The sequence below is a fragment of the Erythrolamprus reginae genome, chromosome 5 (assembly GCF_031021105.1).
Source record: "Erythrolamprus reginae isolate rEryReg1 chromosome 5, rEryReg1.hap1, whole genome shotgun sequence".
Lineage (NCBI taxonomy): Eukaryota > Metazoa > Chordata > Lepidosauria > Squamata > Dipsadidae > Erythrolamprus > Erythrolamprus reginae.
Genome location: NC_091954.1, coordinates 87,118,797 through 87,190,885, shown reverse-complemented (window position 1 = coordinate 87,190,885; position 72,089 = coordinate 87,118,797). Strand labels below are relative to the sequence as shown.

At 40.4% G+C, this 72,089-nt stretch overlaps 1 protein-coding gene across 5 annotated transcripts; it reads left to right on the top strand.

The window, feature by feature from the left end:
- Window positions 1–26,418: 26,418 nt before the first annotated feature.
- LOC139168501 (phospholipid scramblase family member 5-like) lies at window positions 26,419–47,282 on the top strand. 5 transcript variants are annotated; one of them, XR_011559303.1, is made up of 8 exons: window positions 26,419–26,478; window positions 29,951–30,093; window positions 37,331–37,373; window positions 39,332–39,552; window positions 40,873–40,990; window positions 44,349–44,510; window positions 45,697–45,779; window positions 45,868–47,280. XR_011559303.1 is itself a non-coding variant. In XM_070754099.1 (8 exons), the coding sequence occupies exons 1-7, from the start codon at window positions 26,466–26,468 to the stop codon at window positions 45,733–45,735; spliced, it is 783 nt and encodes a 260-aa protein (XP_070610200.1). In that variant the 5' UTR covers window positions 26,419–26,465; the 3' UTR covers window positions 45,736–45,779; window positions 45,868–47,280. The 5 variants fall into 5 exon arrangements, 4 of the variants coding, with proteins under 4 accessions (XP_070610200.1, XP_070610201.1, XP_070610202.1 ...); XM_070754099.1 differs by having other exon boundaries at window positions 40,873–41,034; XM_070754100.1 differs by lacking the exon at window positions 26,419–26,478 and adding an exon at window positions 27,814–28,026 and having other exon boundaries at window positions 40,873–41,034; window positions 45,868–47,282.
- Window positions 47,283–72,089: the final 24,807 nt, after the last annotated feature.

Below are 72,089 nucleotides of genomic sequence, written 5' to 3'. Positions count from 1 at the left end.
AAAATTTCACTATAGTCCCTTAATTCAAAGGACAAATGCAGGCCCCATATGTTTGTAAATATGCAGTACTATCCTGCATACCTTCCAACTGATTTGTAAAACTGATTTCATGACTGTAAGCCACTCAGAGTTACTCTGGATAAAATGAAAGGGGGGGGGGTTTACAAATACTGTAAATCAAAAATAAAATGCTAAAATACGATTGTATAATTCAGCTTTTTACAAAATTTAAAATTGCATTTCTGTACATCTCAAGCAGGAGAAAGGCTAAAAATGCACATGTCTCTTTAAAACAGAATCTACAATGGGGTTTTGCTTAAAAACTCTGCCATTACTCAGGATGCCCAGAAATCACCTCCTGCTGTTTCTTATACAAATGAATGGGAAATCCAAAGATAAATTGCTACCCAGAGTGCCTGATAGTGGACATAGCAAGCAACTGTCATTGCAGCTCTATAATTATGCATGTATTCTTCCAATATTATACAATTAGATGGCCTCATCTCTCTTTCTTTCTCTTGATAACATTTTGTAGGTGTCAAGAGCACTGAACTATACTGTATACTTGTTCATACACTTAGGCAATCATGGAGTACCAATGCTTGCAGGGAGACTATGCTTTGGGATGGGATTTTTATTTTTATTTTAGTTTTTCCAATGACAAAATGTTTTAAAGATGTGATACACACACAGAGTGAAAAACAGATGAATAATCAGGATTAATTTTTCTTCTAGGGCAATGAAAGTGACTTGATTTCTGGTTCCACTGTCTCTAAATATTGTATTTAACGGTATTTATGAGCAGATGTTATGCATGAATTATATACTTTTCAAGCCTTCTAATTTTTATTAGAACCAGTGGATTATATTCACTGGAAAACCCACCCCATCTTATCCGAGAAACATATTAACAATATTATAAATAAATAAAAAGTACGCATGTCAATGATGCTTTGCTCAATGATGCAACCTATGACTGTCCTTTTTGAATAGTTTGTATTTAGACAAACACTTTATACTTTAAAAACGTTGATAATAACATTCTGTGTTCATCCACAACAGTTTTGGCTAAGTTATAAAAACTATCATGGTAAACTAATTGTGAACTGTTTACACTTTATGAATGTTAAATACACTCATTTCTATTAGATAAATGCAACCTGAAATTATCAAGTACCTACAGTTTCTGACACATTATTTAATTTTTCTATCATTTAAAAAATACTTTATTTTTCTAATATAATAGCTGAGTTTATATTTATATAGTACCTATTTCACATATTCTGGTGAAACCTCTATTTGCCTCAAACACATCAGATGAAATTGCAGTATCCCATAACTACCACATGGTGGCAACATTTTATTGTGCAGGTTTATTTTCTACCCCTGAAGGTTGCTGTTTTCATTCTATCTTCAGGAAGAAAAGTGAGGTTGCAGCTTAATTTGATATCACCTACTGTTCCTGTCCTACTTTTCCTTCCAAAAACCACTCATTTGTTTCCATGTTTTTTTTAAAAAAAAGAAAGTGTCAGAGGCTGAAGAACATTGAGACTGTCAGTTTACCAGTGTCAGAAGATCAAAGTCATAATATGAAATGCGACAACTAACCAGTGCTGCAGAAATTGCCAGTAGGTTTCCAGTCCATGCAAAGGGCTCATTTTAATCTTTATTGCCCCAGATAACATGGTACCAAGGTTCTTTTGAAGATCTTTTTCTCTCAATGGCATCACCTGTTCCATATATGTATCAGGTTGGGAAGGTTAAGGTTCTCCACACTTGTAAGGTGACAAAGGAACATCCCAAAGGCAGTGTAGTTTCCACTCTATACAACAACCTCCCCCTACTGTTTCCAAATCTATGTCAATGATGAATCTGCATACAGACGGGAGGTTGAACAAGTATCCTTGTGGTGTGACCAGAACAATCTAGAACTGAACGCACTCAAAACCGTAGAAATGGTGGTAGACTTTAGGAGAAACCCTTCCGCCCTTCTGCCTCTCACAATACTAGACAACACAGTATAAACAGTAGAGACCTTCAAATTTCTAGGTTCTATCATATCTCAAGACCTAAAATGGTCACCTAACATCAAAAACATCATCAAAAAAGGACAACAAAGAATGCTCTTTCTGCGCCAGCTCAGGAAGCTCAAACTGCCCAAGGAGCTGCTGATACAGTTCTACAGAGGAATCATTGAGTCTGTCATCTGCACCTCTATAACTGTCTGATTTGGTGCTGCAACCCAACAGGACCAACACAGACTTCAGAGGATAATCAGAACTGCAGAAAAAACAATTGCTGCCAATCTGCCTTCCATTGAGGACCTGTATACTGCACGAGGCAAAAAGAGGGCAGGGAAAATATTTACTGACCCCTCACATCCTGGACACAAACTGTTTCAATTCCTACCCTCAAAACATCGCTACAGAGCACTGCACACCAAGACAACTAGACACAAGAACAGTTTTTTCCTGAACGCCATCACTCTACTAAACAAATAATTCCCTCAACACTGTCAGACTTTCTATTAAATCTGCACTTCTATTTCTACTATTTTTTCTCATCATTCCTATCATCCTTTTCCTCCCACTTAGGACTGTATGACTGTAACTTGTTGCTTGTATCCTAAGATTTTTATTAATATTGATTGTTTCTTCATTGCTTATTTGACCCCTATGACAATCATTAAGTATTGTACCACATGATTCTTGACAAATGTATCTTTTTCCTTTATTTACACTGAGAGCATATACACCAAAGACAAATTCCTTGTGTGTCCAATCACACTTGGCCAATAAAATTCTATTCTATTCTATTCTATTCGATTCAATATAGTCTTAAAATCCTTTAAAAATTGGTTCTTTCACAGACCCTATTATTAATGTATGTTTGTACAATACCATAGTTTTCTACTTATGTATATAATATATACGAATAACGGAATGACATAGTTGGAAGGGACCTTAGAGGTCTTCTAATCCAATCACCTGCTCAAGCAGGAGACCCTATACCAGTGATGGCGAACCTTTTTTTGCTCGGGTGCCTAAAAGGTGTGTGCATGGGCAATAGTGCGTGTCTGGGTGCCCACACTCATAATGCACTGCCCCCCCACATGCATAAGCACAGGCCCCACTGAAACCTCCAGACTTCGGATAGGGCCATTGGGCAGTTCGTCACCCTCCCCAGGCTTCAGAAAAGCCTCTGGAGTCTGTGGATGGCAAAAAATGGCCCAAAAGACCAACTGGAAGTTCTAGTTGGCCTATTGGGCCATCTTTTGCCATCCATAGGCTCCAGAAGCTTTCCTGAAGCCCGAAGAGGGTGAAAATGGCCTCACTCCACCCTCCAGAGGGCCAAAAATCCACTGGCCCGCAAGCATATGTGCACTGGAGTTATCATAGGGCAAAGTCTCACGTGCCCTCAGATATGGCTCCGGGTGCCACAGGTTCACCATCATGACCCTATACCATTTGAGACAAATGGTTGTCCAATCTCTTCTTTAAAATCTCCAGTGTTGAGTCACCCTTCTGGAGGCAAGTCATTCCACTGATGCATTGTTCTGACAGTCAAGAAATTTCTCCTAAACATTAGGTTGGTTCTCTCCTTGAGCTTGTTGTCCTGCCTTCATGTGCTTTGGAGAATAGGTTGACCTTCTTCTTTGTGGCATCCCCTCAAATATTGGAAAACTGCTATCATGTCACCCCTGGTCCTTCTTTTCATTAAACTAAATACACTGCAACCGTTCTTCATACACATTTATGTACATATGGTATATGCTTTTATAACTGTTGTATTGTGTTGATTTAAATGATAGTAAACCTCTGAGTTATTTGAATGTAGTCAATCTTCCTTTGTAAAGCTTCTCACATTCAAAATGCATGAAGAGGTAACAGTTGTATTGAGGACTGACAAAAATTTTGAAGATTAAAAAAAATAACAATATTAGCCTGTGAGGTCAAGCTCTGCAAAAGAACAAATTATTAGTTCATTAGTGAAGCTTAAGATATCATATCAAAGGCCAAGCAATTGAAACAATGATTGCTGTAGCTATTCTTTTTATTTCTATGCTCAGGATGCTGACTGAATTTGTTCCCCAGATTTATAAGCTTTGACTATCTCTATAATCTGCATATCATCCTATATGAACCTCCAGGATTGTCTCCTTGGTTCTCAATGTCCAGGAAAACTTTGATTATGCTTCCCTCCACTGTATGTGCCCATTAAAATAGAGCAAGCACCAAATCAGCATAGAAGGAATACATTTAACACATTTGCATACCCTGTACAATGTAAAAGTAAACAAAAAATAGTTTTCATAACTATAATGTGCAAAATTTGAAATGAGTTGTGTGGTCAATGGGAACCCTGAAGGTTATTTACTTACCCATAATCTGAAAAGCTTCTTCAAAATCATGCCATTAGCTTTCTGAGGGTACTGCACAGCAGAGCTAATAATGCAAATAAGGTTCATGTAGTTAAACACTGCTATTGATATTTTTTTTAGTTTCCCAGGAGGTCTCCTTATCTAGCAGCTATAATCATCTCCATTGTGAAGTGGTATAAATTCTATGTATCACTTAGAAAGAAATAAAATTGCATAAAATATCAAGCATTTTATTTATTTTATTTTACTTTTTTTGGGTAAAATACCAAATTTAGAAACTATTTCCAAATGCTGGAACTTATATATGCTTGAGTTCTCCATCAAAACCCCAAGGTTATTGTTACTTCTATATTAGAGTGATATTTGAACAGTGATCTCCCCTCATATTTCTAAGAGAAAATGTTAAGGAATGCACAGAGAGACCCTTGATTTATCAAGGACATGCACAGAGAAAATGTGGGTTTGCAGTAAATATCCAGGAAATATGAGTAATTATCCAGCCATACACACAGATACATAAAGTGCAATTAGTGTTTACTTTTACAAATAGCACAGTCAAGTCATGGAATCCAGGAAGTGATCACTTTGTCATCTTTAGCAACCTGCCGGTATACTTGACATCAAAGCCCCACCCCCGGGATCTCTTCGTGGGAGGGATTCCCCAGTTCCTTCAAAGGGAGGTCTTTTCATGTAATTTTTTTTTTTTTTTACGAAAAAGAATGCCGCAGCGGTGCTGCAAGCAAAGGGAGGTCTTTTCATGTAAAAATAAAAGTTTTTATTTTCACGTGAAAGGACCTCCCTTTGCTTGCAGTGCTGCTGTGGCGTCCTTTGTTGTAAATTTTTTTTTTTTACATGAAAAGACCTCCCTTTGAAGGAGCTGGGGAATCCCTCCCACGAAGAGATTCTGGGGGAGGAGCTTTGGCGCCACAAACCGTTCGGGTTGGGCTCAGCCGAATTTTGTGTGAAGTTTGTCCGAACTTGCCGAACACCATTGGGTTGGCCCATCACTATCAATAACGAATCAATCAGCAGAGAGAAGGAATCATGATCTTTATCGCCCTCTTATGGTAACCTGCAACACCACAGCCAATCGGAACTTAGTAACACATTAAAGCTACAGTACCTTAATACATTCAAACATACATAGTTGGCTTGCTTGTATATTGCCAACCCAACTGTTTGGATAGAGTCCTAACAGAAAACGTAGCAGGTCTGTCATTTCAGAAACAACTCAGGGACACTGACAAACAAAAAAGAAGTTTAGTGGAGCCAGCAAAAATATGTACATGCATAATTTATTCCATGCATACCTTTTCAATTAAAAAAAATACATATGCTTATCATTCTTTAGGCCTTAAGTATATTTATTAATCCTATGGATTGCAAAGGGGCTGTTCTCTTGTCAATCTATTTTTTGATTCTGCTCTGTTCCACACTATCACTGACAAAGAAGCACAAAGAACACTCATTTTATCCTCCAGTCAAGCATTGAAGAACACAGGACCATAGATCCTTGACTAACTCCTCAAGCTTATTCCCAAAAGTTGCCACTAATGTTTCTAGCATCATAAGGATGTGTTATTACTTATAATAATAATTGTGAGTTAGAGTGAATGAAAGAGGCAGACAGAAGTGGCTTCAAAACAACAACTCTATTTGGCAACTATTTACAACCAGCCAGCCAGATGTTTTATAGGAGCTGCCAGACAGTCTAGCCAATCAGAAGTCAGTATTTACCCTCCAGAATGGAGGACCCAACTGAAGCCTATGTGCTTCAGTCTGAGAAAGTAACACTCCTCTCCTCTTAGTTGGGCTAACCCAATGTTTGACGTTAGTTGGTCTTTCAGACCTGCACAGCTCAGTCGGAGCTGGGTGAGTGGTCAGGTCGGACAAGTTTCTGTTGCTCCTGGCCTCGACCAATTGAAGTTCTTCGATCTCAGCCTGGGGTGTGGCTGCATATTCAAGGATTGGTTCAATCAGAACTTGCTCCGCAGTATGAGTATCACTAGGTAAGTCTTCCAAATGTGGTTGGCTGGAGTTCTCCCTGTTAGAGGCAAGTGATTGCTCCTGTTAGTTAGGCATTGGCTCAGAAGTTAGTTCTGGTAGCCTAAGAGTGAAAGGGCTGAATTGGCCTTGGAGTTAGTCAACATGCTGCCTCCAGCTTCTACCATCCGTGAGTTCTATTCAGTAAGAGAGAGGACCAATGATATCTGTGACTGTGGCAAGAACCCAGAGACATTGGCGACCCATTAAATGTTTGTAAGGACTTTTACCAGTGGTGGCACTAGGAGTGATATGCTACACTAATAAAAATTTATCAAATATCACGTGGGGGCATATTGGGGGCACACAGCTCCACACACATCCTGGAAATTCCTACCAGGACAAGCACCTGACACTGGACACATGTCTCATGGCCCACCCCACCTCCTGCACCCCAAAAGTAATAAGAACCCCCCAAAATAATAAGATCAAGGGCATATTTTGGGGTTCAAAATATATAAGGTCCTGTCTTATTTTGGGGAAAACATGCAGTGGTGGGCTATGAGCCGGAATGCTAAATTGCACTCGCCGCCACGGCTCGTAAGTTCTTGCGGCACCAGTGCAATTTTGCTGCTGCACCTGTGGGGGAAGCAAAATTGTGCATGGAGCCGCAGGTAAAACCTCACCAAAACACAGGTGCATCACAGATGCAGCAGCAAAATCGCACTGGTTCTGCAAGAACTTACAAGCCATGGCGGCGAGCGCAATTTAGCATTCCGGCTTGTAGCCCACCGATGGAAACATGGCAGTAACTGGTTAAATTCATAGCTATTTCAAAAGGTTTCTTAGGGTAGGATTCTGAAGACATGAAGCAAAAGGTAGTTTTCATGACTCTGTAGCTCACAGACCATCAGAAGGGCAGTATCGAATTCCCTTGAACCATTGATATTAAGAAACACAATGCTCCAGAATAAGGATGAAAATATTCATGCAGTGATATATGCATTTTTCTCCCCTTAAATCATGTTATATTACAAAGGAGGCAATTTAATATTATTAGCAGAGATGTGCAGGTCCACATGTCTGTCTGTCTGTCTGTCATCTATTACTTGATCTCTGAATTGCTGAAATTTTGGGAACAACATGTGTATCATCTTCCCCACAAATCATCTACTTTCCTTTCCTTGTTTCTCTATTTACTGTTTCCAATAAAATTAAAAGAAATGAATTGATTTCTTGCCAGCCTTTCCATGACCTTTGAAAGGTATCATTGTGTCATTTTGATAGGTGAATAGGGTGGTTTCGTTGTTCTTATTGTATTTGTATCTTTATGAACTTCTTTAAATGGATTTTGTTCTTACTATTGCAGTTACTTTGCAGCCCACTGATCATAAATAAGTAAATATAAAATTGTGTACTGTTAGTTACAGAGCACTCTCAAAGAAGAAGATTATGTAAACCCATTTAAGACTGGATTTATTTCTAGTCATGGAAATGGGATTAGTTGACAATGCTTTGAAAGACAGACTCGAGATTCAGAAGGATATTAACAGACCTGAGCACTTTATCCCAGATGTTGTTTAATGGTGAGAAAAGCAATAAAAAAGAAAGCCAAATGCACACGTATATAATAGTTTCTACAACACTCTGTGGCTTGCATTGGCTGCTGATCAGTTTCCGGTCACAATTCAAAGTGTTGGTTATGACGTTTAAAGCCCTACATGGCATTGGACCAGAGTACCTCCGGAACCGCCTGCTACCCCACGAATCCCAGCAACCGATAAGGTCCCACAGAGTTGGCCTTCTCCGGGTCCCGTCAACTAAACAATGTCATTTGGCGGGCCCCAGGGGAAGAGCCTTCTCTGTGGCGGCCACAACCCTCTGGAATCAACTCCCCCCGGAGATTAGAACTGCCCCCACACTCCTTGTCTTTCGTAAACTACTCAAGACTCACTTATACCACCAGGCATGGGGGAGTTGAGACACTTTTCCCCCAGGCTCTTTTATATTTTGTTTTATGTTTGAGATGAATGTGTTGTTTGGTTTTTAAAATATGATAGGGTTTTATATGTTTTTTAATATTAGATTTGTTCTACTATAATATTGTTTTTATTATTGTTGTGAGCCACCCCGAGTCTTCGGACAGGGGTGGCATACAAATCTAATAAATAATAATAATAATAATAATAATAATTATTATTATTATTATTATTATTATTATTATTATTAATGGGTAATACCTGGCTCGATAGTAATAATAGTGAGAGGGAACTTGGTGTCCTAATGGACCATTCATTAAATATGAACTGGTAACCAACTGCACAGGAAAGCCATTAGTCTCCAATAGATGGGAGTAACCAGGATCTACACTGCAATCAAATCTTCCTCCTCAGCCATCCGGGTTTCAGTTCTGTCCAAAGACGAGTGGCTGAGGACGAAGGATGAAGTGAGTCTGACGAGAACGCAGCGCTGCCCGTTTCCCTCAGCCTCCATTAGAAACAACGGCGGCGGAGAAAAGAGCAGCCTACCATCCTCCCCTTGTGGGAATGAAATGGCAAGTTGGCTTACAGAGGAGGAAGCAGCAGTGGCATCTGAGCTGAGTTGGTTTACAGAGGAGGAAGAGCCAAGTTGGTTTATAGAGGATGATTTTTTTCCTGGAGGACAGAAGGAAAAGGGGGGACATGATCGAAACATTTAAATATATTAAAGGGTTAAATAAGGTCCAGGAGGGAAGTGTTTTTAATAGGAAAGTGAACACAAGAACAAGGGGACACAATCTGAAGTTAGTTGGGGGAAAGATCAAAAGCAACATGAGAAAATATTATTTTACTGAAAGAGTAGTAGATCCTTGGAACAAACTTCCAGCAGACGTGGTAGATAAATCCACAGTAACTGAATTTAAACATGCCTGGGATAAACATATATCCATCCTAAGATAAAATACAGGAAATAGTATAAGGGCAGACTAGATGGACCATGAGGTCTTTTTCTGCCGTCAGACTTCTATGTTTCTATGTTTCACTTGGTGGTTGACTTCAATTGCCCTATAATGTAGGGAAAACTCTCCTCCCACCCCCCCACCCCCGCAATACATTGGAGTAGGATATGTTACAGTATTTCTGCTTGTTTATTCAAAAATTCCTGATCAGATCTGAAAATCTTGCTGAGCACAGCAACTTTTCTTTGTGGGTTACACATGGGGAAAAAGAAATAACAGGACACACTCAGAGATAAATTAAGGAGATAGGTTTGTCTCTTGTGTATTTCACAGTATTTAATGGGCAATCCTGTTCCTTGTACTTGGGGATGGGGGTGGGGTGTTCAGGGATTTGCCTGGTAATTTATCAGTTGCTTACTGACCACTGAATTTACCAGGTATCTTCAGACATAGAGAACCTGCTGTGCTGGGAATGCTTCAGCAACATCTGAACCTGCTATTCATTCTGGTGGAATGTTAATGGAAAACAGCCAGTTGAGTTGATCAGTGCAAAAGGTTCCTTAACAGACCATACGGCCTTCTTTTTGTTATCTGCACTAATGGCAGAGAAAACATTATGAGGAATGAACTGATGTGATGTCTAGCAGAAATAACTACTGCAGGGGAACAGAATAATATCATCAACATGCCATCAGGAAGATATTTGAAAGGAATTAAGCACCAAAAATAAAACTTTTATGAATTAAAAAAGATTACTCTGCAGCTACATTCGATAGTGTCTCTAAACATTGCTATTAAATGCAGAAAATAAATTGGATGGAGACTTTTAATTCCTTTTATTATTTTTTAGGAGATGAAATGCTTTATTACAATTAAACTCATCTGAAACTTATTATTCTTTCAGTATGCTAATTAATAGAGTAAGATCATGGAATTGTTAATTAAAATACAACACCTCAGGGAAACTGAAATTAATTTTGATGTCCTAATCGAGCTACCATTATGTCATTAAATCTTCCCAATACTTTGTTTGTTTTTTAAAAAAAGAGATGTAGACGGCGTTTTTTAAAAAAATGTAGTTTGCATTTGTAATAGAACTGTAGAATGCCACAATTTTAATGTGGGCAAATGTGATGAGTCAGTAGAATTACAATTGTGGATGCAACAAGAATGGAAATCTTGATGAGATAAGAGTAAAATCATTATCTACTCTTAACAGATCATTGACATACTCTTAGTTTGGAATCCTTACTCCAAATGGGGCAATGCTAAGCCAAGTCCTAAAAATTAGTGGTCTTGGGACTTCCTGCATAGAATTATCTGGAGTCCTGATATTGCTAGAACCCAGGTCTTTCCCATGACTTTTAGCTGATCTTTTTGCTGTCTGTTTCCATATTTGGATATTTTAAGCAGGTCAGTGTCCTTGTCTCTTGTATCCAGCTGTTATTGGTCCTTCTGCATTAGAATATTAATAGGACTAGTTATTTTTTTTCTTGAGTACCAAACATGCAGTTTTAATTCAAACATGTGTTCGTAACATTTGTCATCATATTTTATATGCTATTGATTTCTTCCCCAGTCCATCATCTTGATCTTGTACTTAATATATAATTTATTCTTTGGTCCTAACTTAGTTTTCTTTTATTGTTTTGGGGTTGTTGTTTTTTTACTATTATTTATTTATTATTTTTCTCAACCTAACAGAACCTTTTGTGGTAATTGCATAAAATTAGAAATTATAATCAATTAGAATCTGGTGTAGTGTTTAAAATGCTGGCCTATAAGCCAGGAGGCCACAAGTTCTAGTCCCTCCTTAGGCATGAAAGCAAGCTCAGTAACCATAGGCCAGTCATCCTCTCTCAGCTCAACTCACCTCACAGGATTGTTGTTATGAGGAAAACAGGAGGAAAGAGTATTATCATTGTGCTGCCATGGGTTACCAATACAGCAGTACCTCTAGATACAAGCTGCTCCACATGTGAGTATTCCAAGTTACGAGCCGAGACGTGAGCAAAATTTCTGTTCGACACCCGAGCTCAAATTCGGGATACGAGCCGAGCATCCACTAGGTGGTGCAAGAATTCCATGCTGCCAGTTATCTCGGTGCGAAAAACTAAGTCTATAGGCATTCGTTCGAGATGCGAATTGATCGACATACGAGCTCGGGTCTGGCACGAATTAAACTCGTATGTCGAGGTACCACTGTAAAGGTAGGATAAAAATAAATAAATGAACAACTAGAAACAGATTTTCAGCATTGAAAGGATGCATTTTGCCATTGAACTATTTTAATTTTTTTTAACCAAATTCCTGTTGTGGCCCGAGCTTAAACAATCCTCTGGGCAAAGAATGTCCCTGATGCTCCTTCACATTACTCAACTTACTATTTTCAAAAATAATTTCTGATTCTTCTAAGTATTGTAGTACTTGTTCGTGATTGAGCTATACTTGATCCCAGTCAAAAGGCTGAAAAGAAATATATTTTATTTTATTTATTTTGTCAAGCATATATTAGACAAGAGATATAGGCATAAACATGGTTATTAATAATACATGAAATAGATGCAAATAACAGAGGGCATTAGGACAGGGATGATGGGCATGTTGGTGTGCATATGCACACCCCTTATAGACCTCTTAGTAATGGGGTGAGGTCAACTGTAAATAGTCTAAGGTTAAAGTTTTTGGGGGGGTTGGAGAAGAAACCACAGAGCCAGGCAGTGTATTTGCAGGCATTGACTATTCTGCTGGTGTGTTTATCTTAAATTTGTATCTACAGTGTGCTCATGTATTGTTGTAGTTGGAACTGAAGTAGACACTGGCAGGTAGAACATTGTAGTTGATAATTTTATGTACTACGCTTAGGTTAAACTGAAGGCGGAATAATTCTAAGTTGTCAAAGACCAAAATTTAAAGTCTGGTGGCATAAGGTAGTCTGTTGCGAGAAGAGGAGTTGAGAACTCTTCTCATGAAATATCTCTTGATTCTCTCAATTGCATTAATGTCTGATATGCAATGCGGGTTCCAGACAGATGAGCTGTATTCAATAATTGATGTAGCAAATGTTTTGTATGCTCTGGTTAGCAGAGAAGAAGTTATGAACAATTAGGTTAAAAACTTTTAATTTCCTTTTTACAATGTAACAGTGGGCTCTGGAATTTACATAATTAGAGATGAGTAATCCAAGGTCTTTGACAGAGTGAGGGCCATCTACAAGGTTGTGTCCATCCAGCTTGCATTTTATGTTCTGATATTTTTTTCCCCAATATGTAAAAGAGAGCATTTGTTGGTTGAGATTTCAAATTGCCAATTGTTTGATCATTCTGACACAGAGTCAAGGTCTTTTTAAAGGATAGTAGTATTGTCAGTGATGAATAGTTTTACATAATAAGGAAAGATAATAATAATAATAATAATAATAATAATAATAATAATAATAATAATAATAATATTTATTATTATATTTGTATGCCGCTCCTCTCCGAAGCAATATTAAATTGCTTTTAATATAATTGCAAAGGTTGTTTATATAAAGTATAAAGAGAATTTGTCCTAGAATGCTGCCTTGGGGGACACCACTGGCAATAGGTACAAGATTTGACAGGGCATTCCCTATTTTGACCACTTGTTTCCTGTTTGACACAAATGCAGCTATGCAGGGGTCCAGAAATGCCTTAATATTTTAGTTTTAGAAGTAGTTTGTCATGTACCATCGAATAAAAAGCTTTATAGAAGTCTGTGTAAATTGCATCTATTGCTTTGCCCTGATCAAATTGTGTAGTCCATATGCTTTTGCAGTGTAGGAGTTGCAGATTACAGGATAATTTTTTTTCTGAAACCAAATTGTTAGAGAGTAGATTGTTTGTCTCTAAGTGGAAGATAATGGATTGGTTAATGATTGATTCCATGACTTTGCAAGTGATGCAACATAAAGAGATTGGTCTGTAATTTTCAACTAGGCTGGGGTCTTCCTTTTTGAAGATGGGGATGACCGTGGCTAGTGACCATAGGTTGGGCCAGGCACTGATCCTGAAAGATTTTTCAAAGATTATGGCAGTGGAAAGCTTTTTTAAGAAGTAGGCACATAGTCCATCAGGTCCAATAGATAGATGGTTTTAGACTGCATAGTGCCTTTTCAATGTTATCTTCTATAAAATTGATATTTATCAGATTGTTGTAATTATATCTGGTACAACTAGGAAATATTAGGCATGAGCAATTGCTGTTTACAAAGACTAAGCCGAAGAATGTGTTAAAGAGGTTGGCTTTAGTGATTTCATCACTACAGTCTTTGCCATTAGGTCCTATTAGGGGTGGGAAGGATCTCGAGTCTTTAAGTTTGTTGTTTACAAAATTATAGAAGGCATGGGTGGATTTTGTGCACACAACATTTTCCTCTTGTTTGATGTGATAATTGATGCATTCAGTATTTATCTGGTAGCATAAGTTTTTGTAGCTGTTTTAAAGTTAGCTACATAGCCAGTTTTATTTATTCATTTATTTATTACTCATTTTTGTATGCCGCCCAATTCTCAAAGGACTCTGGGTGGCTTCCAAGGAATAAAAAAAACAATATATAAGAAAATATAACAACAGTATAAAAACAATATAAAGCAGTATAAAATATTATAAAAATTAATAAACCCAATTGAGGGACATACTCTCAATCACATACTAGTAATCTAAGATCCATTCACTCAACAATCACAGACCTTCCAGAAAAACCAGGTCTTGACGGCTTTACGGAAGGCCAGCAAGGTGGGAGGAGTGCGAATCTCTGGAGGCAGTTGGTTCCATAATGTTTTGTTTTTTCGCCAAAGAGATTTCTTTTAATTGGAGCTTTCTTATTGTTATGGGTAATTTGTTTTTCCTGGTTTTGGGGGTTATTAGTGGTACATATAGTTTAATGATTCTTTTGACTTTGAGCAAAAAAATGTTGTAAAGGTCTGCAGTATTGTAGCATTGAATAGAATTTGCCAATCAACAGATGAGAGGTTGGGGTCTATGAGATCCTAGTTGGCTTTTTTAAAGTTATAATTGGGGATCCTATCATTATGATTATTTTTATGAAGCCATATCTTGAGACAAAAATCAATCATGCTGTGGTCACTGTTTGAAAAGGGTTCTTTTATTTGTAGTCTATTAATTGAGTTTAAACTGTTGCAGAAGATGAGATCAAGGCAGTTGTTGGATCTAGTGCTTTAGTTAGTAGTTGATCCAATCCCAGATTAGTTACAGCATTGTTACAGGAGGCTGCCCTGTTAGTAGTGAAGTTAACTTGTTTGCATGTATGATGTCATAATTGGGGTCTCTGTAACATACCCTATAAGACAGGGGTCCCCAAACTTTTTACACAGGGGGCCAGTTCACTGTCCCTCAGACTGTTGGAGGGCCGGACTATTAAAAAAACGTGTGAACAAATCCCTATGTACACTGCACATACATTATTTAAAGTAAAAAACAAAATGGGAACAAATACAATATTTAATATTTATTCTTCCTCTTTCTCTCTCTCTCCCTTTCTCTCTGTCCTTCTGTCTTTCTAGTTCTCTCTCTTTCTCTCTGTCCTCTCTCTTTCTTTCTTTCTTTCTTTCTCTCTCTTTCTCTCACTCACTCACTCTCTTTATATCTCTCCCTCTTTCTCTCTCCCTCTCTGTCTCCTCCTTTCTCTCTCTCTCCCTTTCTATCTCTCCTCTTCCTTTCTCTCTCCCTCTCTATCTTTCCCTCTTTCTCTCCCCCCTCTCTTTCTTTCTCTCTCTCTTCTCTTTCTCTCACTCACTCTCTTTCTCTCTCCCTCTTTCTCTCTACCTTTCTTTCTCTTTCTTTCTCTCTCTCCCTTTTTCTGTCCCTCTTTCTTTTTCTCTGTCCCTCTCTTTCTTTTTCTCTGTCCCTCTCTTTCTTTTTCTCTGTCCCTCTCTTTCTTTCTCTCTGTCCCTCTTTCTTTCTCTCTGTCCCTCTCTATCTTTCTCTCTGTCCCTCTTTCTTTCTCTCTGTCCCTCTCTTTCTTTCTCTCTGTCCCTCTCTTTCTCTCTGTCCCTCTCTTTCTCTCTGTCCCTCTTTCTTTCTCTCTGTCCCTCTCTTTCTTACTCTCTGTCCCTCTCTTTCTTACTCTCTGTCCCTCTTTCTTTCTCTCTGTCTCTTTCTTTCTCTCTGTCCCTCTCTTTCTCTCTGTCCCTCTTTCTTTCTCTCTGTCCCTCTCTTTCTTACTCTCTGTCCCTCTCTTTCTTACTCTCTGTCCCTCTTTCTTTCTCTCTGTCTCTTTCTTTCTCTCTGTCCCTCTCTTTCTTTCTCTCTGTCCCTCTTTCTTTCTCTCTGTCCCTCTCTTTCTCTCTGTCCCTCTTTCTTTCTCTCTGTCCCTCTCTTTCTTTCTCTCTGTCCCTCTCTTTCTTTCTCTCTGTCCCTCTTTCTTTCTCTCTGTCTCTTTCTTTCTCTCTGTCCCTCTCTTTCTTTCTCTCTGTCCCTCTTTCTTTCTCTCTGTCCCTCTCTTTCTTTCTCTCTCTTATCTCTGTGGGGGGGGAGGCGGCTGCTTGAAAACCCCTGACCTCCATCGCCTCCCCCCCACGGCACAAGGCGAGCACACCTCGCCGCTGACACAGGCGGCGGGGACTGCCCTGTCCCCCTGTGCCCCCTGCGCAAAACTACGCAGCCCCAGATCGCTCACTTCTCCAGCCAGCAAAGCCGACTGCCTGGCTTTGCTGGCTGATGCAGGAAAGGAAAGCGTCACATTTAAAAAGCACGCCACTTTCTGGGACTGCGGCGCCGTGGTGGCCTTCAAGCGCGGCCCTTCGCGGCGCCCCACCACCCGTTCCTGCAGGAAGAGATCGGGCACTTTACCGGGAGGTGGAGGCGGCGTGGGGCCGGACGCTGGGTGCCGGGGAGGGCGAAGGAGTGGACGCGCCTCTCAGCCACCCCCGTTCCGCTCTGCAGCTGAGAGGCGCGTCCACTCCTTCGCCCTCCCCGGCACCCAGCGTCCGGCCCCACGCCGCCTCCACCTCCCGGTAAAGTGCCCGATCTCTTCCTGCAGGAACGGATGCCAATCGCCTTTTCATGAATTTCGTGTCCACTCACCACGGAGGAGGAGGGGAGGAGGAGGTGGAGAGGCAAGGGGGCGGGGAGGAAAGCGGGCCTGCAATTGGCCAATTTCTTTCTCGCCTTTAGAGAGAGGAACTGTTGCTACTCTGCCATAGGGCAGCAACAGTTTCTCTCCCTAAAGGCGACAAAGGAAGGGGCCAATTGCAGGCCCGCTTTCCTCCCCGCCCCTTGCCTCTCCACCTTCTCCTCGCTGAGCAGCCGACCGCGGTGAGTTGACAGGAGATTCGGGAGCTTATTTTATCGACCAGTAAAATCTCGTGAGCTTGCCACGGGCCGGTTAAAAGACCTCGTTGGGCCGCATCCGGCCCGCGGGCCGTAGTTTGGGGACCGCTGCTATAAGACATCCCTTGATAATAAGCCCAATTGGGCTTTTGAGTACATGGCAATAATTTCATGGTTCAAAGAAATATAAAACGGTCTTATTTTGGGGCAAACACAGTAGTATGTACTTTGTAACATAGTAACTCCAGTATTTAAGAAATTTGATAACTCTATGCATTTAAACCATGTTTTTTAATTTTTTATTAGAACAAAAATACATCTGATTGGAAGCAGAAATATATAATTACAGTAAAATTAGAGAAGAAATATAATTATAAACTACATAATCTGCACAATCAGGAGGGCGTGTATAAAGATGGTTTGATGTTTATTTTTCCTCTACCATAAACTATTGCATCATACATGCTCATTGGGCATTGACTCACTACTGCTTCCTTCAATTTGGCATCTAGGGCAAAGGTCCTGCTTCTCTATCTCTAAAGCCAGTCCTGAATGATTGTCCCTTTACTGCAGGAACCTGATTTGTTCTCTATGTTTTTTTAATCTTATTTCCATTTCCTTACCATTTGCCATGTTGCTTGGAGATCACAGGAATATAAAGTCCAAAACATCTAGAAAGCTTTGGATAGCCTATCCTTGCCATAGAATGATATTATTTGCATTGCACAGGGACACAATATGTTGCTAACAGATATTTCTTGTCTATAGCATTGAAAAATGGCTGAGCATTGCATTTAAAGTTGGTGTATGCTTAGAGGAGCAATCATTCTGAGGATTAAACTGCAAACCTGATTCAATAAATATTTGATAGAGTAAAAGCCAGTGGTCAGCTGATTCTCTTAGAAATACCCGAACTCAGAAAAAGCCATTTTCAGACCATAATCCTTTTTATGACATTACAGAAGATGAAAACAAAGCAAAAAGTTTTCCTTCTCTAAAATTCATTACGATTAGTATATAGGATTTAAACATTTGCTCTTGCTTTGCCCTGCCATTTGAAATCTATGGTTAAATTATCACTGTGACCTAGTTCTTCATTTCAGTTAATTGCCAACATAAATAGTGAATTAGCTATAGCTACTAAGAAAATTTGCAATAAACTGTTAATTGTTATTTTAAAGATTTTCTTCTTTATGTTTTGCAAGAAGTCCTGATTTCAGCTCCAAACAAAGATTTTTTATCCCTTCCATGATAAACTATCAAGAACATGCTGTACAAGCAGTGAGTGAGTTCTTTGAATTAAATGCAGCTAGCAAAAATAAAAATAATGGGGAAACATTTGCAATTACTGCTAGACTATCTGCAATACCTCTGCAAGCAACATCAGTAAAGTTACTATACATACCAGATGAAGAGAATCAGAGAAGGCAAAATACAGGCAAGTCACACTATTTGTGGTAATAATACCTTTTACCCTGATTTTTTTATCCTTTTAAATGAATATGGCAAGTTATTTGCTAGAAAAGGGAAAAAATGGCATTGTGGTGGGAAACGTTTTAAGAAAGCAATAACTTCAAACTCCAGTATAGCTATCAGACTGCCCCCCAACTTGAACTTATAGATAGAAATTATTCTTGGTTCCATTTGTTGAGAAAGATATACAGTAATACCTCGTTATACGAACCCCTCATCATATGAACTTTTTGAGATACGAACCCGGGGTTTGGAATTTTTTGCCTCTTCTTACTAACTTTTTTCACCTTATGAACCTTCCTCCACAAAGGCCGAACCTGGAAGTTTGGCAAAAGTTTGGGTTCGGGTTCGGGAGAAGGTGGAGAATCGCCTCCGCCCGTTTGTCACCTTCTGAAACAGTCGGGGGGCCTCTCGGCATTCTCCCGAACGCCAAGGGAAGACTTAAACAAAAGAATATACTGTAACTCCAAGTAAATCTAACTTCTCTGAAATCAAATTGTCCACTTAGGAAGCAACACTGATTGACAAACAATTTCATTTTGTTTGTCAGCAAATTCAACTTTGTACAGAACAAAGTATTCAGTGAGAATTTTTCATTCATTCAGATGTAGGATGTGTTATTTGAGCGTTCCTTTTATTTTTTTTTGAGCAGTGTATATTAGTTTCATAACATTGCCTCTAGAATAATAAAAAAGTCACCCTAATTTCAGAGTTTTGTCCCCCCCCCCCCAGTGCTGTCATCATATCATTACCCCACTCTGTGACTACAGGTGCTGTTTTTTAAAAAGGAATCATGCCCATAGCTGCTTGAAGACTATTTTATGAGACATATTTTTTCACATCCAAATAAACAAAGCCAAATGGAAGAGATTTCCCAGAATAGTTTAGGTAGAATTGAATTTGATATTTGGTACTGGTTTAAAGTTCATATTTCAGAAGTTTTGCTTTTTGAAAATTATATACTTGTATGCTCTGCTGCTATTATTAGCCAAGAATTTCTGGCTACAATCCTGTAATTTATAAACTGAAGGATTGTGTGAAAGTGCTGTTGCTCCAGTAGAAAGACATTCTGGTGAAAGGATAGCAATTATCTCCAAGGAAAAGTCTTCAGGAGCCTCAGTACTTCAGGTCACTGGTCATTAGTTCCAGCTACTAAAATCAAATCATAGATGGCTTTGATAGGAAAAACTTGTGAAAGTTAATTACATAGTTTCATAGGAAACTGTTCAATAAAAAAGATAATTTGCATTCAGAAATAAAATATATGTGATTCTTTTGTGAAAGTTCATGTGTTGGATATTAACCCTACATCAGTAATGGGCAGCCAAAATGTTTACTGCCACTGTGGGTGTGGCTTACTTTGTGGGTGTGGCTTACTTTGTGGGTGTGGCTTAATGGTCATGTGACTAGGTAGGAGTGGGTTGCCAGCCATGCGACCAGGTGGGAGTGGTTTGAACAATCATCATCGTTCAAGTGAACTGTTAAGTCCTCAACTTACAACCGTGTCAGTTATAAGTGTCACTTGCTGGGATGACAATTTGCTTCGCGTTTCCTGCACTTTCCTTCCTGGGTCGCCCCCCCCCCCCACCTCAGGCTGGGTAGCTAGCTGAATGGGTGCTGCCAGAAGCATAAATGCTGCCAGCACCGCTTCCACCCACGCCTTCTGCTTGCACCTCAGGTGGGAGGTGGCTGCGTGAGGCTGTAAGGCAGCCAGACAGGAGAAAGGGAAGCTTGTCCAGGGCCAGGAAGGAGGAAAGAGGAAAAAAGCAAAGAGTGCAGACGCAGCAGCAGCAGCAGGGGGAAAAAGGAGAGCCGAGCCAAGACCAGTAATCCAGGAAGTGACAGCCACTGATCAGCTGGAGTTGCGCACACATCTTCATTTCCGCAGGTGGAACTGCTTTCCACTCCATCCTGCGTACTGCCCACCCCTGCCCTACATTGTAGGTAACAGATATGCCTATATAATATTATTCAGCAATTATAAAAATACAGAGAATACATGAAAAACACAAATCTGGGTGAGAATCCCAGCAGTTCTCAACTTACAACGATTCATTCAGCACACATTTGAAATTCTAAACATATCATAAAGGGAATCTGTAAGCACTTTAGAAACAATCACTGCCAACCTGCCTTCTGTTGAGGACCTGTATATTACATGAGTCAAAAAGTGGGTTGTGAAAATATTTACAGACCCCTTGCACCCTGTACATAAATTGTTTCAACTCCTACCCTCAAAATGACACTATAGAAAATGGCACACCAAGACAATTAGACATAAAAACACTTTTTTCCTTGAATGCCATCACTCTGCTAAACAAATAATTCCCTCACCACTGTCAAACTATTTACTAAGGCTGCATTACTATTACTATTAGTCTTCTCATCGTTCCTATCACCCATCTCCTCCCACTTATGACTGTATGAGTATAACTTGTTGCTTGTATCCTTACGATTTATATTGATATTGTTTCCTGATTATGACAATCATTAAGTGTTGTACCTCATGATTCTTGACAAAATGAACAGCTGGCCGAATAAACGGCCGGCTAGAGATTGCGCTGGAGCTGGAGAAGAATGTGCATCCTGGCATTGTCCCTGGTATGGGGGAGATCATGCAAGATAATGCGTGATTCCCCATTCTGTAAAGCTGGGGGACATATCTGCATGCCTGAAATGAGGGCGGCGCAGCAAGGGCTCTCCTTCTTCACCGAGGCTGTTTCTGACAGCCGGGGGCATGTGCTGCGAGCCCTATAAATATGGCTCATTCATTCATTCATTTCATTTTATTGGATTTGTATGCCGCCCCTCTCCGTAGACTCGGGGCGGCTAACAACAGTAATAAAAACAACGTGCGACAATCCAATACTAAAGAAGCTAAAAACCCTTATTTTAAAAACCAATCATACATAGAAACGTACCATATATAAATTGTGGAAGCCGAGGGGGAAAGAATATCTTAATTCCCCCATGCCTGATGACAAAGTGGGTTTCAAGAAGCTTGCGAAAGGCAAGAAGAGTGGGGGCAATTCTAATCTCTGGGGGGAGTTGGTTCCAGAGGGCCGGGGCCGCCACAGAGAAGGCTCTTCCCCTGGGTCCCGCCAAATGACATTGTTTAGTTGACGGGACCCGGAGAAGGCCAACTCTGTGGGACCTAATTGGTCACTGGGATTTGTGCGGCAGAAGGCGGTCCCGGAGATATGGCTATGCAGGGGAGGCTCCTCCTTTTTGCCCTGGCTGTCATTCACGAGGGAACACCCATCCGCCCTCCTCTATTTTGCAGTGTGCTTCTAGGGGTCGCCTTTCAGGGGGCAAGTAGGAATTTTTTATGGCTTCAACCTTTATTGTGGCCATTTTTTCACCTACTTCACACTGGAGAGTGAAGATGGATAGGTTAGGGGTGCAGCGCCCATTAGTTTCAGTCTGGTTACAATTGGCTTATCCCTTTGGTCACTGTGGTTTGGCAGGTAAGGGGCAGAAATGGGCAGCAGTAGCAAGTGCGCTTTCTCCTTTAGGGCATCTTTTGGAAGGTGATGGGCGACCCTCGCCAGGAACTACGAGCGGGAAGCCGCCTGAGAAAATGGAGGGGGGATATCCTTGGGACTCACCTAACCCTATTCTTGGATGGGGATGGGACGGTGAGCCCCTCCTGTACGCTTTATGGGTGTGGCCTAGAACATAGTGATGGGTTTGACCCCTCACCTTGATCTGCAAGGAGCTATGCCCATAGTTGCCCAGGAAGGAATTTCCACCCCGTTTTATGATTAGCCTCTGCAGGTCCTGATTATTAGTTAACAATCAGTTAATTTAATATGTTAATTAATAAAATGACCCATTACTTCCAGCTCTCTGTGTCCATGTTCTCATTCCGTGTCCGGAGCAATGTATCTTTTCTTTTATGTACACTGAGAGCATAAGCACCAAATTCCTTGTGTATCCAATCACACTTGGCCAAGAAAGAATTCTATTCTATTCTATTCTATTCTCAATAAAAATCAACATTTCTCAGTGACAAGTCTTAACTACAGCTAACATTTCATGAAGTATCCCTCCTTGTAATACTGGCAGATACCTAATCTGAGCAACAGAAATATGGACAGTGGTAAATGATCTTCTTTTATCTTTTACCTTGTAATCAGTAAACATGTTCTGAAAACATAAAAAGGTAGCACTATTTTTGTAACTATTTTGGGGAAAAGTATGTTATTGGAATTGTTTGGTATGACTTCACAAGCATAGTCTTTCTTTTTGAATGGATGAATTGAATGAATTGAAGGGATGGTCCCCTTTCCCTATCACACAACTTTTTTTTTCTATTCTCCATTTTTGATCATAATGCTTGTCCTTTTCTTCAGAAGGAGGGCCTTTTCATGTTGCAGAGATTTATTACTTCAATTTGTTACACTTGGTTTTGTAGACAAGCAGCTTCTTTTACTGCATACAGAGACCTTCTAAAACCATGCAGGCAAAAGCAATTTTCTTCTCTCTTACTGATTATTTGTCAGAAGCAGGCTTACCATTGGAATAAGGTAAGAATAAAGAGACAAATCATTTTGGGAGGGAAAAAAGTAAACACCCCTACAATACTGGTCTTTATTTTTACATTATCTTTGATGAAAAAGGAAAAAAAGAATCAAGCAATTTGATTCCTGAAACAATCAAATGAGCATCAGCTGCCCATGATAATAATCATTCTGACACCTCAAATTGTAAATCACTCCATTAGGAAAACATGTTTCTGCTGTAAATCCCATAATAAGAACCTTCTCTGTCTGCGCTGAACGATTCTGATAGTAGAGAGGCTTAGGAACAAAGCTTACCAAGGAACCAATATTCCCTGACTTATATTAAGTGTAATACAATAAGGTCAGGTTTTGAACTGGATCCTTAGATGAAACTTGCACAAATTCACATATAATGTCTCATTTGATAGGCCATTTTTTTTCCAGTTATAGTGCCAAAGATTTTTAGAAATCTAGCTGCGCCAGGAAAGTCATTGTCAAGGAGATAATCTTCTTCCATCCCAAATGTTTCATTAAATTTGGCAAAAGCAAATGGATCCTCTGTTCTTCACTGTTACAAACTAAATCTGGATTTTTTTTTTGAAAAGGCAGTGTGCAAACTGTTAAAAATATATAACTGTTTCAAATTGATCCTATATTTTCAAGCTGATCTTTTAAACACTTAATTGAAATAAAAAATATGGGAAGGATCTGGTTCTTGGGTTTAATCCAAATATGTCTTTTCAGCCTGGTTATGATTTTTAATAGACATCCTCTTTTGAAATAAAAATTGTCTCTTTTTCTCTTCTATGCACTTTAAATTCTAAGACCAAATTTTAAACTAACTGGAGCCTCATCCTTCTTTTCAATATAATTTCCTCACCAAACATCCTTTCTCAAGGGAGTTGAATCTAATGTTAGGTTGGAGCATTTCAACTTTAATAAGACCCTCGAGTTTTCCAAAATGGGAGGGGGTGGTCATGTTTCTTTGTTCTGTTCCATGTTTTTATTATTAAATTTAGTTTCCTTTTCCAAAGCATTTAATGCAGGAAGAAATTTAAACCACCTGTCAAACTGATTTAAACTTCTGCCTTATAATAGAGAACTAGATGGAGGTTTCAGCTGTTCCATTTCACCCCTTCTGGGGTTTCAGATGTTAGACTTTCTGATGTCAAAAACAGCCTGATCTGGAACATAATTCTAGTTCCTGGCAGCTGATAAACATGATGGTGAGACCTTTCTTGTTTTTGTCTGGTCTTAATTGGGAATCATCTTCAGAATTCTTTTATTATTATTATTAATCAAAGAAGGAAGAAGAGAAACAATAAAAAAGAAGAGGAAGAAATAAAATAAAATGACAAACATCCAGCTAGCCTGTCAGATAAGGCAGATGTAGAGCCCACCACTTCAGGAAGGACAGAGGCTGACCGTCACATACATAGTGTCTAATGCCTTCCTTTTATTTGGAGGATAAAAATGTTGCTTCTCCTTGTAAAATCTTTCCAAGTTGTTGGAGCAAATCTAAGGAAAGAAAGAACTAATGTAATTAGCTAGAGCATCAGATTAAAGTTTGGGATTTTCAAGGCCTGTTGGAAGAGTCCAGATAAAAAGTAGGGTGGGGAGGTGTTGTGGTTGGCTCTGGCCCAGCTCCTGCCCCAAGGAATGTGCAGGTGGATGTGGGGAAAATATCCACATGCCACAGGCCTGTTTTGCTCCCGATGGAATCTGCCGATGAAGCCTCCTCTGATCAAGGAAGCGTGAGTGACAGGGAAGAGGGGAGTTTGGCAGACAGCCCAGGAGGAGATCAATCATCTGTATCATTCTTGGATTCTGAACAAGAATGAATGACACATCCACGCATGGGTAGAATGATGCATAGGAGACAACAACTGAAGGATTATTACAAGAGAAAATGAGGCCACCTGTGGTTGGGTGGGGCTGCTGTAATTAGTGCTACAGATAAAAGTGCAACCTGGTGTTTTAGCCTCATGGCAGTTTATCTGATTCATTGTTTCATCAAGATTGTGGTTTTTGTGCTGTTCAAGATTGTGTGTGGACTCTCTGGACTTTAGAATTGGACTCAATTTCCCAGTTATTGGGTGAGCAATTGGATTGCATTTAACCTGTGCCTTGTGTGTACCAGAAAATCCTTTTGACATTTAAAAAGGGAGCTGTTTCTGTTTTTCTGTTTTTAAAAACTTTTGGGTTTTCCTTTTATCGTGTGGTGTGTGTCTTCCTGGACTAATTACCCTGTAATTATGGGCAGTTGAAATACCCCAGCAGAACAAGAGGGAAGCAAATTTTCAAAGGAAATAATTTATTAGGCTTTTTTACAGAGAATAAACCAAAAAACATGTTTAAAAAAGCACTTTTTGATTTGTTTCTACAGGCTATTTTAAAACCTTGCCTCTTCTTCTATTTCTACATGCAAGGTCAGAAACTGTATATACTTCAGTCTTTTAAACATAGCTCAGATTGTGCCAGACCATATTCTTTTGGAATTAAAAATATAACTATAAAATCATGTTCCATCTATTTACACCATAGAATTACATTTCTCTTTTCCCCCTCTCTCTGTGTGAAACCCCTTCTTAAGGAGTTTAAATATTGATCAGGGTTTTATGCTTTCTTTTAATGGCATCTACTAATATATTAGTTTTCTGTAAAGATGTTTAATTTGTCATTAATCATTAAAATGTGTAGTCAACACATGTTGCAGAGAAATATTTTGAACTGCCTTCAGATACTAATGTATGGCATAAATAAAGTATCCATCAATCTTGGTTGGAATCTTGCACCATCAAATTCTGTAAATTAAAACTGGTGCATGTCCTGAATTTTTCAGTATATAAAAGGATGACTCTCAAGCCACAGGCGATTTCTTTGAATAAATGGGGGCAAAAGGCTTAAATTGTAGTTCTGCCATAAGCCATATGAAAATACAATTTAGATGTAATTATCCTGAGCAAAAACTAAAAAGACATCATAAAATGAGCTTGAGCATGTATAGATAACTATCAGTGTTAGGTAACAATGACTTTCAACCTGCTGAGATTTGCATGACAGCTTTTTCTCCTATTGCTCTTTTTGTGGTCACTTAATAGTTGTGAATCGTGGCTGTGTGAGTCAGACATGGACACAATCACCATGGCAACTTGATTATGAGTTAGAAATATAAGCTGGCAACTCAAGGTTATTTTTTTTTCCTAGTGCTTTTAGGATAACCATTAGTTTTATAATTTTGTGTCTAGATTCTGAAGAAATAACTCCATATCTGAATTCTATTTCCATTGCAAGACAAACAAGCAGTTTCCTAGGCATGATTTTCTTCTGCCGAGGAACAATCTCCCTTGATAAAAGCTGACTGACAGTAGGATAAAACCTCCATCATACATGCACATTTCCCCCCCCCCCCGTTCCCACAGAAAACATTGTGACATCATCTTTCTTTAATTCATGCATCTAGATGTTGATGTAGGTAGCGGTGCAAAAAGCAAAATACTGTACTGCATACCACATGCAAGTGAAATTTAACCCCGCAGCCATTAATACACCTGCTAGTTTGTTAAATATGATTGTTTATGCATCCTCTTCTTTTCATTATTCACACAGATGCAGAATTCTTTTTTCTCAATTCCAGGCATTATCTCCCCCTGTTGCTCATACCAGCAAAATGCAGGGATCAGTAATATAAGAAAGGTGATGTGTTTCCATGCTATTCTTTTGCAACCTGACTTGAAGTACCTGAACTTTCTACATGCTATGCTTTTTTCCTCCCCCACCCTCTTCTGTCCTGTTGTAACCAGGTAACACCTTTTTTTAAAAAAAAAATCTTTAACCCTGATTGCTTTGAAGAAGTGATCCAGGCAGCTTCATGGCTTCTCAAGGTAAGTGCTGATATATAAAAGTATATAAAGAAATAATATTCATATAGCAATCGATAATATGATTAAATGGGAAGGTGAATGTTCATTTTAATTTCTGCTCTGAATGGAGATAGAATAGAATAGAATGTCAGGCGTAATATATAAATTTGAATCTGCATATATTTTCACAGGTATTAGATATTGATTATACTCTTGCTCAGTGCCTGCTCTACTCTGCAGGTATGTATTGGTGCTATTTATTCAACAAGAGGGAAACTCAGAAATGTCAGGCTTCCATTAAAAAGGTTTGCATCCTTCAAGCACACTTCACCTGAGAAATCTCACATCAGCAACTCCAGATCATTCTGAAACATGCTTGAGAAAATTCCTGCTAACAAGCTTCTAAAGGACAATTGAGTGCAATCAAACTGAAGGGTAGTTCATGCCATGTCTTTCCTTTAGTCTGAGACAGCTAACTTCTCATTAAAGGTGAAAATTGCAGCTTGGCTGAAAAGCCTTTCAAATCTCCCCCCCCCCTTTTTTTTTTTTTCTTTTTTTAAAAGAGTGTTACACTTAAAAATGAAGTCAAATTTCTCTCTTACACCTTGCAGCTTGTCTCTTTAAATAGCATGTGTGAAAATTTGTAGGGGAATTCTCTGGAAGTACTAACAAGTTCACTCCACTCTCTCCCCATCATGGAACAATCATAGATGAAATGCTTCATTAATGCAGTCTTAAAGCCTGTATGGTTTTTGTTGCTTGCTCCATGAAATCAAAATACTTTCATCTTGGGACTTTCTAGTTCCTTCAAAAAGGACTGTTTGTGCAATGGAAAGAATATGGAGAACCTCCAGGAGAAAAGAAAAAATCCAAGTAGCTATTATATAAAAACATTCTGCAGAATGAATATTCTAATGTACGTGCTAAAACAGAATTTTCTTACGTAATATTTCAATTGTGTTAGCAAAATCAGCATGATCCAAGCAGCTATCCCATACTAAAGGAATATGAATTGTATATCAATTTTTAAAATTTTTGATTAAATCACTTTATTTGCAGATTAATATACTTTAAGTGACTTGAAAGAAAGAGAAATAAGATGTGTAGATTAAAAAAAAATGCAAGTCATAATTCAAAATGTCCTCACTTTTCCACTAATATTTCCTGTATACCTGATTCTTGATTTTCTGGACTTAATTTAAGTCTAAGAGGAAAGACTCCACTTTGCTTGAACTTTCAATAGTTCATGTAACACAGGTTTTGGCAACAGCACAACTCAGGTAACATGATGCAGGAGAACCAATGAAATATTTACAATCCAGTTATGCATATTTAAAGAGAAAGAGAAATTCAAAGGGATTCTTTTCCCTTCCTGTGGTCTTAAGCCTTGAAGGAAAGCTGTGGTTGCAATAGTAATTAAGATCCCAATACAATTACAAGATGAAGGACTAATGCAGGCATTCAAATAAAGAACTGTAAATTCATCTTATTCTATGACTTCAAGAAAGATGGATTTAACTTTTCAGTCCAAAATGAAAAAGCTCATCATGTGCGGTCTCTTCAGATAAGGTACCTGACCTCTTTTTATTTTTAATCCAGGGAAAGTTTGAATGGTAGCCAGAATATCAACTAGAAAAATCTGATAAAATATAAATCCTCAGTGTATAATGATGTAGATAAGAGATCAGTAGGAAGAAACAAAAAGTTGGAGACTTTGATACTTTAGATACATTCAATGAGTATGTAGGATTCTGACTAGTAGATGATGATAGATTTCCATATGCCTGCTCCATATTTGGTCTTCTAGAGAGTGGACTACAAGTCCCTTCATGTTTCATTATTGATCACACTGATGTAATGATGAGAGCCAGTAATCATCATGGTATGATGAGAGAGATGTAAATACAGTGGTACCTCTACTTAAGAACTTAATTCGTTCCGTGACCAGGTTCTTAAGTAGAAAAGCTTGTAAGTAGAAGCAATTTTTCCCATAGGAATCAGTGTAAAAGCAAATAATGCATGCAAACCCATTAGGAAAGAATTAAAAGCTCGGAATTTGGGTGAGAGGAGGAGGAGGAAGAAGAGGAGGAGGACAGTCGCTGCTGAAGGAAGAAGGGGAGGGGAGGGGAGTAAAAAAAATCCAAAACTTTAAGGCTTAAAAAAAAGGGACTCCGAGGCGGCAAGGAGGAGCACGTGCCTCCCATACACTGCACCAGAAAGAGAAACCCAGACGGGGAGAAAGGGGAGAAGCTCCCGCGCGTTTGATCGGAAGGCTGCTGCTGCTGCTGCTACCTACTTCCTCTTCCTTCCCATGCTAAAGGATTCCCTCTTTTCTCGCTTGCTTGCTTTCTAGCTGGCGCCTTTCCTTCACTGTGGTGACTCCTTGGTTTGGCTGAAGCCGAGTTGATTCAGACAGGGCAAAGCACCCCCGTTTGCCTTTCTGCACTCAGACGCTCTGAGAGGCAACCTTGCACAGCCATAGCGAAGTGGTTTATTCCCTATCTAAGTGCCCAGAGAAAGGAAAATGCTATGTTCACTCTGGACTGCCAAAGCCTCTTTAAGTGTTATCGATAGGCTCCTCCGGCAGCCCAGAAAACCCCAAGATGGCCGGGATTAAAGGAGGAATGGCAGGAAACTGGCCAGGCCTTCATGCCGCTCTCAAATTTCCTAGGAAATGTTTCCGGGCTCACGTTCTTAAGTAGAAAATGGTTCTTAAGAAGAGGCAAAAAAATCTTGAACACCCGGTTCTTATCTACAAAAGTTCTTAAGTAGAGGCGTTCTTAAGTAGAGGTACCACTGTACAGTAGTTGATCACTGATTAAACTGATAACTTCATGGCTATGTTATGTTCTGTAAACAAGCCATTGAAATATAGTGAAAATTAAAAACAACATATATGAATTGCTTTGAAAAGTAAGAGAGAATGTGCATCCTGGTAAGAACTTTAACTTTAGGATGTCTAATATTGCCCCTATAGCTAGGGAAAGTGGGTCAGATGGGAAAATGGTGGTGGTGGTGGTGGGTGGAATTGTGAATTCATTGTGTTAAACGATGGAGCATAGGCAGTCCTATTTACCAATCTTACTAATTCTACTTCTACAGAATTTGTATAAATTATGCTCAGCCATTCTTTATAAGCCCCCTAGGGAGATAGGTGGTTAACCAATGAAATATGAATAAATAAATAAACCTCTCAGAACAGTATAGGAATTATATTTCCTGGACCATACATTTGCATGTACATTTATCTTAATAAAAAAATATTTCCATCAACATCATGTGGATGAGCTCCAGGGAAACAAATGTTGAACATTCCTATTTTTCTGCACATTTTTTGTGGCTCCAACCGTCAGTCCCTTGGCTTAAGAACTCCTTAGAACAACTATATGTGATCAGGCTATGTGGTTTTACATTTAATGGTATATATAATTGTTAAAACAACAATCCATTCTCATTCCTAACTTAAGCATTCTGTTTTGTGAAAACACTATAGGCCCAGTTAATAAAACCATGCAAGATCTTCTTCCAGGTTCTCTGCATATGCCTGAGCAAGCAAAACCTTCAGAAACAACCGTAATCTGGAAACAAACCCGGCTTCCATCTGGTTTTCCACCTGGTCTGGAATACTTAAGACAGGTCCAGTTCCCATCCAGATAATAATTACAAAGTTATAGTAGATGCATTATGAGCTCAAGTTTAAACATGTATTTCATGTTAACAAAAATATATGTCATGTCTTGTGTATTTTTCTGCCTATAGTATGATGTTAAAATTAATATCCAGATTTGCTACTATATTTATTTCTCTGGTGTGTATTAAAAATGATGTGTTGTTTACAACACCTGGAACACAGACCGATACTAATCCAAGGTCTATTGGGAAATGGAGGGTATGGTGCACAAAGCTCCATTTGCACATGTCACATGTATGGCATTAGGTTGTTTGGAATACATTTGGAATACTGTGTTCAGTTCTGGAGACCTCTTCTACAAAAAGATATTGATCAAATTGAACAGATTCAAAGACGGGCTACAAAAACGGTGGAAGGTCTTAAGCATAAAACTTACCAGGAAAGATTTAATGAACTCAATCTGTATAGTCTGGAGGACAGAAGGGAAAGGGGGGACATGATCGAAACATTTATATATGTTAAATGGTTAAAAAAGGTTCAGGAGGGAAGTGTGTTTAATAAGAAAGTGAACACAAGAACAAGGGGCACAATCTGAAGTTAGTTGGGGGAAAGATCAGAAGCAACGTGAGAAAATATTATTTTACTGAAATATTATTTTACTGATTGGAACAAACTTCCAGCAGACATGGTTGGGAAATCCACAGTAACTGAATTTAAACATGCCTGGGATAAACATATATTCACCCTAAGATAAAATACAGGAAATAGTATAAGGACAGACTAGATAGACCATGAGGTCTTTTTCTGCCATCAATCTTCTATGTTTCTATGTTGTTCACATGTATCTACCCTTGCCATCGCCATCACCACCACCGGTCTGTGGAGCCATATATATATATATATATAGGTCTCGTTCCAAACCCATATAATAACTGGTCAGAACAACAGTCAGAAGAAATGCATTGTTATTAAAATATACACGTTAAGAATAAGGGAGGGCTTATTCCTATTTATTCATATGGTTTTGTTTTTATAGTCCTCTATCTTCTGCAGCTTGGGAAGGCTGGTCCTATTACAGAAAACTTTTTTTGCTCTTCATCTTGAAAACTGCTAATCTTAACCTCTATGAATGCACCACCAAGGGTTTTTTTTTACAAAAAAAATGTTTCTTTTTAAAAATATATTTTTATTATTATTCAAAAAACAAACAATACAAACGTAACACACAACATAAAAAGGAACTACAATAGCTCCGCTCAAAATAGAAGTCTTCATAATACAAAAAGGAAGAACTTATTGTTGTTTAGATCCATTCAGAGAATTATAAAAAATACCTGTTACATTTCTCTATTTGTGGACAAATCTACCAGTAAGTTCAAATACATACACACACACATATACAGTATATACATTTTTTAATGTTATTTTATTTTTTAATGTAAAAAACTGTTTCTCAGCCCCTTTTGGCTCAGGTTAATGAAAATAGGTGAAGTACTTGGATTTTGTAAAAATAGTGGCCTACAAGTAAGGCCAACCAATATTTTCTGGTACACTTCACAAAAAAATTGGGTAGATCAACAATGGTGTCCATCTCTGAATTGTTTAATGACTGGAGGACTAAAACTATTTTAATCCTTAACCTGTAAGAATTGAAAACCTGTCCAGATGAAACTTTTACGTTGTAGATAACCATCATAGGCCAAGGGTGTCAAACTCACCACCCATGGGCTGGATTATGATGATGATGATGATGATGATGATGATTATTATTATTATTATTATTATTATTATTATTATTATTATTATTATTTATTGGATTTGTATGCCACCCCTCTCCGGAGACTCAGGGCGGCTAACAGCAATAACAAGACAGCATACAATAATAATCCAATACTAAGAACAATTAAAAACCCATTATTATAGAAACCAAACATACATACAGACACACCATGCATAAAATTGTAAAGGCCTAGGGGGAAAGAGTATCTCAGTTCCCCCATGCCTGGCAGCAGAGGTGGGTTTTAAGGAGCTTATGAAAGGCAAGGAGGGTGGGGGCAATTCTATTCTCCGGGGGGGGTTGGTTCCAGAGGGCCGGGGCCACCACAGAGAAAGCTCTTCCCCTGGATCCCGCCAAGTGGCATTGTTTAGTTGACGGGACCCAGAGAAGACCCATTCTGTGGGACCTAATCGATTGCTGGAATTCATGCAGCAGAAGGCAGTCCCTGAGATAATCTGGTCCGCTGCCATGAAGGGCTTTATAGGTCATAACCAACACTTTGAATTGTGACCGGAAACTGATCGACAACCAATGCAGACTGCGGAGTGTTGGTGTAACATGGGCATATTTGGGAAAGCCCATGATTGCTCTTGCAGCTGCATTCTGCACACACTGGCCATGCCCACTCCATTAAGCATAGGGAGGGAAAGTCATGATATATCCCATGATGCCACCATGATGACGTGACTTTGATATCCCAGTCATGGGCTCTTCCAGACCACTGACCCTTCCATTTCCCAAACCATTACAACCTAGATTAAAATCTAATCAAAAAGTTTATGATTTATCCTTTTCTTCCCCAGAACTATGCTGATGTTCACATAAGGGCAAATTTCTATGTTTTTTTTTAAAAAAATTGCAACATAATATGAATGTATTTAAAAGCTGCATAGTTACCATGGCAACAAGCCTACTTTCCAAACGTCCATAAATCCTGGCAGGAAGGCTGGATGCTAATACATAGGGATGTGAGGAGAATTGAAAGAGATCAGAAATGAAGTGGTTAAACTGCAAAGAAAACTTATTTTTCATGTCAGTAGAAATGATGGACGAGGGGTTATATACATGATCCAAGAGATGGGAAAACATATTGGCTGGGGAACTTGGGAGTTGAAATCTACAACACTTAAAAGTTGCCAAGTTTTAGAGCTACTGATTTAAACAATATGTAAACATTTCACCAGTGGACTAAAATGAATGTCTGCAAGGGCTCCCTCTTTCTTTCAGGAATTTTGCAGATGGCTTATAAAATATGATCTGCAAATTAGCCCCTGTATTCCATGGTGCTTTTGTCTTTACTGCTTTGAACTTTCCTTAGTAATGAGGAAAAAAGCTGAAACAGGAATATTATTTTTTGGAATTTTTTTTCATGGCAGCATCTGGCTGAGGTTGGATGGGAAACTACTAGGGAACCCCAAAGCTGTAATCTAGGCTGGAAAGTCATTAAAACGTCATGGAAGAAAGCGATAGCAAATAATTTTCTCATTGCTGCCAAGAAAATCACATTGATATTCTTCTAGTTATTACAGATCAAATTTGATTCAAATGTCTTTTTACTGTTTGTTTCCCTTTTTTATCTTTCAATTTTTTTATTTATTTTATGTATTTATTTATTTATTTTGTACAATACACAATAATACACAATGAAGCTTATAGAGATATAGTAGAGAAGATATAGTAGAGACTATAGGACAGGGGACAGAAGGCATTCTAGTGCACTTATGTACTCTCCTTACTGACCTCTTAGGAATCTGGAGAGGTCAACCATGGATAGTCTAAGGGTAAAGTGTTGGGGGTTAGGGGATGACACTACAGAGTCCAGTACTGAGTTCCACGCTTTGACAACTCGATTACTAAAGTCGTATTTTTTACAGTCAAGTTTGGAGTGGTTAATATTAAGTTTGAATCTGTTGTGTGCTCTTGTGTTGTTGTGGTTGAAGATGAAGTAGTCTTTGACAGGCAGGACATTGCAGCATATGATCTTGTGGGCAATACTTAGATCATGTTTAAGGTGTCATAGTTCTAAGCTTTCAAGACCTAGGATTGCAGAGATCTTTTATGTTCTCCAAAGTATTAACTGGACCTTAAATGAATGTTCAACTGAACCCATACACTCAACCCTTTACAATGTAAAGTCCTCGGAGAGGGGCGGCATACAAATCTAAGTAATAAATCAATAAAATAAATAAATGTGTCCTTACAAAAATGACCACAATAAAAGTATAACCAATTACAATTTTTAAAAAGCCAACTATGATATCACCTCTCATCTCTTGACTGGCAAACATTATTCTCTGACTGTAATACTTCTGAAGACCTGTACAAGAGTCATTAAATTATATGTACCACTAATTATCATCAAAACCAAGAAAAACAAATTACCCATAAAAATAATGAAGTTCCAATCCAAAAAAGACCCCTTTAGTGGAAAAACAAAACCAGCTAAATTGCTAACTTTAAAAACTGCTACAAAAGATCTATGCCACTATCTATGCCACTATATCACATCAATCAAGAAGAAAACCTTCTGCACACAAATTCCAGATGCGCCTTCTACAACTTTGTAAACAACAAAACTCAAAATCCATCCCAACTCTCAAAGAATCAAATGGTAAAGAATATAATGGTGAAACTGTTATAACAAACCTCTTTAACACATTCTTTGACTCCATCTTTGTAAACAGCAATGGCTCATGCCCAATATTTCCTACTCAAACCCCAAACAATTGTAACAATCTAACACACATTGATTTTACAGAAGATAATGTTGGAAAAGCATTATGCAACCTAAAACCATCTCTATCCATTGGACCTGATGGTCTATGTGCATAATTCTTTAAAAAGCTCTCCACAACCATAGCAGAATTCAACTTATGGTCACTAGCCACAGTCATCCCTATCTTCAAAAAAGCAGATCCTAGTAATGTTGAATATTACAGACCAATCTCTTTATGTTGTGTCACCTGCAAAATCATGGAATCAATCAGAAATAAATCCATTACCTTCGCCTAGAAACTAACAACTACTCTCTTAACAAACAATTTGGTTTCAGAAAAAAATTATCCACTAACTTGCAACTCCTACACTGCAAAAACATATGGACCAATCGCACCATGATTTGTTTGCTTTTAACTTAACAAATTGAATAAAGTTAGCCAGTGCGAGTTTGCAAACTTTGCTTTATGACATTTTATGATCTGTAAATGCAGTCAGTTGTGGATTTTTGAAGACGCCATAGCGTAATTTTAAAAGTGTCTAGCCATTGTGATTATAATTCATGTGGTAGCCTTCTAGTCTGGAAAAAAAACCCAGGAATTTGAATGTTGCCAAACAAATCAAGCAAACTTGTTTAGTTAATTTATTAAATGATTAAAGAAAACTAAAACAAAAAGGGCATAAACAACAGGTCCAGAAGAAAATGCATCAAAATGTCAAGGAAACTGATGTAACAGTTGTCAAGAGAGAGAATCCAATACAGTGATACCTCGTCTTACAAATGCCTCATCATACAAACTTTTCGAGATACAAACCCGGGGTTTAAGATTTTTTTGCCTCTTCTTACAAACTATTTTCACCTTACAAACCCACCGCGCCGCTGGGATGGCCCACCTCTGGACTTCCGTTGCCAGCGAAGCACCTGTGCTTTAATAAGCACAGTCGAAAGGTGGGGTTTCCCAATGAGGGGAGCCTCAGTGAAATTGCAGCATTGCAAAAACACAGAGGTCCGGAGGTGGGGTTTTGAGGACTTCGGTGTTTTTGTGATGCTGCAATTTCACTGATGCTCCCTTCGCTGGGAAACCCCACCTCTGGACCTCCGTTGCCAGAGAAGTGCTTATTTTTGCGATGCTGGGATTCCCCTGCTGGGATTCCCCTGCTGGGATTCCCCTGCAGCATTGCAAAAACACAGAGGTCCGGAGGTGGGGTTTCCCATGGAGGGGAGCCTCAGGGGAATCCCAGCAATGCAAAAACGGGCACTTCGGCTGGCAAAAGGGGTGAATTTTGGACTTGCACACATTAATCACTTTTCCATTGATTCCTATGGGAAACTTTGTTTCGTCTTACAAACTTTTCACCTTAAGAACCTCGTCCTGGAACCAATTAAGTTTGTAAGACAAGGTATCACTGTATTAGTTTACAACTACCTCTCACTGATTGGGCTGATGTTTTTATAAACGGTGAAATAAATCTTGCAAGATTTAAGTTTGCCAATGCCAGTTATTGATTCTGAAGCTCTTTTTTCTAGGGAAGCAACATTTCCATGTTCTTTCAAAGTTTTGATGGAGGAGCAAAGTTTAAGAAACTATATGATTTTGTTATGATCTATCTTCTTTTGCAAAAAGAAGCGTGCTCTAATATTCTGCTCCAGGCTCCGATTTATAGAATGAAAGAAGCTAGTTTTGAAGTTTTCTACAAAGCACAACTTTTGATTTGCAGCTGGACCTAACTTGTGAAATCAAATTCAGATTATGAAACCTTAGAATGTCTGTCACACCATCCCTGCAGTTTGATCTAAGGCTCTGTGCCTAGCACTATCAAATTTGATCAAACACTTCCAAATAGTCCATGAAAAGTGTTGCTAGAAATCCTATTCGGTAATAACAGCATAGCAGATTCCAAAACCATCTATCATTAAATAATGAGGGCTGGACTTGGATTTTTTTCCATATCTTGAAAGAAGGGAATAAACTTGTTCAATGTCAAAAGTGTTTGTGTCAGTGACAGTGTTGTGAAAGATGTCTCTCTTCTTTCTGATTAAGTTTCTGGGTCTGAATAATAAGTTCCTCCCTCCTCCTGCTAAATGTCACAGCCATGTTTAAAAAAATGAGTTGTTTCTGAATGATTACCTGTTTTAGAGGACTATGAGTTGTTTCAAGAGCTGAAATTATTGTGTATTGCAACATTTTACGTGCTTTTCCATTTAAATGAAAGAAAATTAATTTGCAATTCATCTGTGCAGCATATTCTTGGTTTTTCTCCAAGAAGGTATTCCTGGTGTAATATTGTTTCCACTGGGAATTATAGGAAGCATAATAAATAGCTTGGCTCTTTTTTCTTTTCTTTTTAATCAGGCTGCTCTTTATTAGATTCCTCATCAGACTCAAGGGTCCTGCTCACTCCCACCAGATAGTAATAATGTGGTGCTAGAAGGACATTGTAGTTTCTTACAGTTTGATCCTACTTAATTTTAGGTATTCTATTTCACTTTCCTCATACCATATATGAGCCAAATTCTTATAGAAATGATGCTGTAAATATTTCCAACCTATTTTTCCCCCAAACAGACTCTCCGAATTTCTCTATGCAGATTTGGTTTAGTTTTACTTCAGGTAGTTCACATTATTGAATTTTTATTACACCCTGCAAAATGCTTTGATTTATCAATGAAGGTACTTCATAACTGTTTAACTTCTTTAACTGTTCTTAGATTTTCAATGTTCTCAAGTTATCTCTTCATTTTTGAACAGTTGGATCAGATCATTATTCACCAGCAAGTGGAACTTCTTCAAGGTATTTGAAATCTGGATTCTTACACTAAATATGGCCAAATTTGTCTGTTTCTGGTTCATAAAACATTTCACATTTGTTATGTTTTAAGCAAGTAGTTGGTTTTGTCACATAGCTTGCTTATAGAACTAACTATATGCTTTTCTCCAGGGGTGAGTTCCCATTTTTTTTACTACTGGTTCTGTGTTTGTGGCTTATTTTGTGGGAGTGGTTTGATCATGTGACAATGGATTTGGCTTCATGATCTTGTGATTGGGTAGGCATGGTTTTGTGGTCATGTGGCAGCCATGGTTTTATTGTCATCTGATTGGGTAGGCGTAGCTGTGCAATCATGTGACTGGGTGTGGCTGGGTAGGTGTGGCCAACCTCAAGGGTTAAGATTAGGGTGCCTGGCCTCTCCTCGCCTCAAAGGCTTCAATGACATACAAATTCCTATCTATTTATTATTACTACTGAACATCCAAAATACACAATTTAATCCTATGTTCTTTCTTTCTTTCTTCTCTCTTTCTCTTTCTTTGTCTCTTTCTTCTTTCCTTTCTTTTTTGTTTCTCTCTTTTTCTTGTCGCTCTCTCCCTTCCTTCCTTCCTTCCTTCCTTCCTTCCTTCCTTCCTTCCTTCCTTCCTCTTTCTTCTTCTACCTTTCTCTCTTTCTTTCTTTCTTTCTTTCGTTCTTTCTTCTCTCTTTCTCTCTCTTTCTCTTTCTTAATACTAGAGTAGCCCTAGGCTCCACCACCACAAAATGGATGGCTTCAGATTTTAAAACAATAACCTGGACGATATCTTCATTTTGACTAATGTATCCTTATCAGTAAAATTTAAGCGTTTATTATATTTATTTATTGGATTTGTATGCCGCCCCCCTCCGTAGACTCCGTATGAGCCTCCAGTTAATACCATATTTAAAATAGGAAACGAAATTAAAACACTAGATAGAATAAATTTCTGCAGGTGAAAAATTGTCAATTTCAAATTGTAATAATGGATAGATTTAACAAAGAATGGTGTATCATATATCAATAATATTCATTGAAAGGAACATTCCTTTTCTCATTTAGTCTTGTGGAAAGTAACCAAATGGCTCAGCAGAAGGTATTGCATAGCAATAGCAATAGCAATAATATATACTTATATACCGCCTTACAGTGTTTTACAGCCTTCTGCAACAGAGTCAGCATATTGCTCTCAACAATTAAAAGATGGCAGCACCCACTGAACCAGATCCGTGACATCATTGTGATGTCACCAGTGGGTCATTACCAGCTCAGGTGAACTGATCCAAACAGGGAGGAACCCACCTCTGCTTTTCTCTCAATAAAACCAAGTAATCTTGAAAAATTGTAATATCCTGGTGCATTCCTTGAATGAATGTAAGTCTCAAATAATTATATCCTATGTTGATATCTAGCAAAATAAAAAATTAGGCTACAGAATTCTATCTGATGCTAATATAATCCTTATGTTGCAGTCTGTTGTATATAAGGAACATCATAGGACCCATGGTGGCTTAGTGGTTAGAGTGCAGACTGCAGGCTACTTCTGCTGACTGCTGTCTGTCTGAAATTTGAGATCAAATCTCACCAGGCTGAAGATTAGATTAGATTAGATTTATTGGATTTATATGCCGCCACTCTCCGCAAACTCGGGGCGGCTCACAACAATAATAAAAAAACAGTACATTTTTCCAAAGTTGGTACAAGGAGGACACATATTGCCCTTAGAGAGGGCTGTAAAGCAGTGAGAAGCAGTATATAAGTCTAAGTGCTATTGTTATTGCTATCAACTACTGCACACAACTGGAATGAGATTTGTGCTAATGGACTGAATCCAAAGCTAATAACATAACCTCATTTTATATAGGCTATTTGGTAGTTGAGATATCTAATCTTAAAAAGTTTAGGTTTGACTCAGCTATAAATGTAAATATAGCATTATTCAAAATGTCTATCCCTTTGATTATAGTTATACTCGGAACTGAAACCTGCAATAAATATGAGATAAAAGATCACATGGGGCAAAGAGTTTATTATGCTGTGGAGGAAAATGGTTTCTTTGATCGGAACTTCTGTGCACCGTTACGGTCTTTCACCATAAGAATCACAGACCCTTCTGGTCAAGAGGTGATCACTGTGAATAGACCTTTAAGATGTAGTAGCTGTTGGTTTCCATGCTATCTTCAACAGGTTTGTAATGTTTAAGAATAATTTAATTATAAGATAATTTGTCGGTGGAGATTCTCAGTCATCCAAGTCATGATTGTCCCAAAGGTGTTTTTGTCAAGAAGCAACTGGATTTTCTAGTTTTTCTTTGATGGCATTTTGCTTCAAATCCAAGAAGCTTTTTCAGCTGAACAAAATATCTTTGTATTAATTTGAATTTATAGAAGTACATTCTTTTAAAAAATCCAATTCAAGGCAATTCAGTTCAACTCTAAGATTTTTAAAGGATGGGTTTTTTTTTAAAAAAAAACCCTCATAAATGTCTTGGAAATATCCCTAGAGATTGGAAAAGCCTTGCGATGCAATGATAATTACAATCAACAACAATAGTAGCATTTATATAACAACTTTAATAGCATAAAATCATAGTTCCTCACCTAGCACTCCTTTCTTGAAAGGACATATGATATAAGGAGGGAAACTGAAAATATAACTATGTATGTATATATATAGGTGAATGTACATTGGCTAAATAGCTCATAATATACTAAGAAAATTCCAGATATTTCATATTAATGGAACAAACAGCTATTCTCTAATTATAAATAACAGATTATGTATTAAAAGTAAAAGAACTTTTATGGCAAAAGAGTCCACTTGGTGGAGTTTCTTCTTCCAGAAACTGAGAAGCAATAGAATAAGGGGGACACAATCTGAAGTTAGTTGGGGGAAAGATGAAAAGCAACATGAGAAAATATTATTTTACTGAAAGAGTAGTAGATCCTTGGAACAAACTTCCAGCAGACGTGGTTGATAAATCCACAGTAACTGAATTTAAACATGCCTGGGATAAACATATATCCATCCTAAGATAAAATACAGAAAATAGTATAAGGACAGACTAGATGGATCATGAGGTCTTTTTCTGCCGTCAGACTTCTATGTTTCTATGTTTCTAATAAAGGTGGCTAGGACTAGGAAACATAATGTAATTACATTAATTAGCAAAGTTCTTATTTAGTACATGTATATTTATTTATTTTCATTTTAAGTCATCTTAACTTAATTGTATTAATTTCTTCCGTTTTAACTATAGTTTTATGTTTTCATTGTAAAATCTCAAGAGATTTGCTTATTGTTAAGATAATAAGCTTTATAAGCAGCCAAGCATAATAATTCAGTCCTAAATTTTAGAAGCACTTCACAGCCGAATGCAAAGCTTGGTGGGAATGCCCATGTTGTGCCTGTACCATTTAAAGAATAAAATGAAACAAACAAACAAATTAATATACGCATCAGGTATGTTATCCATTGCTGTTACTTGTATTTTTGATTGCCTACTAGTTAGAAGTTCAATCACCTCCTGGAACCACAATTGGCTACGTTGTACAGAAATGGGATCCCCTGCTGCCAATATTTACAATCAGGAATGGGAATAATGAAGATGTGTTGAAGATCACAGGTCCTTACTTCACATGCGGTTGCTTTGGAGATGTTGATTTTCAGGTTCTTTTGGCAACATTATTTGAGTTTTATTCATTTATTTATTGTTAGAGTTGAAAGGGACCATGCAGGTCATCAAGTCCAACCCCCTGCCTGAGCAGGAATCCTAAAGCACCCCAGCCAAAGGGCAGTCCAATCTCCTCTTGGAAGTGTCCAGAGTTCAGGAGTTCACAACCTCCGCAGGCAGGTTGTTCCACTGGTTGATCGCTCTGACCGTCAGGAAGTTCTTCCCTACTTCTAGGTTGAATCTCTCCTTGGTCAGTTTCCAGCCATTGTTCCTTCATGGCACCGGACCGCCTTCTGCCGCACGAATCCCAGCGACCGGTTCGGTCCCACAGAGTTGGCCTTCTCCGGGTCCCGTCGACTAAACAATATAATCTGGTGGGACCCAGGGGAAGAGCCTTCTCTGTGGCAGCTCCGACCCTCTGGAACCAGCTCCCCCATGAGATTAGGATTGCCCCCACCCTCCTTGCCTTTCGCAAACTCCTTAAAACCCACCTCTGCCATCAGGCATGGGGGAACTGAAACATCTTACCCTTGCCCATGTTGTTTTGGTGTTAGATTGATTGTGTGCTTGTTTTTTAATATTCTGGGGTTGTTTTTTATGAATTTTATAGCTTAACATTGTAATTGGATTGGTGGGTATTGGATTTGTTATTATGTATTGTTTTTACTTTGTTGTGAGCCACCCCGAGTTTGCGGAGAGGGGCGGCATATAAATCCAATAAATCTAATCTAATCCTCGTCCGGCCCTCTGGTGCTCTGGAGAATAGAGTGGCCCCCTCCTCTCTGTGGCAACCCCTCATATACCTATATACAGCTATCATGTCCCCTCTGGCCCTCCTTTTCTCTAGGCTATTCATGCCCAGTTCCCGCAATCTGTCTTCGTAAGTCTTGGTTTCAAGTCCCCTAATCATTTTGGTTGCTCTTTTCTGCAATATGTTTTCAGTAATAAGATTCTGCATCAGAAATGTCAGGCAGAAGGTTGAGACAGAGTGTGTGAAATGAATTAGTGTTTTTGTTATCTAGAAAGCTCATGTTGGCTGCCTTTGGCCAAAATGACAGGAAATTGAGGGAATTGCAGTACCTACATCTTCTGAACGATGTTGTTTTCGGGGGAAACCCTGAGCTGCAGTCCATAAATGCAATTTCAATTAATAATTCTATGCAGGTCACTCTTATATTCCTTGTCTTCTGCTTGGAACATTAATAGCTCCTAGAAGATAGGGATATGTGTGAAAGTCTGTAAAGGCAATATCCATTCTCCACAGTATGTGATTCATACCTATATATGAAATGTCAGTTTGAATAGTTCCATTATTTGCAGAGCAGCTGAGACACATGACATATTACTTTTGAAAAAATGAATAAAAGGGAGTTAGATTCCATCTCTTCTCTTCCTCTCTCTCCCTCCCTCTTTCTCTCTCTCACACACAAACACACACACACACACACACACAAACACCATTAGAATGTGGGGGTCCTGCACTATCACTGCCAAGATAAAGAACAGAAGACTTAAATGAAATTACCTCTTCAGTGAATGTAAAATCAATGATTGCAACTAGCTTTTACAAGATGGCTTTAGTTCAAAAGTTTTATATAGTTCCAAATTCAGAAAAACTTGGTCCATCAATGGTTTTATTAATACAATTGCCAAATGACCTATCCATGTTGCTATGAGACTTTGAACGTGATTTGCAGAAATGCCATAGTTGAAAAAGGCTTTTTTCAGAAAATGCCATTCTTAGGCACACTTGAAATATTCCTGCCCTTACTTGTCCATCACTTTAAAAGGAGGTGGTAGTTCACTTCAGACTTAATGGCTTAAACAGCAAGAACTAAAGGGACTAAGATGGTGAGGGAAAGTGGGTCCATCCTATGCATTTATTTATTGATCACCAACTCAACAAAAATAACTCTGGATAACTAGAAAAGTCAATTAAAAATACAAAAAGCACATAATGCTTTAAACGCCAGCTAAAGGCAGAAAAATGTCAACTAGGCTGAAATGTACTGCAATACCACAATCGAGACTCCAGTCACCTGGACTGAAAGGTTTAGGGAAAGAATCAAGTCTTAAGGCCTGCAGGGTCAGAAGCAAAGCCAAATACTCTCTGTATAAGTTGGACCATGATTTCTTTGGTTTTCCTGGGATTTGTTTTGTTTATAATTTTAAATTAAGTTACTTCTGTTTGAGGCATGCACCTTATTTCTGGTTTGTTTCCAAAATAAAGAGAAATACTTTGGTAGTGCGCAGTAATGGGCAGCCAAAATTTTTACTGCCACACTGTGGGTGTGGCTTATTTTGTGGGTATGGCTTAATGATCATGTGATTGGGTAGGAGTGGCTTGCCGACCATGTGTCCAGGTGGGAGTGGCTTGAATGATCATCATCGTTCAAGCGAACTGTTACATCCTCAACTTACAACCATACCAGTGTCGTTCGCTGGGGTGACAATTTGCTTCATGTTTCCCGCGCTCTCCTTCCTGGGTCACCCCACCACCACAGGCTGGGTAGCTAGGCGAACGGGTGTTACCAGAAGCATAAATGCTGCCAGCACCAGTTCTATCCATGCCTTCTGCTTGCAGCTCAGGTGGGAGGTGGCCACGTTAGGCTGGAGGGGAGCCAGGCAAGAGAGAGGGAAGCTTGTCTGAGGCCAAGAAGGAGGAAAGAGGAAAAAAGCAAAGAGTGCAGACGCAGCAGCAGCAGCAGGGGGAAAAAGGAGAGCCGAGCCAAGACCAGTAATCCAGGAAGTTACAGCCGCCAATCAGCTGGAGCTGTGCATACATCTTCATTTCCACCAGTGGAACTGCATCCCATCCCATCCTGCCTGCTGCCTACCCCTGGTAGTGCAGCTCAAAAAGCCACAGAGAACACAGACAGTATGGTTGGAAGTTATATCCAGTCCTGGAAACACAGGTTGGCTATCCCAATTTTATTTATTTAAAACAGTTGCCCTCCCACCCGATGTATCATAATCCCAGATGACTCACAAACAACAATACTATTAACATCAAATCTCAAAGCCATAGGAAAAACATTTAGTCCCACAAGGGCAACACACACATACCACCTGCTCTGCATTCCATTTTATCGGCCTTCAGTCCCACTTATGCTAACATATTCATGCTAACAAGAATATCCTTGGCCAAGCTGAAAGAAAATCCTCAGTATATATCAGTTTGTTATTTCATTAACCAACAATGTGTCAGGAGCACTCATCAAAGTTAGAGAAACAATTTAAACGTTTCAGAAATACATAGCTGAAGTTTTCTAAATAATTTGTATGCTGGGGGTTTTTTTCTTTCCTGCAGGTAAAATCTTTAAATGATATGTCAACTATTGGCAAGATTTCTAAGTATTGGTCTGGATTTGTCAACAACATATTTACTAATACAGCCAACTTTGGCATTCAGATTCCTGTGGACCTTGATGTAAAAATCAAAGCCGTGATGATCGGTGCTTGCTTTCTCCTAGTAAGTATGCTTCACACTCTTTCTTCTCTTCTGATTACTTTCTAATGTTTTGATACACCCCCCCAAATAAGCTACGTTTCACTTGATAGCTTTTAAAGATACAGTATATCCAGATAATCATCTGTGCTACTAGCCAAGGCTTGCAAACTCTGTGCAAATAAATACAGTAGACTTACAATATATACTGTACCTTTGTTTCTATTTTGGAATATTGTTTGGCGTATTATGTAAAGTCAATGGGGGGGCCATAATTATGGCCTTTGCTAGGCAAGCATATTTTATTTATTTATTTATTCATTTGTCCAATACACAAATACATAGGAAGAAAAATAGACATGTAGTAATATATATAAGGGTAAAGTGAACTTAGAGGAGAGGATATATGAAAGAAAGAAAATATATATGATAAGTGAGAGAAAGGAAAGACAATTGGACAGGGGATGAAAGGCACACCAATGCACTTATGTACGCCCCTTACTGGCCTCTTAGGAACCTGGAGAGGTCAATCATGGAGAGTCTAAGGGAGAAATGCTGGGGGTTAGGGGTTGACACAATTGAGTCCGGCAATGAGTTCCACGCTTCGATAACTCGATTGTTGAAATCATATTTTTTACAGTCATTATATTAATTAGCTGTAGTCCTAATACATCAAATATGTAGAAATATATTACATGGCATTTTTAAAACCCTGCTGGAAATACTTACCAGCAAAGAAGAAGATCTAGACCAGTGTTTCCCAACATTGGCAACTTGAAGATATTTGGACTTCAACTCCCAGAATTCCCCAGTTGAAATCCAAATATCTGCAAATTGCCAAGGTTGGGAAACACTGGTCTAGACAAGTTATGTTCCACTTCTGCTTCCTCTTCCGCAACTTCCTCTTCCGCAACCCGAGAGCTGCCGTATAACTTTTAAAAGAAAACTGCATACCAACTAGTTGTTATTCCACCACTTCATTCATACAAGACTAGAAATAACATCCTCCCGATACTTAAGGCTTTCCAATTTCTTCTAGCACAAAATTGTCTTTGCCCAGAGGCGCCACACAGAAGAGCAGCTGTCTAATAAAAATAATAATAAGCATAATAAAAGTCTTTGGTGTAATGAAACCTTACAAGTCAGCTTTTTGATATTAATTGTTGCCATTTTGTATCTTGCTCATCATTCACAGTTTATTTATTTGTAGGACTTAATGTTCTTTGAGAATTCCTTGGATGGATTGTAACAAGCAAGATGATAGGAATAATAAAATATGCAAACGACATTTCAGTAAGTAAGAATGAAACATAAATTGGTTGCTTTGGCTTTGAAGACTTATACATAAGACACTTCCTAATTCTTTTTCATTTTCTTCCAGCGGTCCCTTGAGCACTGGATATTACTTTTGAACTGTACAATCTGATTTTTTTTGTAAGGGGAGGGGGCAGTAATCATGATTATTAAACAATAACTTATGTAAATAATTGTTTTATTTATTTTTTAATTGTGGTTGTTAACTATTTTACTTGTGAGTGTGTTCCACATTGCTTTGGAGCGGTTGCAATTCTCTTTGGGTTCCTTTGATGTTATTGCATTAGAAAGCATGAAAGATTAGAACTCAGACGAGCAGCCCCACTGATGAAAAGCTTTGATTCACAACCCCCTTTGAAGTTTTGCAAGTGTTGGCCCCAGCTATTAGCAAAAGAGAGAGTGAGAGTTTTATTTCCTTATACCCCAAGAAGCTTTCAGATTTAGAGTTCAATTAACAGTAACTAACAGAGACATCATCTACTGGGAAAGTTTAAGACAGCAATCTCTTGGGACAATGGTGGATGATGGTATAAATTGCTCAAATTTAAGTGATGCATAAACAATGCAGTACCTTTTTAAAGATCCACATTGACAAGCTTGGGTTTCCCTCCCCTCTACCCTCCTGCAATATAACGCATGTAATGCCATACATAAAATGCACAGGATGGCAAGGATATTTGATTGATAACTGTGACTCTGAAATGTATTTCTTATTTATCAAATTTCTATTCTGCCCATCATGCATGCAAGCTTCTGCGTGGTTTACGGATAAATATATGCTTCCTTTGACATTGTTATTCTGTCTGCAAATAAGAATAACCATGCAGGACAACCTCCGGTTTATTGTTGTGACTTGCCAGCAGCCTATACATCTGGTAGCGGATCCTGCCTGAGAAGAGGCTGATGTGGTGATGAGCCAGTGGCCTGTGCAGCTGGCACCCAAGTCAGACAGTGAGGACTCAGTGCCAGAGGCAGAGATTCATCCAGGACCTTCAAAACCACCAGTATCTCCCATCAGTGATGTGGAAGAGCAAGAGGAGCCTATTGTCAACACACTAGCACGCGGAATGGTTTCCTCAAGAGGAAGTCTCCTCAAGAGTAGGGATTGGGGCTAATTTGCCACTCTCCTAGCCTATTTAAGAAATGACAATGACAGCAAAACCTTTGCAGGAAACAATGTTTGTTTGTTCATGTGTCTTCGTGTTTTGAAAAGGTCTGATAAGCTCTTGTTATCTGTTTTGGCAATCTTCCTGCGTACTGCTTATAGGCATTTTGCCAACCCTTGTAAGCTTCTTGATATATCCACGACTATTAGCTTAGACTCAATTTATGAGTTCATGGACTTATGCTAGCTGTTAAAGCAGTTTAATTAACGGCTGGTTTTTCAGAAAAGACGGCATTAACTTGTATTTGTGTGTGTCAATTAGTAAACAAGCTTATTAGTAGTTGCTAATTGAGTAAACAAATCTTTGGACCACCTTAGTGTGCGCTGCATTCTTGATGGTCAATAGCTGGGGCAGGACATTTATCTTCTTCCAATATTTTGTTGGTCACTGCAATGATATCTGGGAATACACTTTGGAGATAGGAGGAGGAAAGCCACAGCCAGATAAGATGAGTTGTCATCAGTATGCTGATGACACTCAGTTATACATCTCCACCCTGTGTCCACTCGGTGAAGCAGTGGAAATAATGTGCTGGAGTCTAGAGGCTGTTAGGGTATGGATGGGTGCTAACAGGCTCAAACTCAACCCCAATAATACGGAGTTGCTGTGGGTTCTGCCTCCCAAGGACACTTCCATCTGTCTGTCCATCACCATGGGGGGGCTCTTGATCCCCTCAGAGAGTGTCCACAACTTGGGCATCCTCCTTGATCCACAGCTGACCAGCTGACTGGTGAGTGGGGCGTTTGCCCAGGTTTGCCTGGTGCACCAGTTGTGGCCCTATTTGGACAGGGTGTGTCTACTTATGGTCACTCATGCCCTTATCACATCAGGGTTCAACTACTGAAATGCTCTCTACATGGGACTACCTTTGAAGAGCATTCAGAGACTACAGGCAGTCCAAAATGCAGCTGTGCGCGCAGTCGTAGGTCTGCCCAGACATGTTCATATCTCTCCAACACTCTGCGGTCTGCATTGGCTGCCAATTGGTTTCCGGACTTAATTCAAAGTGTTGGTTATGACTTATAATGCCCTACATGGCATTGGACCAGAATACCTGCAGGACCGCCTCCTGTCACATGAATCCCAGCGACCAATCAGGTCCCACAGAGTTGGCCTTCTCCAGGTCCTGGTAAGTAGACAATGTCATTTGGCAGGGCCTAAGGGAAGAGCCTTCTCTATAGGGGCCCCGGCACTCTAGAATCAGCTCCCCCCAGAGATTTGTACTGTCCCCACCCTCCTCGCCTTCCATAAGAGTCTTAAGACTCATTTATACTGCCAGGCTTGGGGCCATTAAATTCTTGCCCTCTGGCCAATGAATGTGTTGAGAGAAAGTGGATAGAATGAAATGACTATTTTTATGGTTTGGGGGTTTTGGATCTTCAATTTAATTAATTGGATTAAGATGTTTCATATTGTTTTATTATATGTTGTATGCTGCCCTTAGTCCCCAGAGAGGGGCAGCATAAAAGTCAAATTAATTAATTAATTAATCAATCAATCAATCAATCAATTAAATTTCAGTCCACAGAAGGAATGGGGGGTAGAAAGCATCTCAAAGGGGACCCTCCCCAGTTGCCTGCCACGTAAAGGCAGATTGATTGGTTGATTGATTGGTTGGTTGATTGATTGATTGATTGATTAGATTTGTATGCCGCCCCTCTCCGTAGACTCGGAGATGCTTCAACATTAACATAATTCTGTTTCTGTAACCTTACAATAAAGGAAGCATTACAACTCATGATATTGGTTTCTTGTCTCAATTACGCTGAAGGACAGACACTCGCAAAGGTCAACCAGAGGCCTCCCACATGCTTGCAGGTGAGTGTCCTGCTATTTTTCCCTCTTGCAATTGCAAGAAAAGTCATTCTGCACCTAACTGTAAAGTAACAGTGAGTCAGTCTCCCAGACCAAGGACCTTTGCTATACCTGTCCTCCAAGAATTCCCCATCTAGTTTTAAAGCCATCCACTTCAGAATCATAAACATGTCTTCTGGTAATGATTTCCCCAGGTAATGCTCTGTATGACTGCTGAGAATAAAGAGTGTGACCTTGATGGAGAGAAGGAAGCTCTATTGCCATGGCAAAACATTGAAAAGTCTCAGACAAACACCTCCTAAATTCATATAAATTGCCTTTTGTAAACTCCTTAAAACCCACCTCTGTCGTCAAGCGTGGGGGAACTGAAACATCTCCCCTGCCTATGTGGTTTTTGTGCATGATATGACTGTATGTATGTTTTATATATTGGGGTTCCTTGTTTTTTAGACTTTTTCAATGTATTATTGTTATTTTAGATTCTAACTATTAGATTTGTCATTATATATTGTTTTTATCACTGTTGTAAGCCGCCCCGAATCTATGGAGAGGGGCGGCATACAAATCTAATTAATAATAATAATAATAATAATAATAATAATAATAATAATAATAATAAAAAATAAAAAAAAAAGAGGAGGAGAAGCACATTCAGACTTGCAAGATTCGTTTACTACAGCCAATATTAATAAAAGTAGTTTTAGCCATAAATAGCATTTGTTTCTTGACTTGATCTGTCTTGTAAGGGTGGAAATAAGGAACTGAATAACACAGTTGGGAAAGATCTTCTACCATTCCAGGCAGGTGGGTGTCCAGTATCTTCCTCCAGTGATGAAGCACCAATATATCTGAAGGCAAACAATTCCACTGGTTAATTGTTCTTACTGTTACAAAGTTTCTCCTTCATTCCAGGTTGCTTCTCTCTTTGATTAGTTTGCATCCATTGTTTCTTGTTTTGCCTTCAGTTGCTTTGAAAAATAGGTCGAGTCCCTCTTCTATTGGAACACTGCGGTCATGTCACCCCCAATCCTTCTTTTCATTAGACTAGACATCATCTTTGTTGCTCTTTTCTGCGCTCCTTCCAAAGTGTCTACATCTTTTTTCTAATATAGTGAGCCAAACTGAATGCAGTATTTTAAGTGTGGCCTTATTAAGGTTGTATAAAGTTGTTATTATTATTATTATTATTATTATTATTATTATTATTATTATTATTATTATTATTTAGATTTGTATGCCGCCCCTCTCCGCAGACTCGGGGCGTCTCACAAAAACAACAAAACAATATACAGAGAACAAATCTAATATTTAAAAATCTAAAAAGCCATTATTAAAAAGAACATACAAAACAAGCATTCCATGCATAGGACTATATAGGCCTGGGGGAGATGTCTCAATTCCCCCATGCCTGGCGACAGAGGTGGGTTTTAAGGAGTTTGCGAAAGACAAGGAGGGTGGGGGCAATTCTAATCTTCGGGGGGAGTTGCTTCCAGAGGGTCAGGGCCACCACAGAGAAGGCTCTTCCCCTGGGTCCCGTCAGATGACATTGTTTAGTCGACGGGACCCGGAGAAGGCCAACCCTGTGGGACCTGGGATTCGTGCGGCAGAAGGCGGCCTCGGAGATATTCTGGCCCGTTGTACTAATTGTTCACCTGATCTTTATTTTATCCTTCTGTTAATGCAGCATAGGATTGTGTTGGCTTTTCTGGCTGTTGCTGCACATTGCTGCCTCATATTTAAGTGCTTGTGCATTAGGATTCCAAGTTTGGTCTCAGTTACTACTGCTATTGAGCCAGGTTTCTCCCAATTCGGACCCGTACATTTTATTTTTCTTTTCTAAGTATAAATCCTTACATTTCTCTACATTTAATTTCATTTTGTTAGATGGAGCCCTATGTTGACGTCTGCTGAGATCCATCTGGATCCCCAGCCCTCTTTTAAATCTTCTTCCTACATGTTACTTGTGGTGAAATAAGAACTTCTTCTATTAGCTAGCTTTTGGGATATTGAAGCTTTGCAATGTAATGAAACAATTCAAGGTTCTGACACATATTAGCAATTACTAGACAACTTGTTTACTTTCCTATTTTACTCCTTTCTAGTTCAATTATTTTATGAATCCATTCATAAAGAATATGTAAACATTTGGCCCAGAGTGAATGAATGCTTGTTCATTGGTTCCAACTAAATTTAACTGGTATTGTTATTTCAAATATGGAGACATTGTGTTATGCCAGTCTGTTGTGGCACACATTTTTTTCTCAACTCAGTTGCTATATTTGAATCACAAACAACTAAATAAACAACTGTTCAGATTTGTAAAGCTCTTTAAGAGTGCAACATTCAAAATCAGAGCTGGTGTCTTGCAAAGCATGCAATGAATCTGTGATAAAAATATTTTCCGGCAAAAAAAGGAAACACAGACAAACCACAAATAACAAATCTTACTTTAAGATTAACAGGTTTATTACATGTTGTGGTTAGCTCTGCCCCAGCTCCTGCCCCAAGGAATGTAGATGTGGGGGAGAGATCCATATGCTGCAGGCCTGTTTTGCTCCTGGTGGAATCTGATGATGAAGGCTCCTCTGACCAAGAAGACATGAGTGACAGGGAGGAGGAGAGTTTGGCAGACAGCTCAGAAGGAGATCAATTATCTGTCTCCTCCATGGATTCAGAACAAGAGTTAATGATACAGCCACGCATGCGGAGAGCAATGCATAGGAAGCAACAACTGAGAGATTATTATCAAAGAAAATGAGGCCACCTGTGGTTGGGTGGGGCTGTGGTAATTAGTGAGGCTGCTATAAATAGTAGCGTGTGGGTTTGGCCATTGTGGAGGATTATCTGATCGTTGTGTTTCGTGCCTGTCTTGCTTGTGTGTTGATTTTTCCCCGCTTTGAAACTAAAGCAGAGCAAAGTGTGTTTCACTTTGTGAAAGAAGAAGGACTGTGAATTACCTCACAGCTGCAAGCTAAGTATCACAGAACTGATAAGGGACTTGTACAAATTACCAGGTTGTTTGGAGATGAGTGCTCTTTGCTATACAAAAAGAGTGCTTAGTTTATTTGAATTTCCGTTATAAAGAACATTGTTTTGAATTTTCAAACGTTTGTGTGTCTGAAATTTGTACCTTTGAATTTTCGGGAGGATTCTACCAGAGAGCCCGACAGAACATTACAAGAGCAATTAAGATCATGAGAAAAAGCCATCATTAAAGATACAACTTACATCCTACATCGACAACCCATTGCAATGAGGCCCACTGTCATAACTAAATCCAGCAAGGATTAACTACAGTCAGAGGCACTGAACTCATCCTAAAACGTTTCTTTTATGAACAACTTACTTCCTTGTTCTGTCTTATTGACAGACAGTTTCCTCATATACCCATGTACATCTCAAACCTCTGCCTTCGTCTAGTTTCAGTTCCCTATTTCTCACAGTGTCAATATTCTAATTCCAAATATATCTCAAAACCACATGCTTTGCAAAATCACACTTCACAACAACAGCTCAGTAGGATTACAAATAGTTCTGATATACTTTGCAATCTTTCTGTCTAACACATTGGCTCGTGTAACCTTTTAGGGCCTAATATCCTTCTGAGACCTAGGGATTCTGGTAGTCCAGTAGGCTATTTGTCCATTTCTCACAAAGCATTCCTCCTAGAGTGTTAAAACAGTCATTCACCTTTATTGCATCTGAAAGGCAGTGACACCACATTTTAACGGCCATTCTTGGACTTAACAATATTGTATAATCTTTCATCCAGTCTTTGACTTTCTCTTCTTAGGGGAGATTGTTGAGAGGGTGATTGGTTCATCTGCATAGGGCAATGGATGAAGCAGATTATCTGGGCCCTTTTAATCCTGGGGTCAAGTCACGATATAGTACTAATACAACACTGGTTACATTTGCAGATGACCTTGGAAGAGGTCAGGATTGAGATGGTGTAACTGACTCAGCCTCCCAGGATCTCTTGGCAGTTTTTGATAATATTAACCAGGATATCCTTCTGGATTGGCTCTGGGAATTAAGAATGGGAGGCACCATTCTGTTGTGGTACTTCTCTATTGTTGTGATTCAGCCTGAGGCTCCTCAGGGACCAGCTGTGTCTCTGCCGGATCCATGCCCAGAGGAGGAGGACAGTGAACAGGAGGGGGAGGACCAGGCAGACGGGGGAGAGGAACGTCAGGAAGAGGAGGAGGGAGAGCAGCCTGAGACCCCCCGGGGGGGGGCTCTCCCCAGCTAGTAGCCTGGATTCATTGGATGAAGACGCACAGGCTATAATAGACATGAGGCAGCGACGAGCAGCTCAAAGACGGGGCCAATTAGAAAGGTATTTCCATCCCTGAATTGGCAACAGCTGGGTTTGGGTGTGGTTCTCCTCAGCAGGGTTGAAAAGGCAGGCCCGCCCTTACAGTCTTGTGGAGAGTTATCAATTGGGAGTCCTGTGACCTTGCTTCGATTCTTGGCATCTCTGATCTTGGCTTGTGGCCTAGAAGTCTGGAAGACTTGGGGGATGCTGTGTCTGCATAGCAATAAGCCGGCTGTCAGATTCGAGCTCGCGTATCCCTCTCCAGGGTCCTGATTGGCCGCATAAGCATAGTTACTGTTAAAGCGGGAACCCTCCTTTGTATGTGATTGGTAGTTGCCTCAGAAGGCGTCCTGTATATAAGTCTGTGTTCTCTTGTGTATTTTCTTAAGCCTGTACCTGCCCTGTTGGCATGTTCTGATTAAACTCACATGTTCTGGTAAAAGGCCTCAGTTATTATACTGGCGACGAGATTTCAGCCCTGCATTTCCATCCAGCATCTGTGTCTGCAGTAAGTGACAATGTCTGTACAGCTTACTTTTCCCCCTTTCAACCCACAAGGGGAGACCTGGGATTCCTACGTTGCCCGCTTCGACTGTTTTCTAATTTCAAATGGGTATACCGAGATTTCTGGGGACCGCAAAAGATCTTATTTTCTCGGTTTCTGCGGCCCCGAGATGTTCGAGACTGCCAGAGCTTTATTCGCTCCCGTCTCTATCCATGATGTGCCTTGGGAGACTTTCCTATCAACTCTCCAAGATCACTATGCCCCTGCCCCGTCACGGTGTGCCCGGCGCTACGTTTTTTATCAGAGAAACCAGGCAGAGGGTGAATCCATTAATGAGTTTGTGGCCGCTCTCCGCCGGGCTGCATTATATTGCGAGTTTACAGATTTAAATGATTACTTGCTGGACAGGCTAGTGTTCGGAGTCCGGGATGGCCGCCTTAAACGCCGTTTGCTGGCCACCCGGGATTTGACCTTTCAGACAGCTTTAGCTGAAGCTCGTGCTTTTGAGCTTTCCACGCTATCCCTGGCAGCCATGGACAGCTCGGTGAACGCAACAGCTAAAGTGCCAGCGGTGCCAGAGAACCCGAAAGCCGCTACAGAAAAGGAGGGTGGCAGCGAAGTTGAGGAGGAGGAGGTATGCCGGCTGGGTGCTTCCAGGGGTCGTGAGCCTCCTGCCAGCCGCCCCCGGGCCCCTCTGTCCCCTTGCAGGGGTTGCGGGGGAAACCACTATAGGTCAAATTGCTCGTTTAGAGAAGCGGCTTGCCGGCGTTGCGGGGCCAGGGGCCACATTGCAAGAGTCTGCCGTTCCCGGAGGTCCCCTCCAGCCGCCCCTAGAGAGCAGAGGGAGTTCCAAGGTTCCAATCCCCGTTGGCAGAGGAGATTTTCTTCCACTAAGAGGGATGACTGCAATGCCATCTATAGCTGCCCGCGCCCAGCTTCTACATTCGTGAGGAAAACCTCAGGCTCTTCTGACAAGATCTCCGTGACAGTTCGTTTGGGAGGCGTGAATTGCTCCATGCAAGTGGACACGGGCTCCGCGCATTCATTGGTTTCCTGGGCCACCATCAAGAAATGCATGCCCGGATTGAGCAGGAGTCGGTTGCAGCCATGTACTGTGACTCTACGGGACTACCAAGGGGCGCCCATTCCGGTGTTGGGGGAAGGGAGATTCCCTGTCATGTTCAAATCTTTCATGGGCAGGTTGCCTCTGATGGTGGTGGACGGGCCATTCTCCAGCCTCCTGGGTTTAGACTGGTTTAAGGCTCTGAGCTTTTCTGTTGCGGGGGTGAACGCTGTGAGGGGGGAATCAGTATTTCAAGGGCTTACTAAGGAATTCCCCTCCGTCTTCGATGACAAGCTGGGTTGCTACACGGGAACCCCGATTACTTTTAGCCTTGATCCCAAAGTGCCAGCTGTAAGGCTGAAGCCCCGCAGGGTGCCCATTCCCCTCCGGCCAAAAGTTGATGCCGAATTGGACCGTCTGATTGCACAAGGGGTGTTGGAGCCGGTTGACCAGGCTGTCTGGGAGACCCCACTGGTCATCGCTTTCAAAGGGGATGGGGGATTGAGACTGTGCGGGGATTATAAGTGCACTGTTAATAAGGCCCTGGCTCACCACTCATACCCGCTTCCAGTGGTGCAGCAGTTACTTCACACTCTGGGTAATGGTAAGATCTTTGCCAAGCTTGATTTATCCCAGGCTTACCAACAGCTCCCCGTAGACCCCTTGACAGCAGAAGCCCAGGCGATCATAACGCATAGGGGGGTGTTCAGGTGCCACAGGCTGCAATTTGGGGTCTCTATTGCACCGGGGTTGTTCCAGGGGTTGATGGAACGGTTGCTGTATGGGCTGGAAGGCACGGTGCCCTACTTTGACGACGTGCTGGTCTCGGGGAGTTCCGAGGACGAACTTCTTCGCAGGGTTAAGCAGGTATTGCTCAAATTCCAAGAAGCGGGACTGAAGCTCAAATCAAAAAAGTGTGTCTTTGGGGTTCCAGAGGTTGATTTCCTGGGATTCAGGGTGGATGGAAAGGGAATCCATCCCACCCCTGAAAAGACTAGGGCCATTTGGGATGCCCCCAGACCCCAGTCGAAGGAGGAGCTGCAGGCTTTCCTGGGTCTCTTGAATTTTTATGCGGTGTTTATCCCGCACAAGGCTTCGGTGGCAGAGCCGTTGCATAGGCTTCTGGACAAGCGGTCAGTTTGGCACTGGGGGGAGCGGGAGGAAGCTTCTTTCAGAGGGGTCAAAGGGATACTCACCTCAAACAGTGTCCTGGCTCAGTATTCCCCTAGTCTGCCATTAGTTCTCACCTGTGACGCTTCCAGGTACGGAGTGGGTGCTGTCCTCAGCCACAGATTGCCAAACGGCTCGGAAGCCCCTTTGGCGTTTTTTTCCCGGACTTTGGCCGCAGCAGAAAGAAACTATGGCCAAATAGATAAGGAGGCATTGGCCCTAGTGGCGGGAGTTCGCCGTTTCCACGAGTATTTGTATGGCAGAAGGTTCGAGTTAGTGACGGACCACCAGCCCTTGCTAGGGTTACTCTCAGGTAACCGCCAGAGCCCAGCTGTCTTGTCTCCACGTATGACACGCTGGATTGTCTTTATGGCCAATTACACTTACACGTTAACGTACAAACCGGGTCGTCACATTGCACATGCAGACGCACTCAGCAGGTGCCCAGTACATGAAGAAGTAACAGACCCTGCACCGGCCAGCTCCGTTTTTGCTTTGACAGACGGGCCAGTGGTACTGGCTGCCCCCGAGGTATCTAGAGAGACAGGGAAAGACCGCATTCTGGCCCAGGTAAGGCAATGGGTTTTGAGGGGGTGGCCACTCTCTACCCCAGCTGACCAGTTCATTCCGTTTTTCCGCTGTCGCACGGAGTTCTCCGTAGAGAAAGGAGTTCTATTAAGGGGGGGCAGAGTGGTTATACCAGGCAAGCTGAGGAACCAGGTGTTGTCCCTGCTGCACAAGGGGCACCCTGGAATAGTTAGAATGAAGGGTCTGGCCAGGGATTACGTGTGGTGGCCAGCATTAGATAAGGAAGTGGAGCAATGTGTGGCTAACTGTGCTGTTTGCCAGGAGAGCAGGTCTTTACCCCCACGAGCGGAACCTTTAACATGGGAACCACCAGCTAGCCCCTGGACACGCTTGCACATAGATTTGGCCGGTCCCTTCATGGGGCAAACATTTTTAATCACCGTGGATGCATACTCCAAGTGGGTAGAGGTGGCCCAGATGCAGTCCACTCAGTCGCAGGCCATCATAGAATCCTTAATGACCCTATTTGCCACGCATGGGTTCCCGGATCTACTGGTCTCGGATAACGGCCCGCAGTTCACATCAGTCCTCTTTGAATCTTTTTTGGCCACAGCTGGCATTAGACATGCCTTGACCTCGCCTTGGCATCCGGCCAGTAATGGCCAGGCGGAACGGGCAGTTAGGTCAGTTAAAGAGTCCCTCAAGCGACTGCCCCAGAACTCTTGGAAGGCTAGATTGGCTGATGTGCTCATGGCTCAACATACCACCCCATGTGTAACCACGGGGAAGACGCCAGCAGAGCTTTTAATGGGTCGCAAATTGCGAATCATACTTGACAGGTTGCACCCAGGGTATGCGGGAACAGTACAATGGCCAGAAGCCGCCAGACGTGAGGTGTCTGTAGGAGACGCGGTATTTGCCCGTGCCTTTTCAGGACATAAGAATTGGGAGAAAGGTATAGTTTGCAGGGAACTGGGGCCTCGTTCGTTCGAAGTAGAACTAAGAGACGGACGAATTTGGAAAAGACACCTGGATCAGATTAGACTTAATAGGGAGGATCGGCAGGAAGATCGGGAAGCCAATGAGTTCCAGGGGGTGTGTCTTCAGGACCCACCCACAGCTGCAGGAGCTACAGGAAACTTTCCCTCAGCGTTTCACAGGGAAGAAGAAGTGGGCCAGGCTCCCAATCCAATCCATCCGGCCGAGATCGAGAGGTCAGAACATCCCACAGAGCCCTGGCGCTCCGAGAGAATCTGTCGCAGACCTGGGTATTTAAAAGATTATGTCTGTGTCAGCCGAAGGGGCAGGAGTGCTGTGTCTGCATAGCAATAAGCCGGCTGTCAGATTCGAGCTCGCGTATCCCTCTCCAGGGTCCTGATTGGCCGCATAAGCATAGTTACTGTTAAAGCGGGAACCCTCCTTTGTATGTGATTGGTAGTTGCCTCAGAAGGCGTCCTGTATATAAGTCTGTGTTCTCTTGTGTATTTTCTTAAGCCTGTACCTGCCCTGTTGGCATGTTCTGATTAAACTCACATGTTCTGGTAAAAGGCCTCAGTTATTATAGGGGAGGTGTGGGTTTTATTATCTCCAGCGTTGTTTTTGCCAGCAAGAATCCTGTTTTATTGCCTGGCCTTCGTGAAACCTCTGTGAAGCTTCATAGTGTTCCTGTCTGTAAGAACAGTTTTTGTTACCTGTGTTTGCTTTCAATTATATAAACTGCCTTTGCTTTTTACCAGTGTGTCTGGATACTCTTTTTGGTTGGTGTTGGCATCTGGGGGGACCCAGACAGAACATCTATCAACTGGGATCACTTCCAAAAGTATAAACTGAGCTATGTTCACTTGCCACTTTTCTTCAACATAAAACTGATGGATGAAGTCATTTGATGGCATGATATATGATATCATCAGTATGCTGGTAACACCCCATTATACAACTCTACTTATTTGGGTAATGCTGCTGTGGTTCTGATTCAGTGCCCACAAAGACTGTGTGGATCTGGATGAGGAGGAACTAACTCTATCTCAACTACGGCAAGATGGAATGATTTTGAATTTTGAACCTTCAGTCTGGTGATGCTAGACTTTTCCTGACAAAACCTTTAACCTTCAGTCATTGATGCTAGACTTTTCCTGATAAAACTGCTGCACAATTTGGGTGCCTTCAAAGGTCCTATTTGAGGAACACATGGCTAGGGGGACTTTGTAAACATTCATCTTGTGCATCAATTGTTGGGAGGCCTTGCTCATATATACCTAGATCTTTTTCCCTATTTCCCTATTGGACTTCTGCAGGGCTGTCCTTAAATATTATTCTGATCTTGAATCTGGTGGCATGGGCATTATAGAGCACCCATAGGTTCAATCAAGTTATGTCATCCATTTAATTTATACCCTTTCTTGTGCAGACTGCACTGCCTTCCACATTTATTTCACAATATAATTCAAGGTGTTGATTATTACCTTTTAAGTCCCACTTGGAACAAGACATAATTATATTCAGGACCACCTCTCCCTCTCCCTGTGGATATCTGCCCATCCCACAAAATTAGATCCAATAGGTATGCTCCATCCACCTGCTTCATGTTTATTTATTTATTTATTTTATCCAAAACATAATGAAGGTTACATAATATGCTTGTAGTAAAATGTATCAATGATAGAGTAGAAAAAAAGATATAGGTATAAGATATATCAATGAAAGAATAAGAGAAAAGATATAGGAATAGGAGATATATATATATATAGAATTATAGGAGAATTATATAGAGAGAATTATAAAAGAGACAATAGGACAGGGGATGGAGGGCATGCTGGTGCACTTAAGGTAAATTCCCTTAACTTAAATGTTATCATAAATGTTGTCATCTCTTGCTATCTAGTAGGTATGCCTTTTCCATAGCACCCCCTGCCCTGTGGAATATCCTTTCTCTTGAGATCCAGTAGATCCTTACATCTAAATCTTTCAGAAGGCCTAAAGAGCTGCTTCTTCCCTTCAAGTACTTTGATAGAGTTAGCACAGAGCCTGGGTGTGATGGTTTTGGATGCATTAAAGGAGATGTCGTGCCAGTTATTTTTAATTGCTTTTATAGAATTTTGGTTTTGCACCCCTGCGGTGAGCTTCTCAAAGTTGTTTCTGTTAAGATGGATGGTCTTATAAGCCTTATAAATGAATTAACTAATATCTTGAAAAACAATATCTTTCCCAGTTTGTTTCTTCTAGCTCACAACTTCTTTGAACAACTTTGTTTTTCATCCAAAGTACTGTATTTACAAATCTTGTGATTACATTTCTTGGCTTTTATATTCAGATGAGCCTAGAATTCTACATCTTTGTCTGAAAGCTAGACATCTAGTAAGAAATTATTAATCTTGGAGATAAGATATCCAATTAAATCAGTCTTTTCTACATTCTCTCTGATGCCTTTAACTATCATTTCTTCTCTTCTGGTCCTAAACATCTGCTAAATCTAGTTTAATGTCTGTAATATCTTTTTGAACTTTTACAATATCAAGCTCATTTTTATAGCATCGGCATATGTTTTGCTAGGAGTCTGTGCAATCTTTGGTATTTGATTAAAAGAACCGTTCTGTTTATTAATGTTTCCAAGCTCTTTCATACCTTGGCAGCTCACATGCCTCATTATCCCTTCAGTTCTTGTTTAAATTGCATAATTGTATATGCCACTGAGCTAAAATCCAAATCTCATAATTTTCTAGCATCTTTCAAAAGGTTTTCTCCTTTTCCATTTCCTCTTCCTTATCACTAAAGGGTGATTCCACTTGGTTTCACCATTTAATTTCTCTGTCTTTTTGTGAAGTTCCCTCTTGGACATTTTCCTTATTTAATCTTGTCCCTTAAAAGGACTCTGAATAGATTTAAATGGTTAAACATCTCAAAAGGGCTGGTTCATCAACATTCAGCACAACATCTTTACCGGTGGTTAGTTCTGCTCCACAAAACCTCTAAATAGTTCTGTATCTTTTAAATACAATTAGAGGCAGGGTAGTCATCTTCATCTTCATAAAGAGGCTGTTTAAAAGAACCAAGCGGCTATGAAAAAGCAGCTCTTTTTTAGTTCAGCCTCCTGAAAATAAGGCACCTGGAATGATTTCTCCAGAATATGACTTAGTAGATCAGGTTTATTCTAGCTGGAACAAGCATATCCAGATGCCAAGACAGAAACAGCTTTCTAGAACAAAAACAACATTTTAAAACGTATCTGGAAACAAATGTATACTTTTTGGAGAGAAAAACTATAATGAGCCAAACCAAAAATTGTTAGTCTTATAAGTCTCTCTCTTATTTATTTTATTTTTAAAAATTTGTTTTGTCAAGTACGTATTAGTAGTATACAAAGGGTAAACTATGTTTATATACAAGATACTAGTAAGACAGAAACATTAGGACAGGGGATGGAAGGCACTGGCGCACTCATGCACACCCCTTACTGACCTCTTAGGAATCAGGAGAAGTCAACAGTGGATAGTCTAAGGCAGGGGTCCCCAAACTTTTTACACAGGGGGCCAGTTCACTGTCCCTCGGACTGTTGCAGGACCGGACTATAAAAAAACCCCTATGAACAAATCCCTATGCACACTGCACATACCTTATTTTAAAGTAAAAAACAAAATGGGAATGTACTATTTAGAGGGGGGGAAGAAGTCTGAAATTCATACATGTTTATGTTTTGTTTTTAATTTTCTTTTGTTAACATCTGATTGGCTATACAAGTTTTCTTGGCTTATAGAAAAATGTATAAAGAAAGAAGGAAGCACTTTGGCATAATGGTTAATACGTTAAAAATATAATTGGTGTTGTAGTTTTTTGAGGAGGGAATTTAATTAAAAGAAAATGAATGTAACTGAATGACAAAATTAGAAAAAAAAACTTTTGCAACTTTTTTGTTGATTGATATTAGCTACTAACAAAATACCGCATTTTATTCATGGAAAATTAGATGTGCTCCTGTCACTCACCCGCGGGCCGGATAAATGGCCTCAGCGGGCCGCATGTGGCCCGCGGGCCGTAGTTTGGGGACCGCTGGTCTAAGTAGTTTGGGGACCGCTGGTAAAGTTTTTGGAGTTAAGAGATGATACTACAGAGTCAGGTAGTGAGTTCCATGCATCAACTACTCGGTTACTGAAGTTGTATTTCCTGCAGTCAAGTTTGGATTCATAAGAAAAAGCTACTTGTTGTTATTTACAGATTAAAAATGAGCATTTCTGGTGTAGACCTTTTATTAGTAGTAATTTCACATAGTAAATCCGTAGATGAGAAGGGGAAAAAATCAGCTTAAAACTCATAGCTTGCAAAATTAAACCTGAACAGCAGGGGACAGTATTGCTTCATTTTAACACACACTTCTCTCTAAGTTTAACTTCCAATTAGTGGCATTTGAAAGAAAAGTGGAAGAGAAGGAGAAAGAGTTTGAAAATATTAAAATATAGATCCAGGAAAAATTGTATTGTGCAGCCCAGTAATAAAAGGGGGGATTCAATCAATTTGGTTCAGTTAATAGAAAGGTACAGAACAAAAAATAGTTGTTGAAAAGAATACACTCAAACTGCTCTTGCCCTTAAATGGCCTTGCATTGCTGCTTAAAAGGGGCACAGCATTTGCTGAAATCGCTGGCGAAAGTAACTTCTCCTTTCCACAGGCACCAAATTACCTTAGATTTGAGGGAAGATAGGGAGACAGAAAGATGTCACAATAATGCAGAGATATATGAAGGGTGGCAGCACTTAGTCAATTTTGTGTAAATTTAACTGGTCATTTAATACTATATGTACTTGAAGAAATTCTACTCTGAAGCAATGTTCACTCTAATTTTTTCCAGTGTGGGCGGAAAAGTATAGTGTCTGAGCGACAGTCCCTTTGGGACTGGGTGGCATAGAAGTATAAATAAATAAATAAATAAATAAATAAATAAATAAATAAATAAATAAATAAATAAATAAATAAATAAATAAATAAATAAATAAATAAATAAATAAATAAATAAATAAATAAATAAATAAATAAATAAATAAATAAATAAATAAATAAATAAATAAATAAATAAACAAACAAACAAACAAACAAACAAATAAATAAGAAAAACATTCCCTTCTTTTTTTATTAAAAGAAATTAATAACAAAACAAAACCAAAATCTATTACTATTATTACTATCTTCTCCTCTTTTTCCATCCCTATCTCCTCCCCCCTTGTGTGTGTGTGTGTGTGTGTACTCTTCAACCATTTCCAATAACAGGTGAGCTATTGGAAATGGTTCAAGAGTTCACACACACACACACACGGTTGGGGGTTTTTTTCTCTGTTATTATTTGGGTGATTTTTACCATATGCTTTAAATCAAGAGTCATTTCTCTCTCTTTCTCTCTCCCCCTCTTGCTCTCTCTCTCTCTTTTTCTCACTTTCTCTCTCCCCCTCTTGCTCTCTCTCTCTTTCTCTCTCTCCCGTTTTCTTTCTTTCTATTGCTTTCTTTCTCTCACACTCTTTCTTTCTATCTCTCTTGCTTTCTCGCGCCCCAAGGCAGGAGGCGGTGGAGGAGGAGAGGGGGCAGATCGGGCAGGCGGGGGGCAGGGCCGAGAGGCCAGGGGTGCGAGGGGGCCGGCGGCACGGTGGGGAGGCAGGGGCGGCCGCAGCTCCCTTTCCTCCTACTGCTGGCACCTCCCCGCTCCCGCACCCCCCCAGTGGGCTGGCAGGGGGATGGGGAGCGCGCACCCGTGGAAAAGGGTGCATGGGGGTATTTTGGGGCGCACGCATGCGCATGCGCGCAGCTTATGGGGAACGCTACTCTGAAGGCTAATTTATTTTTTTATTTTTTAATGGAAAATGACCATGACAGTGTACTTTTTTGAGGTTGGTAAGAAAATGGTATGAATATATCCATACAAATTATAAACATTACGTGGAAGTACAGTTTCTTTCATAATAATTTTTATTGAAAATTTTTACACAATATAGGTAGTCCTCGACTTACAACCACAATTAAGTAGAGTCCATCCCTGGTTGTAACTGTGAAAAACAGTCCTAGATCACATTTTTCAGAGGTGTGGTAACTTTGAGCGGTCACCTAATGAACTGCTGTAACTTGAAAACTACTGTAGGTGAAAGCAAGTTGTTAGTTTTATTTGTTCTTATATATGAACAAATACTGCAAACCTTATGCAAATAACATATATATGATTTGCACTAATTTCCATTATTGAATTACTGTCTAAGCTGCTTAGAAAGCTTGAGAATTGACCAAATCACTAATGTTATAACATTATGATACTGATTGATATGATATATTTACAAAGCTGGGCAGTCTATTTTGAGCAGGCAATTGGTCCATCTTGTTCATTTGGATTCACTTTAGCTAAGTAATTTTTCATCTCTTAATCCTGCCCAAAGATGCCAAGAAAAACATGAATTCATCTTATCCTGTAGGTTTAATTTACAGAAAGAATCATATCCAGTACTTTGGACAATACAACTCAAAAGAATCCCAGATGATGCTACAAGGTCTTAGCTTATCCAGTTCACTGGGTTCTGCCAAAGTGGTATCCAATCAGACTGCACATGTGGCTTTGTCTGCCCATAAAACTGCACATTTATTTATTATTCATTTATTTATTTATTGGATTTGTATGCCGCCCCTCTCCAGAGACTTGGGATTTTACCCAGTATATTAAAAGTGCATGGACATTGTATTACTTGCTCTTTCCCTAGAAGAGTCCTAATAATTCTGAATGGGGCAGATGCAATAAATGCACAGAACTGTTGTTGCTTTAAGCTCTTATTACCTTTCTGCAGACTTAAATGTGAACTCCTACAGTGCTTGGTCACTACTAATTTACAGATATTATCATTCTAAGTGTTTTTTTATTTGCTTCATTTTCTCTCAACTACTCAATAAATCAAGGAGCTACTTGGAATTGCTAATTGGAGAAAGACCTTGCAGGAGAAATCTTGTCCATTAATTTCAGTTTCAGAGGTCATCTGGGTGTGAGATGAAACTGCCCACTCTCAGGATGACCTCCAATGCCTCCATCCTAGAGGTTTTCTGGAATCCCTGTATATCTACTAAAGATCTATGAAGACCTTTAGTAGACATCTCCTATTCCCCTTTCACATGAAGGCCCAATGCACCATGATGTATCATCTGGCAAGTAAGCGATCCGACCACAATGAAGGACAGATGTCAGTGTTCTTCATTCTTATGCCTTCCTATCTAAGTTATGGTTGCAATTACCTGTGTCACAATTACTAGTGAATATGAACCTAGATTATATTCTGATGGAGATTGAAGTAATTCAATTAAAGAAGCTCATGGAACTCCAGTGCCAACATTAAGTTAACATGCAGAATATCTCCGGGACCGCTTTCTGCCACACGAATCCCAGCGACCAATTAGGTCCCACAGAGTTGGCCTTCTCCGGGTCCCGTCGACTAAACAATGTCATCTGGCGGGTCCCAGGGGAAAAGCCTTCTCTGTGGCGGCCCCGACTCTCTGGAACCAGCTCCTCCCCGGAGATTAGAACTGCCCCCACCGTCCTTGCCTTCCATAAACTCCTTAAAACTCACCTGTGCCGTCAGGCATGGGGAATTGAGGCATTCCACCCTCCCCTGGGCCTTTACAATTTATGTATGGTATGTTTGTTTGTGTGTATGTCTGGTTTAATAATGGGTTTTAATTTTTTTTAAATTTATTAGATTTGTTGTGAATTGTTCTATTGTATGTTGTGAGCTGCCCCGAGTCTACGGAGAGGGGTGGCATACAAATCTAATAAATAAATAAATAAATAAATAAATGCAGTTGCTTATCAAGGGCATGATCTGGGCAGAAATGTGGTTGGCACTTGACGTCCAATTCTATTCAAAGTTGCTCACATCCGGCCATTTGCAGGACTGAGTTACTTGCCACTATGCATGTTTTATACAACACCGACAGACACTCTCTCAAATGGCTTTTAATGTTGTGGATGCTGCAAAATCTGAAACTCAGATAACAGGGATATATTTCTGGCAGGGCTAAATCATGCTCATAGGACATACAACTATTATAATTACTCAATTTATGCTTCAAACCATCCACCTGCTTCATGAGCCTTCCAAGGTTCGACTACTGTAACGCTCTCTACATGGGGCTACCTTTGAAAAGTGTTCGGAAACTTCAGATCGTGCAGAACGCAGCTGCGAGAGCAGTCATGGGCTTACCTAGGTATGCCCATGTTTCACCATCACTCCGCAGTCTGCATTGGCTGCCGATCAATTTCCGGTCACAATTCAAAGTGTTGGTTATGACCTTTAAAGCCCTTCATGGCATTGGGCCAGAATATCTCCGAGACCGCCTCCTGCCGCACGAATCCCAGCGACCGATTAGGTCCCATAGAGTGGGCCTTCTCCGTGTCCCGTCAACTAAACAATGTCGGTTGGCAGGCCCCAGGGGAAGAGCCTTCTCTGTGGCGGCACCGGCTCTCTGGAACCAACTCCCCCCGGAGATCAGAACTGCCCCTACTCTTCCTGCCTTCCGTAAACTCCTCAAAACTCACCTTTGCCGTCAGGCATGGGGGAATTGAAACATCTCCCCCTGGGCATGTTTAATTTATACATGGTATGCTTGTGTGTGTGTCTGTTAGTATATGGGTTTTTTTTAAAGCTTTAAATATTTTAACTGATTGGATTATTTATGATTTGTACTACTTGCTGTGAGCCGCTCCGAGTCGGCATACAAATCCAAATAATAAATAAATAAATAATAAACCTCACTGCTGTCTAGTCTTTCACAGCAGTGGAGAAGATCTTTCAGAATTTCTCAACTTTCATATAAGTCATTAATGCATAATAATCTATCTGGATTAGAGTTTCCAAGCCCACTAGATCTTTCCAATTGAGCCCAAGGTCTAACCTGGGTATCAAGGTTTATAAGGGAACAGTTTGCCAAAGAAGGTGGTGGGCTTGCCTTCACTGGAGGTCTTCAAACAGAGACTGGACAGTCACCTTTCTGGGATGGTTTAATGTATCCTGCATTGAGCAGGGGGTTGGACCCGATGACCCTCAATGTCCCTTCCAACTCTGTGATTCCATGATTCTATAACATAGACTTGCATTTCTCTCAATTCATGCTAGAATCTAGGCAGCTTAGAATCAAGAAAACTAAAATACAAATTAAAACTCAGAATAGCCCAATGTCAAGTCAACCCTAATACGTCCCACTCAGAGATTTTTGCTATTCAAAAGCGAAGAGGCTTGCTTTCATGTTCTCACCCTTTTCATAAGGGGAGATTCTGCAACATGTTGTCCTTGCCCAAATGCATTGAATGGATAGATTGTATCTGAGCAAAAATCCCTGAACATAACAAGAGTCAAATCATAAATACAGCTCTCGTAGAATCAGTATTATTCAACTAAATCCGTTATTTCTAATCAGCATATAGGCCAATGTACAGTGATCCCTCGATTAGCACGGTCTCGATTAGCGCAAAACGCTGCAACGCGGTTTTTCAAAAAATATTAATTAAAAAATAATTAATAATAAAATAATCAAAATAATAATCAGTCTTCTATGTTTCTATGTTTCTATGTTTCTATAAGTCCGCGCTAGTTCTCTCTCTCTTTCTCTCCCTGTTGCCGGCGTGGTATATGAGAGAGAAAGAGAGAGGCAGAGGTCGGGCGCATTACCGGGAGGTGGAGGCGGCGTGGGGACGCTGGGTGCCGGGGACACCGAGGAGGGGGTGGACGTGGCCTCTCAGCTGCAGAGCCGAACAAGGGCGGAGGCAACGGCAGAGTCCGGCGCTGGGGCCATGCGGGGCCGCTCATCCAGGGGGGCGTGGACTGGCAAGTCGCCCTCCTTTCTCTTTCTTTCTCTTTCTTATACCACACCGGTAACAGGGAGAGAAAGAGAGAGAGCGGAGGGCACCTTGCCGGTCCACGCCCCCCTAGATGAGCGGCTCCGCATGGCCCCAGCGCCGCCCAGGCAAAGGGGAAACCCCAAGATCGCTTGCCGTATTGCAGCGAAGGAGGCGAAGCAAGGCTCCAAGCTGCAATACGGCAAGCGGCAAGCGGCAAGCGATCTTGGGGTTTCCCCTTTGCCTGGGCGGCGGGAAGACCAAGGGAAGGTTCCTTCAGCCGCCCAACACCTGATCCGCTCCGCAGCGCGGCAGCAGCGAGGAGCCGAAGATGGGGTTTCCCCTTTGCCTTTACCCCATCTTCGGCTCCTCGCTGCTTCCGCGCTGCGGAGCAGATCAGCTGTTGGGCGGCTGAAGGAACCTTCCCTTGGTCTTCCCCGCCGCCCACACGCAAACTCCACCATCTGCGCATGTGCGGCCATGAAAAAAAATGGCGTGCATGCGTAGATGGTGTTTTTTACTTCCGCACCACTATAACGCGGAAATCGATTAGCGCGGGAGGTCTTGGAACGTAACCCCCGCGCTAATCGAGAGATCACTGTATTTCAATCCGCTGCTGCTTCAAGGGTACATATCTCTATGCTATGCTACATAAAACAAATAATCTAAGATGATAAAGACACGTGTTACTATTGTCAGTGCTCATAAGCCGAGGAAGAACACAAGTGGTTCAAGACAAAGGCATTCTTAGTGATGGCCTTCACCTGCAGTAAACTTTCAGTCTAGAGCACGGCTGTCAAACTTGCAACCTGCGGGCCAGATGCAACATGAGCTGGCCATGGCCACACCTGGTTTAGCAAAGGGGGATGGCACAGTGGGTAGACTGTAGTACTGCAGGCCACTAAAGCTGACTGCTAGATCTGCAGGTCAGCGGTTCAAATCTCATCACCGGCTCAAGGTTGACTCAGCCTTCCATCCTTCCGAGGTGGGTAAAATGAGGACCCAGATTGTGGGGGCAATAGGCTGGCTCTATTAAAAAGTGCTATTGCTAACTTGTTGTAAGCCGCCCTGAGTCTAAGGAAAAGGGTGGCATAAAAAAAATGAATACAGTAAATGAATAAATAAATAAATAACATAAATAATCACGTGACAATGTCACAATAACACAAGTTTTACACCCCTTGTCTAGAGGATTTCTAGATTGCATCCTGTTGAGAAAACTCAGAAATATTTGCATACCACCCAGTCCTTCACAATGTTGAGGCATCAGATAAAGACATCTATTTCCTCTACAGTGCAGCATGGAGATCTAAAGCTGGATATCATTAGGATACACATGACAATGCATTCAGAACCAACTTCTTGAAAGAGAAGTAGAATTGAAATTTATTTGATGTACATTCAATTTCAATTTAGAGCAGAGGCAATTAATAGAACGTGCATGTACTTTTTCCTGTAATATAATATGTGCCTGGAGTTGAACAAAAGTCAAAGAATATGGAAACATACTGTAACTTCACAGCACCACCAGATGGCAGCCCAAGATTATAGTGCAGCTCCCAGAAAGACTGAATTAATTGAAAAGGGAATATTACAGGATGCAATTCAGCCACAAATTGTAAACTTTTCCTCTGAGAATCCATAATATTAATATCACACATTCTATTTTTTACCAAGATGAAACAAAATTTGTAAAACATAATTGAACATTAACAAGAATCTATGTGTTCCAAGATATGCTAAACAACCTGTTGCCATATCTTCATAACAACTATACAAAAATTTAATTTATTGTATTTCTATGCTGCCCAACTCCTGAAGGACTCTGGGCAGCTTACAACAGGGTATAGAAAATATACATATACATAGAAAACATCATAAAAGTTTAAAAAACAGTTTAAAAAGTCACATACATGCGTATCTTTCAGGCCGAAACTTGCAAATTGCGAGATCAATGGCCCCAAGCCTGCCAGAAAAGCCAGGTCTTCAATGCTTTCTGGGAGGCCAATACAGTGGGGGCAGTCTGTCTCTCAGAGAGCCTGGGCAGCCACAGAAAAGGCCCTTCCCCACAGGCCCACCAGCCAACACTGTTTAGTGACGGGACCTGGAGAAGACCAACTCTGTGGGATCTTACTGGTCTCTGGGAACTATGAGGTAGAAGGCGGTCTTGAAGATAACCTGGCCCAAAGCCATGTAGGGCTTTAAAGGTAATAACCAACACCTTGAATTGAGCCGAAAGACCAATAGGGAACCAGTGCAGCTTGTGGAGGATTGGTATAATGTGAGTGTAACCACAACCACTAGCATGGCTGCATTCTAGACCAATTGTAGTCCCCAAATATTTTTCAGGAGTAGCCCCATGTAGAGTACGTTGCAATAATCTAACCATGAGGTGATAAGGGCATGACTCTCCGTGAGGAGAGCCTCTTGATCCAGGTACAGTTGCAATTGTTGCACCAGACAAACCAGTGCAAAGATTCCCCTTAGCCATAGCTGTTAGATGTTAGTCTAATCTTAGCTGTGGGTCTAGGAAGACACCCAAATTGTGGACCCATTTTGAGGGGGAAAATTTCTCCCCTCTTGAGCCAATGATGGACAGTTGATACAGTCTTTAGGAAACAGTACCCACAGCCACTCGACCGTGTCTGGGTTAAGTTTCAGCTTGTTGACACCCATCTAAATACTGGCACATCACGTCCACTGCGTCAGTGAACTGACATAGTGTGGAGATATACCAGCATATTGTATCATCAGCATATTGCTGATATCTCACCCCAAAACATTGGATGACCTCACCCAGTAGTTTCATGTGGATATTAAATAGGAGGGGGGGAGACTCGAGCCCTGTGGCACCCCACAAACAAGGGGTCGAGGGGTCGACCTCTGTCCTCCTGCCAACACCGACTGTGAATCACCAGAAAGATAGGAGGAAACCCACCTCAGCATGGTGCCTCCCAACCCCAGCTCCCTTAGTCACCACAGAAGGATACCACGGTCATTGGTATCAAAAATTGCTATACTGAAAATTACATGGTACTATTTCACATGCAATTTAACCCTATAGGCCTGATGTATCTTAAATACAAATTATTATAGAAAGCCCAATAGAATAAAATGCAACTTATTGTTCAATTTCCTCACATTCACAGTGGCAGGTATTTTTGCCTATTAAAAATAGAAGCAATTTGGTGTAATTGTAATTGGGAAGACATGATAGCAATGTTCCAACATCTCAGGGGTTGCCACAAAGAAGAAGGAGTCAAACTATTCTTCAAAGCACCTGAGGGTAGAACAAGGAGCAATGGGTGGAAACTAAACATGGAGAGAAGTAACCTAGAACTAAGGAGAAATTTCCTGACAGTCAGAACAGTTAATCAGTGGAACAGCTTGCCTCCAGAAGTTGTGAATTCCCCAACACTGGTAGTTTTTAAGAAGATGTTGGATAACCATTTGTCTGAAGTAGTGTAGGGTTTCCTGCCCAAGCAGGAGGTTGGACTAGAAGATCTCCAAGGTCCTTTCCAACTCTTGTTGTTATTGTTGTTGTTGTTGCTGTTGTTGGTGGTGGTGGTGGTTAGGTGTTTAGAAGAAACCAGGAGGCTGATTTCTAATCCCATCTTAGACATGAAAATTTATTTATTTATTTGTTTGTTTGTTTGTTTGTTTGTTTGTTTGTTTGCTTGCTTGCTTGCTTGCTTGCTTGCTTGCTTGCTTGCTTGCTTGCTTGCTTGCTTGCTTGCTTGCTTGCTTGCTTGCTTGCTTGCTTGCTTGCTTGCTTATTTATTTATTTATTTATTTATTTATTTATTTATTTATTTATTTATTTATTTATTTATTTATTTATTTATTTATTTATTTATTTATTGGATTTGTATGCCGCCCCTCTCCGCAGACTCAGGGCGGCTAACAACAGCAATAAAACAGTATATAACAAAGTCCAATACTAAAAACAGTTAAAAACCCATTATATAAAAACCAATCATACATACAGACATACCATGCATAAAATTGTAAAGGCCTAGGGGGAAGTGTATCTCAGTTCCCCCATGCCGGGCGGCAGAGGTGGGTTTTAAGCAGCTTTTGAAAGGCAAGGAGGTTGGGGCAATTCTAATCTCTGGGGGGAGTTGGTTCCAGAGGGCTGGAGCCGCCACAGAGAAGGCTCTTCCTCTGGGTCCCGCCAAGCGACATTGTTTGGTTGACGGGACCCGGAGAAGATCCACTCTGTGGGACCTAACTGGTCGCTGGGATTCGTGCAGCATAAGGCGGTCCCTGAGGTAATCTGGTCCGGTGCCATGAAGGGCTTTATAGGTCATAACCAACACTTTGAATTGTGACCGGAAACTGATCGGCAACCAATGCAGACTGCGGAGTGTTGGTGTAACATGGGCATATTTGGGAAAGCCCATGATTGCTCTCGCAGCTGCATTCTGCACAATCTGAAGTTTCCGAACACTTTTCAAAGGTAGCCCCATGTAGAGAGCGTTACAGTAGTTGCATGGATTATCTTGGGCCAGGTGCACCCAACTCACCTGTCAGGGTTATTGCTATGGGGAAAATAGGATGAGGATTAAGGTATTAGATATGTTTCCTGCCTTGAGTTGTATAATAAAGCATAATAAAAAAATCCAAATAGAAAAACATTGTTTGTATAATTTTCTCCACACCTTTGGAAAAGTAAGTTTCCTAAACATAAGTAATCCTTGATTTACAGTCATTCACTTAGCTACCAAGTCACAAAGGACCTCTCCAAAGCTAATTACACCTGGTTTTCTGACAGATGCTTTATCCAAGCAGTCATATGATCTTATTTTCAGTGCTTGGAAACCAATCTTCATTTATGGTCATTTGCAGTGTCTCACAGTTACCTGACTGCAATTTTTGTCAATT

What these genes read in the sequence shown, in the direction of transcription:
- LOC139168501 (XM_070754099.1), top strand. An exon ending in GTCTGGAATACTTAAGACAG is followed by an intron (nt 30,094 to 37,330) that starts GTCCAGTTCCCA and finishes ATTTTTGAACAG; the next exon opens with TTGGATCAGATCATTATTCA. An exon ending in TTGGAGATGTTGATTTTCAG is followed by an intron (nt 41,035 to 44,348) that starts GTTCTTTTGGCA and finishes TCTTTCCTGCAG; the next exon opens with GTAAAATCTTTAAATGATAT.